The following is a 72,089-nucleotide window of genomic DNA, read 5'->3' as shown; positions in this document are numbered from 1 at the left end:
CTGTTCATCACCACCCCCTTTTCTGAATCATTTTGTCCACCATAAGCGTGGAAGGGTATACTCAGATGTGAGTCCCTTGCTCATTGCACCATCAGGATTTAAGCAAGCCGGGCCGACGACGGCTGAAATGCCAGAAACCGGTCCCCGGAAGCTTGTTTCCTTCCCAGTATAAGAATTGGCTTGGTAGTTTGGTTTGTCCTGTTCCCATCATGCACTGGGACAGGAACAGACTAATTTGCATGTAGCCAGGTTCTGAGCTGGGATGGTGCAGTGAGCTAAAAAACGGTGATGGATCAAGCCCTGATCTTTGGACTGGGTAAGAGTGGTCTGCTTAATTCAGACACTCTGTTCATCACCACCCCCTTTTCTGAATCATTTTGTCCACCATAAGCGTGGAAGGGTATACTCAGATGTGCGTCCCTTGCTCATTGCACCATCAGGATTCAAGCAAGCCGGGCCGACGACGGCTGAAATGCCAGAAACCGGTCCCCGGAAGCTTGTTTCCTTCCCAGTATAAGAATTGGCTTGGTAGTTTGGTTTGTCCTGTTCCCATCATGCACTGGGACAGGAACAGACTAAATTGCATGTAGCCAGGTTCTGAGCTGGGATGGTGCAGTGAGCTAAAAAACGGTGATGGATCAAGCCCTGATCTTTGGACTGGGTAAGAGTGGTCTGCTTAATTCAGACACTCTGTTCATCACCACCCCCTTTTCTGAATCATTTTGTCCACCATAAGCGTGGAAGGGTATACTCAGATGTGAGTCCCTTGCTCATTGCACCATCAGGATTCAAGCAAGCCGGGCCGACGACGGCTGAAATGCCAGAAACCGGTCCCCGGAAACTTGTTTCCTTCCCAGTATAAGAATTGGCTTGGTAGTTTGGTTTGTCCTGTTCCCATCATGCACTGGGACAGGAACAGACTAATTTGCATGTAGCCAGGTTCTGAGCTGGGATGGTGCAGTGAGCTAAAAAACGGTGATGGATCAAGCCCTGATCTTTGGACTGGGTAAGAGTGGTCTGCTTAATTCAGACACTCTGTTCATCACCACCCCCTTTTCTGAATCATTTTGTCCACCATAAGCGTGGAAGGGTATACTCAGATGTGAGTCCCTTGCTCATTGCACCATCAGGATTCAAGCAAGCCGGGCCGACGACGGCTGAAATGCCAGAAACCGGTCCCCGGAAGCTTTTTTCCTTCCCAGGATAAGAATTGGCTTGGTAGTTTGGTTTGTCCTGTTCCCATCATGCACTGGGACAGGAACAGACTAATTTGCATGTAGCCAGGTTCTGAGCTGGGATGGTGCAGTGAGCTAAAAAACGGTGATGGATCAAGCCCTGATCTTTGGACTGGGTAAGAGTGGTCTGCTTAATTCAGACACTCTGTTCATCACCACCCCCTTTTCTGAATCATTTTGTCCACCATAAGCGTGGAAGGGTATACTCAGATGTGAGTCCCTTGCTCATTGCACCATCAGGATTTAAGCAAGCCGGGCCGACGACGGCTGAAATGCCAGAAACCGGTCCCCGGAAGCTTGTTTCCTTCCCAGTATAAGAATTGGCTTGGTAGTTTGGTTTGTCCTGTTCCCATCATGCACTGGGACAGGAACAGACTAATTTGCATGTAGCCAGGTTCTGAGCTGGGATGGTGCAGTGAGCTAAAAAACGGTGATGGATCAAGCCCTGATCTTTGGACTGGGTAAGAGTGGTCTGCTTAATTCAGACACTCTGTTCATCACCACCCCCTTTTCTGAATCATTTTGTCCACCATAAGCGTGGAAGGGTATACTCAGATGTGCGTCCCTTGCTCATTGCACCATCAGGATTCAAGCAAGCCGGGCCGACGACGGCTGAAATGCCAGAAACCGGTCCCCGGAAGCTTGTTTCCTTCCCAGTATAAGAATTGGCTTGGTAGTTTGGTTTGTCCTGTTCCCATCATGCAGTGGGACAGGAACAGACTAATTTGCATGTAGCCAGGTTCTGAGCTGGGATGGTGCAGTGAGCTAAAAAACGGTGATGGATCAAGCCCTGATCTTTGGACTGGGTAAGAGTGGTCAGCTTAATTCAGACACTCTGTTCATCACCACCCCCTTTTCTGAATCATTTTGTCTACCATAAGCGTGGAAGGGTATACTCAGATGTGAGTCCCTTGCTCATTGCACCATCAGGATTCAAGCAAGCCGGGCCGACGACGGCTGAAATGCCAGAAACCGGTCCCCGGAAGCTTGTTTCCTTCCCAGTATAAGAATTGGCTTGGTAGTTTTGTTTGTCCTGTTCCCATCATGCACTGGGACAGGAACAGACTAATTTGCATGTAGCCAGGTTCTGAGCTGGGATGGTGCAGTGAGCTAAAAAACGGTGATGGATCAAGCCCTGATCTTTGGACTGGGTAAGAGTGGTCTGCTTAATTCAGACACTCTGTTCATCACCACCCCCTTTTCTGAATCATTTTGTCCACCATAAGCGTGGAAGGGTATACTCAGATGTGCGTCCCTTGCTCATTGCACCATCAGGATTCAAGCAAGCCGGGCCGACGACGGCTGAAATGCCAGAAACCGGTCCCCGGAAGCTTGTTTCCTTCCCAGTATAAGAATTGGCTTGGTAGTTTGGTTTGTCCTGTTCCCATCATGCAGTGGGACAGGAACAGACTAATTTGCATGTAGCCAGGTTCTGAGCTGGGATGGTGCAGTGAGCTAAAAAACGGTGATGGATCAAGCCCTGATCTTTGGACTGGGTAAGAGTGGTCAGCTTAATTCAGACACTCTGTTCATCACCACCCCCTTTTCTGAATCATTTTGTCTACCAGAAGCGTGGAAGGGTATACTCAGATGTGAGTCCCTTGCTCATTGCACCATCAGGATTCAAGCAAGCCGGGCCGACGACGGCTGAAATGCCAGAAACCGGTCCCCGGAAGCTTGTTTCCTTCCCAGTATAAGAATTGGCTTGGTAGTTTTGTTTGTCCTGTTCCCATCATGCACTGGGACAGGAACAGACTAATTTGCATGTAGCCAGGTTCTGAGCTGGGATGGTGCAGTGAGCTAAAAAACGGTGATGGATCAAGCCCTGATCTTTGGACTGGGTAAGAGTGGTCTGCTTAATACAGACACTCTGTTCATCACCACCCCCTTTTCTGAATCATTTTGTCCACAATAAGCGTGGAAGGGTATACTCAGATGTGAGTCCCTTGCTCATTGCACCATCAGGATTCAAGCAAGCCGGACCGACGATGGCTGAAATGCCAGAAACCGGTCCCCGGAAGCTTGTTTCCTTCCCAGTATAAGAATTGGCTTGGTAGTTTGGTTTGTCCTGTTCCCATCATGCACTGGGACAGGAACAGACTAATTTGCATGTAGCCAGGTTCTGAGCTGGGATGGTGCAGTGAGCTAAAAAACGGTGATGGATCAAGCCCTGATCTTTGGACTGGGTAAGAGTGGTCTGCTTAATTCAGACACTCTGTTCATCACCACCCCCTTTTCTGAATCATTTTGTCCACCATAAGCGTGGAAGGGTATACTCAGATGTGAGTCCCTTGCTCATTGCACCATCAGGATTCAAGCAAGCCGGGCCGACGACGGCTGAAATGCCAGAAACCGGTCCCCGGAAACTTGTTTCCTTCCCAGTATAAGAATTGGCTTGGTAGTTTGGTTTGTCCTGTTCCCATCATGCACTGGGACAGGAACAGACTAATTTGCATGTAGCCAGGTTCTGAGCTGGGATGGTGCAGTGAGCTAAAAAACGGTGATGGATCAAGCCCTGATCTTTGGACTGGGTAAGAGTGGTCTGCTTAATTCAGACACTCTGTTCATCACCACCCCCTTTTCTGAATCATTTTGTCCACCATAAGCGTGGAAGGGTATACTCAGATGTGAGTCCCTTGCTCATTGCACCATCAGGATTCAAGCAAGCCGGGCCGACGACGGCTGAAATGCCAGAAACCGGTCCCCGGAAGCTTTTTTCCTTCCCAGGATAAGAATTGGCTTGGTAGTTTGGTTTGTCCTGTTCCCATCATGCACTGGGACAGGAACAGACTAATTTGCATGTAGCCAGGTTCTGAGCTGGGATGGTGCAGTGAGCTAAAAAACGGTGATGGATCAAGCCCTGATCTTTGGACTGGGTAAGAGTGGTCTGCTTAATTCAGACACTCTGTTCATCACCACCCCCTTTTCTGAATCATTTTGTCCACCATAAGCGTGGAAGGGTATACTCAGATGTGAGTCCCTTGCTCATTGCACCATCAGGATTTAAGCAAGCCGGGCCGACGACGGCTGAAATGCCAGAAACCGGTCCCCGGAAGCTTGTTTCCTTCCCAGTATAAGAATTGGCTTGGTAGTTTGGTTTGTCCTGTTCCCATCATGCACTGGGACAGGAACAGACTAATTTGCATGTAGCCAGGTTCTGAGCTGGGATGGTGCAGTGAGCTAAAAAACGGTGATGGATCAAGCCCTGATCTTTGGACTGGGTAAGAGTGGTCTGCTTAATTCAGACACTCTGTTCATCACCACCCCCTTTTCTGAATCATTTTGTCCACCATAAGCGTGGAAGGGTATACTCAGATGTGCGTCCCTTGCTCATTGCACCATCAGGATTCAAGCAAGCCGGGCCGACGACGGCTGAAATGCCAGAAACCGGTCCCCGGAAGCTTTTTTCCTTCCCAGTATAAGAATTGGCTTGGTAGTTTGTTTTGTCCTGTTCCCATCATGCAGTGGGACAGGAACAGACTAATTTGCATGTAGCCAGGTTCTGAGCTGGGATGGTGCAGTGAGCTAAAAAACGGTGATGGATCAAGCCCTGATCTTTGGACTGGGTAAGAGTGGTCAGCTTAATTCAGACACTCTGTTCATCACCACCCCCTTTTCTGAATCATTTTGTCTACCATAAGCGTGGAAGGGTATACTCAGATGTGAGTCCCTTGCTCATTGCACCATCAGGATTCAAGCAAGCCGGGCCGACGACGGCTGAAATACCAGAAACCGGTCCCCGGAAGCTTGTTTCCTTCCCAGTATAAGAATTGGCTTGGTAGTTTGGTTTGTCCTGTTCCCATCATGCACTAGGACAGGAACAGACTAATTTGCATGTAGCCAGGTTCTGAGCTGGGATGGTGCAGTGAGCTAAAAAACGGTGATGGATCAAGCCCTGATCTTTGGACTGGGTAAGAGTGGTCTGCTTAATTCAGACACTCTGTTCATCACCACCCCCTTTTCTGAATCATTTTGTCCACCATAAGCGTGGAAGGGTATACTCAGATGTGAGTCCCTTGCTCATTGCACCATCAGGATTTAAGCAAGCCGGGCCGACGACGGCTGAAATGCCAGAAACCGGTCCCCGGAAGCTTGTTTCCTTCCCAGTATAAGAATTGGCTTGGTAGTTTGGTTTGTCCTGTTCCCATCATGCACTGGGACAGGAACAGACTAATTTGCATGTAGCCAGGTTCTGAGCTGGGATGGTGCAGTGAGCTAAAAAACGGTGATGGATCAAGCCCTGATCTTTGGACTGGGTAAGAGTGGTCTGCTTAATTCAGACACTCTGTTCATCACCACCCCCTTTTCTGAATCATTTTGTCCACCATAAGCGTGGAAGGGTATACTCAGATGTGCGTCCCTTGCTCATTGCACCATCAGGATTCAAGCAAGCCGGGCCGACGACGGCTGAAATGCCAGAAACCGGTCCCCGGAAGCTTGTTTCCTTCCCAGTATAAGAATTGGCTTGGTAGTTTGGTTTGTCCTGTTCCCATCATGCACTGGGACAGGAACAGACTAAATTGCATGTAGCCAGGTTCTGAGCTGGGATGGTGCAGTGAGCTAAAAAACGGTGATGGATCAAGCCCTGATCTTTGGACTGGGTAAGAGTGGTCTGCTTAATTCAGACACTCTGTTCATCACCACCCCCTTTTCTGAATCATTTTGTCCACCATAAGCGTGGAAGGGTATACTCAGATGTGAGTCCCTTGCTCATTGCACCATCAGGATTCAAGCAAGCCGGGCCGACGACGGCTGAAATGCCAGAAACCGGTCCCCGGAAACTTGTTTCCTTCCCAGTATAAGAATTGGCTTGGTAGTTTGGTTTGTCCTGTTCCCATCATGCAGTGGGACAGGAACAGACTAATTTGCATGTAGCCAGGTTCTGAGCTGGGATGGTGCAGTGAGCTAAAAAACGGTGATGGATCAAGCCCTGATCTTTGGACTGGGTAAGAGTGGTCTGCTTAATTCAGACACTCTGTTCATCACCACCCCCTTTTCTGAATCATTTTGTCCACCATAAGCGTGGAAGGGTATACTCAGATGTGAGTCCCTTGCTCATTGCACCATCAGGATTCAAGCAAGCCGGGCCGACGACGGCTGAAATGCCAGAAACCGGTCCCCGGAAGCTTGTTTCCTTCCCAGGATAAGAATTGGCTTGGTAGTTTTGTTTGTCCTGTTCCCATCATGCACTGGGACAGGAACAGACTAATTTGCATGTAGCCAGGTTCTGAGCTGGGATGGTGCAGTGAGCTAAAAAACGGTGATGGATCAAGCCCTGATCTTTGGACTGGGTAAGAGTGGTCTGCTTAATACAGACACTCTGTTCATCACCACCCCCTTTTCTGAATCATTTTGTCCACAATAAGCGTGGAAGGGTATACTCAGATGTGAGTCCCTTGCTCATTGCACCATCAGGATTCAAGCAAGCCGGGCCGACGACGGCTGAAATGCCAGAAACCGGTCCCCGGAAGCTTGTTTCCTTCCCAGTATAAGAATTGGCTTGGTAGTTTGGTTTGTCCTGTTCCCATCATGCACTGGGACAGGAACAGACTAATTTGCATGTAGCCAGGTTCTGAGCTGGGATGGTGCAGTGAGCTAAAAAACGGTGATGGATCAAGCCCTGATCTTTGGACTGGGTAAGAGTGGTCTGCTTAATTCAGACACTCTGTTCATCACCACCCCCTTTTCTGAATCATTTTGTCCACCATAAGCGTGGAAGGGTATACTCAGATGTGAGTCCCTTGCTCATTGCACCATCAGGATTCAAGCAAGCCGGGCCGACGACGGCTGAAATGCCAGAAACCGGTCCCCGGAAGCTTGTTTCCTTCCCAGTATAAGAATTGGCTTGGTAGTTTGGTTTGTCCTGTTCCCATCATGCACTAGGACAGGAACAGACTAATTTGCATGTAGCCAGGTTCTGAGCTGGGATGGTGCAGTGAGCTAAAAAACGGTGATGGATCAAGCCCTGATCTTTGGACTGGGTAAGAGTGGTCTGCTTAATTCAGACACTCTGTTCATCACCACCCCCTTTTCTGAATCATTTTGTCCACCATAAGCGTGGAAGGGTATACTCAGATGTGAGTCCCTTGCTCATTGCACCATCAGGATTTAAGCAAGCCGGGCCGACGACGGCTGAAATGCCAGAAACCGGTCCCCGGAAGCTTGTTTCCTTCCCAGTATAAGAATTGGCTTGGTAGTTTGGTTTGTCCTGTTCCCATCATGCACTGGGACAGGAACAGACTAATTTGCATGTAGCCAGGTTCTGAGCTGGGATGGTGCAGTGAGCTAAAAAACGGTGATGGATCAAGCCCTGATCTTTGGACTGGGTAAGAGTGGTCTGCTTAATTCAGACACTCTGTTCATCACCACCCCCTTTTCTGAATCATTTTGTCCACCATAAGCGTGGAAGGGTATACTCAGATGTGCGTCCCTTGCTCATTGCACCATCAGGATTCAAGCAAGCCGGGCCGACGACGGCTGAAATGCCAGAAACCGGTCCCCGGAAGCTTGTTTCCTTCCCAGTATAAGAATTGGCTTGGTAGTTTGGTTTGTCCTGTTCCCATCATGCAGTGGGACAGGAACAGACTAATTTGCATGTAGCCAGGTTCTGAGCTGGGATGGTGCAGTGAGCTAAAAAACGGTGATGGATCAAGCCCTGATCTTTGGACTGGGTAAGAGTGGTCAGCTTAATTTAGACACTCTGTTCATCACCACCCCCTTTTCTGAATCATTTTGTCTACCATAAGCGTGGAAGGGTATACTCAGATGTGAGTCCCTTGCTCATTGCACCATCAGGATTCAAGCAAGCCGGGCCGACGACGGCTGAAATGCCAGAAACCGGTCCCCGGAAGCTTGTTTCCTTCCCAGTATAAGAATTGGCTTGGTAGTTTTGTTTGTCCTGTTCCCATCATGCACTGGGACAGGAACAGACTAATTTGCATGTAGCCAGGTTCTGAGCTGGGATGGTGCAGTGAGCTAAAAAACGGTGATGGATCAAGCCCTGATCTTTGGACTGGGTAAGAGTGGTCTGCTTAATACAGACACTCTGTTCATCACCACCCCCTTTTCTGAATCATTTTGTCCACAATAAGCGTGGAAGGGTATACTCAGATGTGAGTCCCTTCCTCATTGCACCATCAGGATTTAAGCAAGCCGGGCCGACGACGGCTGAAATGCCAGAAACCGGTCCCCGGAAGCTTGTTTCCTTCCCAGTATAAGAATTGGCTTGGTAGTTTTGTTTGTCCTGTTCCCATCATGCACTGGGACAGGAACAGACTAATTTGCATGTAGCCAGGTTCTGAGCTGGGATGGTGCAGTGAGCTAAAAAACGGTGATGGATCAAGCCCTGATCTTTGGACTGGGTAAGAGTGGTCTGCTTAATACAGACACTCTGTTCATCACCACCCCCTTTTCTGAATCATTTTGTCCACAATAAGCGTGGAAGGGTATACTCAGATGTGAGTCCCTTGCTCATTGCACCATCAGGATTCAAGCAAGCCGGACCGACGATGGCTGAAATGCCAGAAACCGGTCCCCGGAAGCTTGTTTCCTTCCCAGTATAAGAATTGGCTTGGTAGTTTGGTTTGTCCTGTTCCCATCATGCACTGGGACAGGAACAGACTAATTTGCATGTAGCCAGGTTCTGAGCTGGGATGGTGCAGTGAGCTAAAAAACGGTGATGGATCAAGCCCTGATCTTTGGACTGGGTAAGAGTGGTCTGCTTAATTCAGACACTCTGTTCATCACCACCCCCTTTTCTGAATCATTTTGTTCACCATAAGCGTGGAAGGGTATACTCAGATGTGAGTCCCTTGCTCATTGCACCATCAGGATTCAAGCAAGCCGGGCCGACGACGGCTGAAATGCCAGAAACCGGTCCCCGGAAACTTGTTTCCTTCCCAGTATAAGAATTGGCTTGGTAGTTTGGTTTGTCCTGTTCCCATCATGCACTGGGACAGGAACAGACTAATTTGCATGTAGCCAGGTTCTGAGCTGGGATGGTGCAGTGAGCTAAAAAACGGTGATGGATCAAGCCCTGATCTTTGGACTGGGTAAGAGTGGTCTGCTTAATTCAGACACTCTGTTCATCACCACCCCCTTTTCTGAATCATTTTGTCCACCATAAGCGTGGAAGGGTATACTCAGATGTGAGTCCCTTGCTCATTGCACCATCAGGATTCAAGCAAGCCGGGCCGACGACGGCTGAAATGCCAGAAACCGGTCCCCGGAAGCTTTTTTCCTTCCCAGGATAAGAATTGGCTTGGTAGTTTGGTTTGTCCTGTTCCCATCATGCACTGGGACAGGAACAGACTAATTTGCATGTAGCCAGGTTCTGAGCTGGGATGGTGCAGTGAGCTAAAAAACGGTGATGGATCAAGCCCTGATCTTTGGACTGGGTAAGAGTGGTCTGCTTAATTCAGACACTCTGTTCATCACCACCCCCTTTTCTGAATCATTTTGTCCACCATAAGCGTGGAAGGGTATACTCAGATGTGAGTCCCTTCCTCATTGCACCATCAGGATTTAAGCAAGCCGGGCCGACGACGGCTGAAATGCCAGAAACCGGTCCCCGGAAGCTTGTTTCCTTCCCAGTATAAGAATTGGCTTGGTAGTTTGGTTTGTCCTGTTCCCATCATGCACTGGGACAGGAACAGACTAATTTGCATGTAGCCAGGTTCTGAGCTGGGATGGTGCAGTGAGCTAAAAAACGGTGATGGATCAAGCCCTGATCTTTGGACTGGGTAAGAGTGGTCTGCTTAATTCAGACACTCTGTTCATCACCACCCCCTTTTCTGAATCATTTTGTCCACCATAAGCGTGGAAGGGTATACTCAGATGTGCGTCCCTTGCTCATTGCACCATCAGGATTCAAGCAAGCCGGGCCGACGACGGCTGAAATGCCAGAAACCGGTCCCCGGAAGCTTGTTTCCTTCCCAGTATAAGAATTGGCTTGGTAGTTTGGTTTGTCCGGTTCCCATCATGCAGTGGGACAGGAACAGACTAATTTGCATGTAGCCAGGTTCTGAGCTGGGATGGTGCAGTGAGCTAAAAAACGGTGATGGATCAAGCCCTGATCTTTGGACTGGGTAAGAGTGGTCAGCTTAATTCAGACACTCTGTTCATCACCACCCCCTTTTCTGAATCATTTTGTCTACCATAAGCGTGGAAGGGTATACTCAGATGTGAGTCCCTTGCTCATTGCACCATCAGGATTCAAGCAAGCCAGGCCGACGACGGCTGAAATGCCAGAAACCGGTCCCCGGAAGCTTGTTTCCTTCCCAGTATAAGAATTGGCTTGGTAGTTTTGTTTGTCCTGTTCCCATCATGCACTGGGACAGGAACAGACTAATTTGCATGTAGCCAGGTTCTGAGCTGGGATGGTGCAGTGAGCTAAAAAACGGTGATGGATCAAGCCCTGATCTTTGGACTGGGTAAGAGTGGTCTGCTTAATACAGACACTCTGTTCATCACCACCCCCTTTTCTGAATCATTTTGTCCACAATAAGCGTGGAAGGGTATACTCAGATGTGAGTCCCTTGCTCATTGCACCATCAGGATTCAAGCAAGCCGGGCCGACGACGGCTGAAATGCCAGAAACCGGTCCCCGGAAGCTTTTTTCCTTCCCAGTATAAGAATTGGCTTGGTAGTTTGTTTTGTCCTGTTCCCATCATGCAGTGGGACAGGAACAGACTAATTTGCATGTAGCCAGGTTCTGAGCTGGGATGGTGCAGTGAGCTAAAAAACGGTGATGGATCAAGCCCTGATCTTTGGACTGGGTAAGAGTGGTCAGCTTAATTCAGACACTCTGTTCATCACCACCCCCTTTTCTGAATCATTTTGTCTACCATAAGCGTGGAAGGGTATACTCAGATGTGAGTCCCTTGCTCATTGCACCATCAGGATTCAAGCAAGCCGGGCTGACGACGGCTGAAATACCAGAAACCGGTCCCCGGAAGCTTGTTTCCTTCCCAGTATAAGAATTGGCTTGGTAGTTTGGTTTGTCCTGTTCCCATCATGCACTAGGACAGGAACAGACTAATTTGCATGTAGCCAGGTTCTGAGCTGGGATGGTGCAGTGAGCTAAAAAACGGTGATGGATCAAGCCCTGATCTTTGGACTGGGTAAGAGTGGTCTGCTTAATTCAGACACTCTGTTCATCACCACCCCCTTTTCTGAATCATTTTGTCCACCATAAGCGTGGAAGGGTATACTCAGATGTGAGTCCCTTGCTCATTGCACCATCAGGATTTAAGCAAGCCGGGCCGACGACGGCTGAAATGCCAGAAACCGGTCCCCGGAAGCTTGTTTCCTTCCCAGTATAAGAATTGGCTTGGTAGTTTGGTTTGTCCTGTTCCCATCATGCACTGGGACAGGAACAGACTAATTTGCATGTAGCCAGGTTCTGAGCTGGGATGGTGCAGTGAGCTAAAAAACGGTGATGGATCAAGCCCTGATCTTTGGACTGGGTAAGAGTGGTCTGCTTAATTCAGACACTCTGTTCATCACCACCCCCTTTTCTGAATCATTTTGTCCACCATAAGCGTGGAAGGGTATACTCAGATGTGCGTCCCTTGCTCATTGCACCATCAGGATTCAAGCAAGCCGGGCCGACGACGGCTGAAATGCCAGAAACCGGTCCCCGGAAGCTTGTTTCCTTCCCAGTATAAGAATTGGCTTGGTAGTTTGGTTTGTCCTGTTCCCATCATGCACTGGGACAGGAACAGACTAAATTGCATGTAGCCAGGTTCTGAGCTGGGATGGTGCAGTGAGCTAAAAAACGGTGATGGATCAAGCCCTGATCTTTGGACTGGGTAAGAGTGGTCTGCTTAATTCAGACACTCTGTTCATCACCACCCCCTTTTCTGAATCATTTTGTCCACCATAAGCGTGGAAGGGTATACTCAGATGTGAGTCCCTTGCTCATTGCACCATCAGGATTCAAGCAAGCCGGGCCGACGACGGCTGAAATGCCAGAAACCGGTCCCCGGAAACTTGTTTCCTTCCCAGTATAAGAATTGGCTTGGTAGTTTGGTTTGTCCTGTTCCCATCATGCACTGGGACAGGAACAGACTAATTTGCATGTAGCCAGGTTCTGAGCTGGGATGGTGCAGTGAGCTAAAAAACGGTGATGGATCAAGCCCTGATCTTTGGACTGGGTAAGAGTGGTCTGCTTAATTCAGACACTCTGTTCATCACCACCCCCTTTTCTGAATCATTTTGTCCACCATAAGCGTGGAAGGGTATACTCAGATGTGAGTCCCTTGCTCATTGCACCATCAGGATTCAAGCAAGCCGGGCCGACGACGGCTGAAATGCCAGAAACCGGTCCCCGGAAGCTTTTTTCCTTCCCAGGATAAGAATTGGCTTGGTAGTTTGGTTTGTCCTGTTCCCATCATGCACTGGGACAGGAACAGACTAATTTGCATGTAGCCAGGTTCTGAGCTGGGATGGTGCAGTGAGCTAAAAAACGGTGATGGATCAAGCCCTGATCTTTGGACTGGGTAAGAGTGGTCTGCTTAATTCAGACACTCTGTTCATCACCACCCCCTTTTCTGAATCATTTTGTCCACCATAAGCGTGGAAGGGTATACTCAGATGTGCGTCCCTTGCTCATTGCACCATCAGGATTCAAGCAAGCCGGGCCGACGACGGCTGAAATGCCAGAAACCGGTCCCCGGAAGCTTGTTTCCTTCCCAGTATAAGAATTGGCTTGGTAGTTAGGTTTGTCCTGTTCCCATCATGCAGTGGGACAGGAACAGACTAATTTGCATGTAGCCAGGTTCTGAGCTGGGATGGTGCAGTGAGCTAAAAAACGGTGATGGATCAAGCCCTGATCTTTGGACTGGGTAAGAGTGGTCAGCTTAATTCAGACACTCTGTTCATCACCACCCCCTTTTCTGAATCATTTTGTCTACCATAAGCGTGGAAGGGTATACTCAGATGTGAGTCCCTTGCTCATTGCACCATCAGGATTCAAGCAAGCCGGGCCGACGACGGCTGAAATGCCAGAAACCGGTCCCCGGAAGCTTGTTTCCTTCCCAGTATAAGAATTGGCTTGGTAGTTTTGTTTGTCCTGTTCCCATCATGCACTGGGACAGGAACAGACTAATTTGCATGTAGCCAGGTTCTGAGCTGGGATGGTGCAGTGAGCTAAAAAACGGTGATGGATCAAGCCCTGATCTTTGGACTGGGTAAGAGTGGTCTGCTTAATACAGACACTCTGTTCATCACCACCCCCTTTTCTGAATCATTTTGTCCACAATAAGCGTGGAAGGGTATACTCAGATGTGAGTCCCTTGCTCATTGCACCATCAGGATTCAAGCAAGCCGGGCCGACGACGGCTGAAATGCCAGAAACCGGTCCCCGGAAGCTTGTTTCCTTCCCAGTATAAGAATTGGCTTGGTAGTTTGGTTTGTCCTGTTCCCATCATGCACTGGGACAGGAACAGACTAATGTGCATGTAGCCAGGTTCTGAGCTGGGATGGTGCAGTGAGCTAAAAAACGGTGATGGATCAAGCCCTGATCTTTGGACTGGGTAAGAGTGGTCTGCTTAATTCAGACACTCTGTTCATCACCACCCCCTTTTCTGAATCATTTTGTCCACCATAAGCGTGGAAGGGTATACTCAGATGTGAGTCCCTTGCTCATTGCACCATCAGGATTCAAGCAAGCCGGGCCGACGACGGCTGAAATGCCAGAAACCGGTCCCCGGAAGCTTTTTTCCTTCCCAGGATAAGAATTGGCTTGGTAGTTTGGTTTGTCCTGTTCCCATCATGCACTGGGACAGGAACAGACTTATTTGCATGTAGCCAGGTTCTGAGCTGGGATGGTGCAGTGAGCTAAAAAACGGTGATGGATCAAGCCCTGATCTTTGGACTGGGTAAGAGTGGTCTGCTTAATTCAGACACTCTGTTCATCACCACCCCCTTTTCTGAATCATTTTGTCCACCATAAGCGTGGAAGGGTATACTCAGATGTGAGTCCCTTGCTCATTGCACCATCAGGATTTAAGCAAGCCGGGCCGACGACGGCTGAAATGCCAGAAACCGGTCCCCGGAAGCTTGTTTCCTTCCCAGTATAAGAATTGGCTTGGTAGTTTGGTTTGTCCTGTTCCCATCATGCACTGGGACAGGAACAGACTAATTTGCATGTAGCCAGGTTCTGAGCTGGGATGGTGCAGTGAGCTAAAAAACGGTGATGGATCAAGCCCTGATCTTTGGACTGGGTAAGAGTGGTCTGCTTAATTCAGACACTCTGTTCATCACCACCCCCTTTTCTGAATCATTTTGTCCACCATAAGCGTGGAAGGGTATACTCAGATGTGCGTCCCTTGCTCATTGCACCATCAGGATTCAAGCAAGCCGGGCCGACGACGGCTGAAATGCCAGAAACCGGTCCCCGGAAGCTTGTTTCCTTCCCAGTATAAGAATTGGCTTGGTAGTTTGGTTTGTCCGGTTCCCATCATGCAGTGGGACAGGAACAGACTAATTTGCATGTAGCCAGGTTCTGAGCTGGGATGGTGCAGTGAGCTAAAAAACGGTGATGGATCAAGCCCTGATCTTTGGACTGGGTAAGAGTGGTCAGCTTAATTCAGACACTCTGTTCATCACCACCCCCTTTTCTGAATCATTTTGTCTACCATAAGCGTGGAAGGGTATACTCAGATGTGAGTCCCTTGCTCATTGCACCATCAGGATTCAAGCAAGCCGGGCCGACGACGGTTGAAATGCCAGAAACCGGTCCCCGGAAGCTTGTTTCCTTCCCAGTATAAGAATTGGCTTGGTAGTTTTGTTTGTCCTGTTCCCATCATGCACTGGGACAGGAACAGACTAATTTGCATGTAGCCAGGTTCTGAGCTGGGATGGTGCAGTGAGCTAAGAAACGGTGATGGATCAAGCCCTGATCTTTGGACTGGGTAAGAGTGGTCTGCTTAATACAGACACTCTGTTCATCACCACCCCCTTTTCTGAATCATTTTGTCCACAATAAGCGTGGAAGGGTATACTCAGATGTGAGTCCCTTGCTCATTGCACCATCAGGATTCAAGCAAGCCGGGCCGACGACGGCTGAAATGCCAGAAACCGGTCCCCGGAAGCTTGTTTCCTTCCCAGTATAAGAATTGGCTTGGTAGTTTGGTTTGTCCTGTTCCCATCATGCACTGGGACAGGAACAGACTAATTTGCATGTAGCCAGGTTCTGAGCTGGGATGGTGCAGTGAGCTAAAAAACGGTGATGGATCAAGCCCTGATCTTTGGACTGGGTAAGAGTGGTCTGCTTAATTCAGACACTCTGTTCATCACCACCCCCTTTTCTGAATCATTTTGTCCACCATAAGCGTGGAAGGGTATACTCAGATGTGAGTCCCTTGCTCATTGCACCATCAGGATTCAAGCAAGCCGGGCCTACGACGGCTGAAATGCCAGAAACCGGTCCCCGGAAGCTTTTTTCCTTCCCAGTATAAGAATTGGCTTGGTAGTTTGGTTTGTCCTGTTCCCATCATGCACTGGGACAGGAACAGACTAATTTGCATGTAGCCAGGTTCTGAGCTGGGATGGTGCAGTGAGCTAAAAAACGGTGATGGATCAAGCCATGATCTTTGGACTGGGTAAGAGTGGTCTGCTTAATTCAGACACTCTGTTCATCACCACCCCCTTTTCTGAATCATTTTGTCCACCATAAGCGTGGAAGGGTATACTCAGATGTGAGTCCCTTGCTCATTGCACCATCAGGATTCAAGCAAGCCGGGCCGACGACCGCTGAAATGCCAGAAACCGGTCCCCGGAAGCTTGTTTCCTTCCCAGTATAAGAATTGGCTTGGTAGTTTGGTTTGTCCTGTTCCCATCATGCACTGGGACAGGAACAGACTAATTTGCATGTAGCCAGGTTCTGAGCTGGGATGGTGCAGTGAGCTAAAAAACGGTGATGGATCAAGCCCTGATCTTTGGACTGGGTAAGAGTGGTCTGCTTAATTCAGACACTCTGTTCATCACCACCCCCTTTTCTGAATCATTTTGTCCACCATAAGCGTGGAAGGGTATACTCAGATGTGAGTCCCTTGCTCATTGCACCATCAGGATTCAAGCAAGCCGGGCCGACGACGGCTGAAATGCCAGAAACCGGTCCCCGGAAGCTTGTTTCCTTCCCAGTATAAGAATTGGCTTGGTAGTTTGGTTTGTCCTGTTCCCATCATGCACTGGGACAGGAACAGACTAATTTGCATGTAGCCAGGTTCTGAGCTGGGATGGTGCAGTGAGCTAAAAAACGGTGATGGATCAAGCCCTGATCTTTGGACTGGGTAAGAGTGGTCTGCTTAATTCAGACACTCTGTTCATCACCACCCCCTTTTCTGAATCATTTTGTCCACCATAAGCGTGGAAGGGTATACTCAGATGTGAGTCCCTTGCTCATTGCACCATCAGGATTCAAGCAAGCCGGGCCGACGACGGCTGAAATGCCAGAAACCGGTCCCCGGAAGCTTGTTTTCTTCCCAGTATAAGAATTGGCTTGGTAGTTTGGTTTGTCCTGTTCCCATCATGCACTGGGACAGGAACAGACTAATGTGCATGTAGCCAGGTTCTGAGCTGGGATGGTGCAGTGAGCTAAAAAACGGTGATGGATCAAGCCCTGATCTTTGGACTGGGTAAGAGTGGTCTGCTTAATTCAGACACTCTGTTCATCACCACCCCCTTTTCTGAATCATTTTGTCCACCATAAGCGTGGAAGGGTATACTCAGATGTGAGTCCCTTGCTCATTGCACCATCAGGATTCAAGCAAGCCGGGCCGACGACGGCTGAAATGCCAGAAACCGGTCCCCGGAAGCTTTTTTCCTTCCCAGGATAAGAATTGGCTTGGTAGTTTGGTTTGTCCTGTTCCCATCATGCACTGGGACAGGAACAGACTTATTTGCATGTAGCCAGGTTCTGAGCTGGGATGGTGCAGTGAGCTAAAAAACGGTGATGGATCAAGCCCTGATCTTTGGACTGGGTAAGAGTGGTCTGCTTAATTCAGACACTCTGTTCATCACCACCCCCTTTTCTGAATCATTTTGTCCACCATAAGCGTGGAAGGGTATACTCAGATGTGAGTCCCTTGCTCATTGCACCATCAGGATTTAAGCAAGCCGGGCCGACGACGGCTGAAATGCCAGAAACCGGTCCCCGGAAGCTTGTTTCCTTCCCAGTATAAGAATTGGCTTGGTAGTTTGGTTTGTCCTGTTCCCATCATGCACTGGGACAGGAACAGACTAATTTGCATGTAGCCAGGTTCTGAGCTGGGATGGTGCAGTGAGCTAAAAAACGGTGATGGATCAAGCCCTGATCTTTGGACTGGGTAAGAGTGGTCTGCTTAATTCAGACACTCTGTTCATCACCACCCCCTTTTCTGAATCATTTTGTCCACCATAAGCGTGGAAGGGTATACTCAGATGTGCGTCCCTTGCTCATTGCACCATCAGGATTCAAGCAAGCCGGGCCGACGACGGCTGAAATGCCAGAAACCGGTCCCCGGAAGCTTGTTTCCTTCCCAGTATAAGAATTGGCTTGGTAGTTTGGTTTGTCCGGTTCCCATCATGCAGTGGGACAGGAACAGACTAATTTGCATGTAGCCAGGTTCTGAGCTGGGATGGTGCAGTGAGCTAAAAAACGGTGATGGATCAAGCCCTGATCTTTGGACTGGGTAAGAGTGGTCAGCTTAATTCAGACACTCTGTTCATCACCACCCCCTTTTCTGAATCATTTTGTCTACCATAAGCGTGGAAGGGTATACTCAGATGTGAGTCCCTTGCTCATTGCACCATCAGGATTCAAGCAAGCCGGGCCGACGACGGTTGAAATGCCAGAAACCGGTCCCCGGAAGCTTGTTTCCTTCCCAGTATAAGAATTGGCTTGGTAGTTTTGTTTGTCCTGTTCCCATCATGCACTGGGACAGGAACAGACTAATTTGCATGTAGCCAGGTTCTGAGCTGGGATGGTGCAGTGAGCTAAGAAACGGTGATGGATCAAGCCCTGATCTTTGGACTGGGTAAGAGTGGTCTGCTTAATACAGACACTCTGTTCATCACCACCCCCTTTTCTGAATCATTTTGTCCACAATAAGCGTGGAAGGGTATACTCAGATGTGAGTCCCTTGCTCATTGCACCATCAGGATTCAAGCAAGCCGGGCCGACGACGGCTGAAATGCCAGAAACCGGTCCCCGGAAGCTTGTTTCCTTCCCAGTATAAGAATTGGCTTGGTAGTTTGGTTTGTCCTGTTCCCATCATGCACTGGGACAGGAACAGACTAATTTGCATGTAGCCAGGTTCTGAGCTGGGATGGTGCAGTGAGCTAAAAAACGGTGATGGATCAAGCCCTGATCTTTGGACTGGGTAAGAGTGGTCTGCTTAATTCAGACACTCTGTTCATCACCACCCCCTTTTCTGAATCATTTTGTCCACCATAAGCGTGGAAGGGTATACTCAGATGTGAGTCCCTTGCTCATTGCACCATCAGGATTCAAGCAAGCCGGGCCTACGACGGCTGAAATGCCAGAAACCGGTCCCCGGAAGCTTTTTTCCTTCCCAGTATAAGAATTGGCTTGGTAGTTTTGTTTGTCCTGTTCCCATCATGCACTGGGACAGGAACAGACTAATTTGCATGTAGCCAGGTTCTGAGCTGGGATGGTGCAGTGAGCTAAGAAACGGTGATGGATCAAGCCCTGATCTTTGGACTGGGTAAGAGTGGTCTGCTTAATTCAGACACTCTGTTCATCACCACCCCCTTTTCTGAATCATTTTGTCCACCATAAGCGTGGAAGGGTATACTCAGATGTGAGTCCCTTGCTCATTGCACCATCAGGATTCAAGCAAGCCGGGCCGACGACGGCTGAAATGCCAGAAACCGGTCCCCGGAAGCTTGTTTTCTTCCCAGTATAAGAATTGGCTTGGTAGTTTGGTTTGTCCTGTTCCCATCATGCACTGGGACAGGAACAGACTAATTTGCATGTAGCCAGGTTCTGAGCTGGGATGGTGCAGTGAGCTAAAAAACGGTGATGGATCAAGCCCTGATCTTTGGACTGGGTAAGAGTGGTCTGCTTAATTCAGACACTCTGTTCATCACCACCCCCTTTTCTGAATCATTTTGTCCACCATAAGCGTGGAAGGGTATACTCAGATGTGAGTCCCTTGCTCATTGCACCGTCAGGATTCAAGCAAGCCGGGCCGACGACGGCTGAAATGCCAGAAACCGGTCCCCGGAAGCTTGTTTCCTTCCCAGTATAAGAATTGGCTTGGTAGTTTGGTTTGTCCTGTTCCCATCATGCACTGGGACAGGAACAGACTAATTTGCATGTAGCCAGGTTCTGAGCTGGGATGGTGCAGTGAGCTAAAAAACGGTGATGGATCAAGCCCTGATCTTTGGACTGGGTAAGAGTGGTCTGCTTAATTCAGACACTCTGTTCATCACCACCCCCTTTTCTGAATCATTTTGTCCACCATAAGCGTGGAAGGGTATACTCAGATGTGAGTCCCTTGCTCATTGCACCATCAGGATTCAAGCAAGCCGGGCCGACGACGGCTGAAATGCCAGAAACCGGTCCCCGGAAGCTTGTTTCCTTCCCAGTATAACAATTGGCTTGGTAGTTTGGTTTGTCCTGTTCCCATCATGCACTGGTACAGGAACAGACTAATTTGCATGTAGCCAGGTTCTGAGCTGGGATGGTGCAGTGAGCTAAAAAACGGTGATGGATCAAGCCCTGATCTTTGGACTGGGTAAGAGTGGTCTGCTTAATTCAGACACTCTGTTCATCACCACCCCCTTTTCTGAATCAGAGTAGTATACACAGCAAATGATACACATTGGTTTATACTGTATAACTACTGTAAAAGGTCGACGTTTCGATCCCCCGCTCTAAAATACAATGGGATCATCATCAGGACTTTGTACAGTTATATTGCCTGTTTGGAATAGTCATACGCCTCTTAGAAAGAAGACTGTGCGCATAGCGGAACTTGGTTCCGAATCCGTGGATGGGCTCTGTAAGTTCTACAGGGTATCAGCGCACATGGGTTGGATGATAATTAAGTCGGCAGAAAGAGTTCGTTGCCGAGTGAGGGCTTTCCGCCTTGAGAAATGCCGGGAAAGACGGTCGTCTTCCAGTGTGGTAGACTGTAAAACAGAAGTTTTTGCCGAATGGCAAGTAATTGAATTAGCGGGCGGTCCCCGGACGGTGCGTGGATCCGCTTCGAACAGGAGCGATGTCCTCGTAGGTACGGCTGTCAGGTGCAGTCAGTCCCGCTTTCTGTGTTAACACAAAGATTTGGTGGTAAGTAAAGACCTTGTGCCTATTTCTCGGCGGTATTGGATAACAACGCCAGGGCACTTCCTAGCTGTTTATGGGCTACTGCTGCTGTCGCAGTGGCTATTCGACAGTCGGAAGGGCTCGTTCTGAACACTGATCTCACATTGATGGTCATGCACGCTGTGGATACATTATTGAATAAAACGAAGACCCAGCACCTCACGAGTGTGCGTCTTACAGGTTATGAATTGACTTTGTTTGCTCCCCACATTACGATTAAATGATGTGCTACTCTGAACCCTAACAAATAAAGCAAGTCTCTGTTCGGCTTGTCTCCTTGGGCACAAGTGTAGGCTGGATCTCCAGCAATAAATTCACTACTGCTCAATTCTTCATTTCAAAGATTTAATCTTGTGTTTAATCCATGATTTATAACACGATCCATAATGTTAATTCACATCATTCGAAATCTCATGGTTGTCATCAATATAACATTAATTCCATTATTAGCATGAAGTGGCCTCCCAATGTATTTCGGCGGAATTGCGCCTTTATCAAGGGATCTGTGGATCAAAATAGGGGTAATTAGTACTACTTTACTATCGCCAACCACATAGTGCTAAATCTAGCTACTAACTTAAACACAATCGTTGCTAATGGTAAATTTCACGACAGTTAATGATTTACATAACTCACTATTCATATTGTCTACTGTATATATCTTTGATACACATTGCACCACATTGCACTCTAGAATAATATGCCCCTTATAACCGTAAGCTAAAATAGCAACATAAACACTGAAAGGGTCGTGTGTGCATTTCTAAACATAAGGACGCTCAGTGAATATATGGGAGTATCTACTAACTAATGCGTAAATGGGTGGGGTTTCCGTTCGCAAGGAGAACGCTGAAAACTATAGCGAAGTGCGGAGTCCTGCTGTTTTTAATACCGCTAGCAATTATCGAGATGAACTCACTTACGAGACATCTTCAAGTAAAACTACGTTAATGCTCCGTGAGATAAAACGCTAATGTTACTCAAATGCCGCTTACCACTATTCAAAGATTTGTTGCATGCCGTTCTGACTGCTACTTCGCTCAGCTCCGTATGTCAAGTACGGAGTCGCAGGCGGAGAATTCTAAAGAGTTAGTGGGAGTGGCTCTTGACAACGCCTAGGCGCAGGGGATACTGGGACTTGTATTTCTGAAGGAATAGGGGGTAGAACGATAAAAAATGATTAACCTAATGTACCATGACAAGAAATACGTAATGTTCACGTTGGACACAGTGCGTGTAATTACAGATAACATAAAAACTCCACTCTTTCATTAAGCCCCCCCGGTTTTAAAGTTTTAAAACGATAAATCCAGTGATTTTCTCTCTTCAGGAGTTGTGCTTTGTTGTTTATGCCTACTCTGAACCCTGCCACGTTACTACCCCTCCCTTCGAACAAAAAGAACAATGATGTTCATGATGGTATATTTCGGATGGAGGAAGAAACAAAGGGACTGCTAGACCTGACAGACAATCCTCTATCTGACCCTCAAGGGGAGTTGTATATTGTTGGCTCTTGTTTCAAATTACCAGATGGCACAACAACTGCTGCATATGCGATAACTACTCTTCACACTGTAGTTGAGGCTTCTCGAGTACCCTATCAATCAGCACAGGCAGCTGAGTTAGTGGCATTGCTTCGGGCCTGTGAGCTAAGTAAAGGATTGAGAGTAAATATTTACACCAACAGCCAATACGCCTTCGACGTGGCTCATAGTTTTGGCCGACTTTGGGCAGAAAGAGGTGTTCTCACTTCCCATGGTCAGCGAATACAGCATGGCCCCTTGATTTTGCGATTGCTGACAGGATTGACATTATCAGAGATGGTGGCTGTAGTTAAATGCAGTGCACACAAGGCAGTGGTTGATGCAGTGGGAGAAGGTAATGCCTCTGCGGATCAAGTAGCTAAGGAAACTGAGAAATCCAAAATGACCTCAATGTTTGTGACTAGCTCTGCTAGGTGGGTGGTGGTAACACAGATGTTTAATAACACCATGGAGAGTGTCCGAGAAATACAGAAAGAAGCTGCCCCTATTGAGCTGGCTCAGTGGAAAGAGAAAATGTGGAAATTAAATGCAGATGATTGTTGGATTGATTTGATAGAAAAACAACGGTGGTTGTTGCCCAATGCATTAGTAAATGCGGTGGTAACAATGGCGCATGGTTCAGCTCATATTGGGGAAAAAGGCATTTGTGCATTATTAGATCCTGTATGGTACAATCCCAATATTCTAAAGACTGCTGCTCATTTGGTGCAATATTGCATGGTTTGCTTACGACATAATCCTGGGGGCAGGGAGCCTGTTCTGAGTGGAAACTTTGCACCACCATCTTTGCCTTTTGAGGTGCTCCAAATGGATTATATCAAGCTGGAGCGAGTAAATAATTTGAAGTATGTCCTGGTCGTGGTGTGCACTTTCAGTAAGTGGGTGGAAGCCTACCCGACTAAAGAAAATACTGCTTTGGCAACGGCAAAGTCGTTGGTAAAGGAATACTTCCCACGCTATGGATTGCCTCGGGTGAACTGGAGTGATAACGGAAAACAGTTTAATTCAGATCTTATCAGTCACATTCGTAATGAACTACAGATTAAACAGAAATTCCATGCGGCTCGACACCACCAGTCTGCTGGGTTGGTTGAGAAGTATAATGGAATACTGAAGCTCAAAGTAGCAAAAATTCAAGAAAGTACTGGATTGAGGTGGACAGATGCTCTTCCCCTGGCGTTAATGTCAATACGGGTCACCCCACATTCTCGCTCTTGCTTATACCCATATGAGGTCATTTTTGGGCGCCCTGCTAATGTTTGGGGCGTCCCGAGACCCAGAACGTTTCGTGATACAGAGTATCCTATGTTGACAGACTATTTGTATGCTTTGACTAAAGATCTTCGTTCCATTCATCAATAGGTCTCAGCAGTTTTGCAGCCCCTGCTGAAGGGTCCCAGACATCGCCTGGAACCAGGACAGTGGGTTCTGGTTCGTAATTATCAGTGAAAATCCAGCTTGGATCCCCGTTGGCCTGGACCCTTCCAAATTTTGTTGGCCACGCGGACGGCGGTAAAGGTGAACGGCAAGCGACACTGGATCCATGTGTCACATTTGAAAAAACGACCCCTCCCGCTTCCATATGATCAGCGAATCCAGGAAGATCTTCGGACCCAGGAAAGTGAGTGAGTTCCTCATTTTGTCCCTTTTTCTGACGCCCAGGATATTGGAGAAAGGCAAGGAGAAGGTGTTCGAGGTTCTGAAGGGGCTCTGAGTGATTGCCCCAGATTCTGTTACCTCTACAAGTGAACGAGAGGCTTGCAGTACTCCTTTTGCACCGGATTCATCATCCTCTGTTTTGTTCTCTGATCAGGAAGTGCCTGGCCATGCTCGGTACAACCTGCGGCCCAGGAAAACACGCGGGACTCCAGGTGAATAGGGTAGGAGATAGGGAGAGACTTGAGTGATAGGGTACAGACCTGTTCCACGAATGTCTGTTAGATACGCTTCTGGGGTGCTGAGAGAGACACTGGACTGAACGTGCTGAGAGCCTTGAACATTTGCTTGCTCTGTTCAGAAAGAAAGACTGAATTTCTTGTTTAAAGAGGCCCAGGTTGTGTTTCCTTCAAGGGTTGTGTGAGAACATAACTCCAACGTGAGAGGCATGCTTTGGTATTATTGGTGATGAACGATAGGAGCCTGCCTGTGAGGCTCAAAACGGACACAGGAAAGAAGCACCCTCTGGCAGGTTGGACTGCAGTGCCCGAGTTTATTTTTGGACTTTTAGTTAGTATGTATCCCTTTGCTTGTTTCGTTCCTGAAGAGGAGCGTCCTTTTGCACAACGTTATTTCCCTACATATATGCCTGTCTTTTCCAGTTGGACCCAACGGGTTAAAATTGCATTCATAGTTTTATATCAATATTACTTATCATATTAATAGGAGTGTTTATCTATTTAGAATTTCACCACCCTATGCATACTGTCTTAGGAACGGCTGCCCCACCTCCAGAACGTGTGTTTCATACTCTAGCCCCACATAAGGAAACACATCGTCAGACTTATGTGAAAATGTATTTGTTGAAATGCTTCACCAAACACACAGTGCAACCAATGCTACAAATGGTTGGGTTTGTGGTCTAATATTTGATATTTATTGACACTTGTATAGCGCGACTATCACTCCGGAAGGAGCATCTTGGCGCTGAGCGAGCAGAAGAACCCACGTGGAGAGGCGTGGATCAGATGGCTGCAAGAACCGCTGAGTCTGGCTGGAGGAAAATCCAGGTCTTCAAGAGTTTCCTGAACTGGCTTTCTGTGGGGGCGTGCCTAAGGTTAAAGGGGAGACCGTTCCATGCCTTTGACGCCAGGAATGAAAAAGTTTTACCACCTTTAGTTTTTAGTTTTATTCTAGGTATGGCAACCAAGTTAGCTTCAGATGACCTCAGGCAGCGCGATGGAATGTAGCGCCGGAAGCGCTTGGCTAGATAGAAAGGGCCAGTGTTCCTAGTGGCCTTAAAGACCGTGACAAGGAGCTTGAAAAGAACTCTCTTGTGGAGGGGAAGCCAATGCAGCGTGTTGAGGGCTGCAGAGGCCGAGGACCTTTTCGGAAGTTTAAGAACAAGTCTGGCTGCTGCGTGTTGGACACTTTGCAGTTTCTTTAGAGAAGACTTCTTTATTCCTGCCAGGAGGCCGTTACAATAATCCAGCCGGGAAAGGATTAAGGCCACCGCGACTGTTTTTCTGGCAGAGATGGGGAGGAAGTCGAAGAATTTCTTCAGCTGTCTGATGAGGTTGAAGCAGCACCCTGCTGTGATGCGCACATGGTCATCAAAACTCAAGGAGGAGTCAAATTGGACACCTAAGTTGCGGGCCGAGGGAACCGCACTAGGCGGTGCTTCAGAGTTTTGAGGCCACCAATCCTTTGGTGAGAAAAGGATTTTTTTTACCTAGTGGTATTATTTCAGTTTTAGCGCTATTGCACTTAAGATGGTTAAGGTTAAGCCAGGAAAAAACTTGGGAAAGGCAATTCTGAAATCTAAGGGCGGCGTCAGGGTATTTTTTATCAATGGTGACGACAAGCTGGGTGTCGTCAGCATATGATGTTACGAGGATGCCGTGGGATTCAATCAATGTAAGAAGGGGGGCCATATATATATTAAAAAAGAGGGGGCTAAGTATGGACCCCTGGGGCACACCAGATGAAACAGGTCTTTCACCAGAAAGAAAGGGGCCAAGTGAAACTGTTTGTGTTCTGTTGGATAGGAATGATGTAATCCATATTAATGCAGTACCCGACACCCCAATCTCGCGCATTCTGTTAATAAGGATGGCGTGCGAGATGGTATCGAATGCTGCGGTTAAGTCGAGCAGGATGAGTACAGCTTGTCTCCCTTCATCCTGCAAGAACTTAATGGTGTCCGATAGCTCTATCAATGCAGTTTCTGTTGAGTGGCCAGGGCGAAAACCTGATTGCTGTGGGTGCAGAATGTGATTGTTTTCCACAAAGGCTTTTAATTCCTCGTGGACCAGCTGCTCGGTGATTTTGCCTAGTGCCGGGAGTAGAGAAATGGGGCGCCTATTAGATAAATCTGTAGGGGATTTGTTTTGCTTTTTCATAAGGGGCTTGACTATGGCCTTCTTCCATTCAGCGGGAACAATGCCAGAGCTGAGGGATTCATTAACAATGGCATTGATGGAAGGGTTGACGGCCTCGATGAGGTGGTGGAGAATAATCGGAGGGCAGGAGTCCGTAGGGGCTCCCGATCGGCAGGTCATGATGGCCTTCTGTGTTTGTAGCAGAGAAACTGCAGTAAAATTGTCAAGTGGAGGTAATGTAGTGACGGCATCTTGTGTATGAATTAAGGGAGGGGGAAAGTCTTTGTGAATGGTATTTATTTTATCAATAAAAAAATCAGCTATTTGATCGCAAAGGATTTGAGATGGGGGAATTGCAAGTGTCAGGGCCTTGGGATGGGTGAAGGACTTGACTATATTAAAAATGATCTGTTGTTTCTGTTTAGCTTCCTCTATAGCTGAAGTAAAGAACTCCTTTTTGGCTTTTTTTATATTGGAGAGGTATTGTTTCCTCTGTGAGATGTAAAGGGATCTGGAAGTGTCATCATAAGTTTTCCTCCACTCTTTCAAGGACCCTGCATTTAAGGTGACATTTGGAGAGGGCCTGGGTATACCAGGGGGCATTGGGTTTTCTCTTGCGATGAACTGATTTTAGGATGGTTGGGTTGGAGAAAGACGAAACCACTCTGTCAATCCAGAAGTGGAGATTTTTGGAATCTTGAGATACATCTCCGACAATAGTGGGAAGGGGAGCAAGGGGCCGGGGATTTACCATCTGTTATGCACAAGCACGACTTATTCATTTCCCTACCCTTGTCTCATTTAGGGAGTTGTGAGGCTTGGTTTAAATTACTTTCAATGATGTATATGCATTATACTGTGGACACTCTAAGTTTCTCGGAAAAAGACTATGAAATGATTTTAGCATATATTGAGTTTCATCAAGGATTCGACCCCGAGGGGAATAATGGAGAGTGAACTTTAGATCAGAATGCATGTATGAATATGTATACACATGAAAATGCCACTTGGTTGAAAAATGAGATTTTGGACTTCGTTGAGTTTAATTTCACTCAGTATTTTCGACATTTTCAAGACCGTAATGTTACTGAAGATAGGGCTATTCCGGTGCCTATACTAAATAGTACCTCTGCGTTCTGTGTTCAGGGTGTAGGATACATACCAGTAGGAGAAAGTCGATGTAATTACACTTATCAGTTACGTACTTTTAGCAGTCCTCCATTATTAACCCCTCCTAATGTATATTTTGTTTGTGAAGAAAATGCCTATACTTGGCTTCCACGAGGTTGGGCTGGGCGTTGCTATTTGTCATTTCTGTACCCACCAGTCTATATTGCCCCTTCTAATTATCACAAGGATCACCGCTTAGATAAGAGAAGTATGTCTGTCAAGAGAAATAAAAGAATGTTAGATACTACAGATATAGATCAGATAGATACTCCTGAGCAGCATTTTACCGACATTGTAAAAGGAGTATTTCCCATCTAGGGGCCTATAATCACCAGCAAGGAAGTATGTTGTCTATCCAGAGTAGTCGAAGGGGTAATTAACACTACTGCAGGAATATTGACTAATCTAACAGTAGAGCTTAAAGCGACCAGGCTCGTTTAGCTTCAGAACCGTATGGTTTTAGACGTTATCTTGGCAGATCGAGGAGAAGCATGCCGTGTGATCGGCAGTTCTTGCTGTGTTTATATCCCTGACTCCGCCCCCTCCGTTCATTTGGCTATCCAGAAGTCACATCGTTTGGCTTCTGAAATACATGTAGAGACAGGTACATGTTCCCTCTCTGGTTGGTTCTGGGGTCTGTTGTCTTCTTGGGGATGGAAAATTCTGATGGTGCTGGCAGGTATAGCCGGTATCATATTCACGTGTTGCCTTTGTGTACAATGTGGACCTGCATGTTGCTCTTATTGCGCTACTAAACTCACCTCCTCTGTGGCCAGTCTATCCCCAGCAGTAGTAAAGGCTCAGTTAGTTCAGCAGGAGCTCAAAGATTTAATGATGATTGATGAAGGGATACTTGAAGATTGGGCTGTTTAGTTATCTACATCATGCTGAAAGGGCCGTTCTGAGGGATAAAAAACTAGATTTCCCATACATTAGGAGTATATGACTTATATTATGTTAGCATGATGCATCGGTTGCATGACGTTACAACGCATACTTTTACAACGCACACCTTTACAGTGCATTTTTTACAACGCAACATCCATTACAACGCATTCCATTACAACGCATGCCATTATAACGAATTTTTAAAAACTACCTTTACAACACATTCCATTACAACGCATACTACCTTTACAACGCATACCATTACAACGCATAACATTACATTGCATGTATGGTAAGTATTGGATAGTGTAGGGGTAAAAATTACTATTCTAACTCCAGGGGGTGCAACAGTAGGGTAAGTGTTGGATGGTAATGGTATGCATTGTAATGGTATGCGTTGTAATGACTGCGTTGTAATGACATGCGTTGTAATGGTATGCGTTGTAGTATCATGCGTTGAAATGGCATGCTATGTAATGGATGTTGCGTTGTAAAAGTTTTGTTGTAATGGTAGTGCGTTGTAAAAGTTGCATTGTAAAGGTTGTTTCCCTGATACATCTATACGAACCCTCTTTCCCCCACAAATATGTATATTCATCTAGGTGTGCTTGCAAGGGGGAAAACGTTTATTCTCTCCTTGCGTGTATATTGCCAACGGAGTAGGTCGAAAAGCATACAGACGCCATTTTCCGAGCCTGTGCTCGAACACGGGCTGTGATCACGTTAGTCTCCGGCAGTTGTCAGGCCCCAGTTCATCTGAATTATTGGGAGCAGCTGAACGTAGGCTGTCTACTCGACCGTCCTGAGACTCACGGTTGCATCTGGCTTTGGGTGCGATAAGCACATTCCTGGAGGCTCCGTGCCTACACTCCCGGGCACCAAGACGAAAGGGAGTCACCCCTCCTGACCTTCCCAGTAATAAATAGTTAAGCTTTGAACTAATCATGTGTGCCATATATGGTCCTTTCCTGGAGCTCGAGGGCCAACTGGTGTTTTTCCTTTTACAGTGATTATATGTGTTGAACTGAAAAGTATATAACCTCATGTTTGAATGCAAACCAACAGTCTTCTCCGCGCACCTGATGGGTGAGGGTTGGAGAGGCTCCTCTATAGAGTATTTTGCTTAATAGATGATTGAACTTTCTTCACTGCCAACTGACTGATTATTTGGTAATTGGGATTGGGGCTATTGGTAGGTATAGCCCTTTATGTTCTTTTTTATGGCACTTCAACTGTATTGTGAAATGTCATTCCACCATATGCTATATGAATGTTGTCTTGAACTGTATGATATTGTGAACAATGTTAATAAAAAGATTTCTAAAAAAAAGAGGTGCCAATGTTAGCCTTAATATCCTCTCTCAGATCCTTCTTGAAGTCTCTCAGCAGAGTCAGCAGCTCTCCTCGGGTGAGTGCCATTACGCCCCCCTGATTGTGTGTCCCCTTCCTTGTCCACCCTGGCTTCGGTGAGGGCGAAATAGCTGGAGACTCTATTGGATTGCGCCTTCTTAGGTGGCATAGGGCTAGGGAGCTCAGTCAGCGCGGACCTGCCTTCCCCTTGTTCAGGTTGATTTCCCAAGCGTAGCCCTCTGGGAAACAACTGGGCCCCATGCGGCAGTCACTGGCACAGGAGGCTCCAACTCATTCAGGAATCCCAGGTTCAGGCACCTCCCAGTCTGCTTCTAGTGCACACTCAGCAGTGGTCCCCAATGCGCCTCTATTTTCCTCTTTGTGGACCCTTCTTCCTCCGCAGCAGGCAGCTTCATTACATGACTTTGCGCTCTCTTGGAGGCCCAGCGGGAGCTATGCCAAGGTCTAACAACTATGCTGAGGCCTTCCGGTGTCCCACCCCGGCGTGCAGGCTACCTGGGAGAGAACTCATGCTGCCCCCTGCCCCCCCGCCATTCATTCTGCTTGCTACCACCTGTGTAACGGGCAGCAGGGCAGGCTCCCCGCCCTCAGTGTCTCACTGGACAGGTCGTCCCCTATCTGCCTGCCTCCTTTTCTCCGGTATGTGTGCTGCTCCGGTCTCAGAAATGTGGGGGAGGGGCTGCACAAGGGGTCCCGCACTGTGTGTTCGGACACCCCAGCAGCCTTGGGAGAGCAGTGTTGGGTCGTCATCCAGCGCACGATGGGTTCACCCGATTCAGGCACCAAAAAGGCAGAATTCTGGTGGCCAGCATTTCATCGCCACGCCCTCCAGGTACAGCCCACTTTAGACCATCTGTGTGCGTTGCGTTGACCTTATTTGTGCGCCGGAGCAATCAAGTTCCCGGGGCCGAGAGCGGAGACGAGCAGTTTCACATCCGAGCAGCCATGATGGTTGGCCACGCCCCTTATCCATTCCCTTTTAGAGAATGTATAACTCTCACACATAGACTCCCATCTTTGTTGCTTTCTATCGTTAATAACACTTGTAAAATTTTGCAACCTATTATTACTTCTTACCAAGACCGCAAAGAACAATTTTTACAATCTTCTATTTGGTATTATAAATCCCTCAAGATTAATAACAAATCTTTTTTGGGAGAAAACTTGGCATGCAAGAGGTCTTCGCTGGGTTTATCAACTTTTTCATGAGAATAAAAGCATCTCTTTTCCTTTTGCTCAAGCTCCTTTCTCTACACCTTACTCCTGTGAATCTCAATCGACCTACGACCACCTTTTGTTGGTCCCTACTGCTACATCTTCTAATAACAATATATGTTCACTTCTAATTAGTTCTCCTTCAGCATCTCAAGCATATAAACAGATAACCACCCCTCCGGATATTCAAACTAAAATAAACATGGAGCTTACTTGGGAAGTTTATCTCCAGACCTCTTTTTCTATTTCTGTTTGGAATAAAATCTGGACTACAATAAGGAAAACGTCTAGGGCAGCTACTACTCAATCTTTGTTTTTCATCTATAACAGGCTTATGTATACTCTTGTGTCCCTGTACAAGATGAACTCCACTCTCTCCTCTTCCTGTTGGACATTTAATGCTGTTTCAGCTGACTTGAAACATATGTTGTTTGAATGTTCTCATGGCTACAACATTTGGTTGCAGGTATGGCAACAATCAATATTTTTCACACACAAATCCCTTTTCACTTTATTAATCTGTTCCTTGGTAGTGTTTCTGAAGTCTGGGCTACACAATCCTTTAATTTCCACATCATTGAATTACTTCTGGCAGTTGCTTTCTAACATATAACTCATGGAAGAATGGTACTACAATATCTTTCCAGGCCTGGTGGTATTGTGTCTGTTATAATCACAGACTAGACAGAGCGTTTTTTAATCCAATATCTCTTGCTATCAGACGTGATCTTTTATGGCTATTCATTACTATTGTTTTAGATTTATCTGCAAACAAGACGCGTCTTCATACTCACCGGATTGAAGAAATGCCTAAACTCCCATGAATTGTGTTTTTGTATGGTTTTTATAATATTTAGCAATTGACTTTCCATTTCTTATTACTCTCTGTTATTTACTTCTAATTATACAGTGGTTAGATAAGAGCTAAACATATACGATTGTTACTTTTCTCTCTTTTTTCTTATATGCTTCATATATCAAATCAATAGTTTTTATATACAGTTTTGAAACAAGAAAATAATAATATACAAGACACAGAACTCCAGGAACCCCAACTCAATAGCCAACAGATACAAAAACATTATTAGGAGCAATTGATAGTAGATAGTTAACTGAAACATATTAGTGCTATTAAAAGCATAGCATCTTTAGCTATTCATTTATATATCTTAAAATGTCCAGGTATAGTTACCGTGTCTTTCTTTGGATGGCACAAGAAACATAAACAGAGACTCAATAGCATAGGATCACATTATCAAGAATACAGATATAATTGAAAGCATCTTTGTGATAAATAATTTTTGTATTTATTTTAAAAGCAATGGCCACAAAATGTGTTTCCCTCAGGTCCCTATAAAAGTTACAAAAGAGTATTTCAGTTTTGCTGCTTCCACATGTCCCCCATTGACCATTACTAGAAAACGCTCCCACCTAGGTATGTACAACTGTCTGTTGCTGCTAGAGCTACTTCCTTGATATGATGATTTTTTTTCCTGGGTCTCCCTTTTCCACACGTCACAGTGAAGGTTTTTTTCAAATAATGTTCATATCCTTAATCTCCTTGTACGTGGTGAAACCGTCAATCAAGAGCTGGAGTCTATTATCAGTTCACGAGATCTAGGTGGCATCATCGGTATATAGGAGTGCTGGTGTTGGACCCTGGCCAACTTTAGGGGCATTTTCATTGATCTTTCGCAAAAACTCATATACCCGATTGATACGTGTTGCGACTTCTCCCCTTGACCCACAGCATGCCCTTTATGTTAGCTGGGTCTAAAGCTGTGTTGGAAAATTCACAGTTTCAATGGGGGCACCCATCTTAGCTACTGACTGGCATGAATTGGTGTGGTTAACCAGATCAAAAGCACTGCTCAAATCTGTAAAGCATAAACAAATGTAGCCCTCTTTTGCCAAAGTGTATTTGCTGATGAGCAGATGAAGATTTATACATTGTTCCATTGTGCCCACATCCCTTCTAAAAGCATACTGGACGTCTGTTTAGATCCGATTATCCATCACACAGGATTCCAACCTCTCTAGTAGGACTCGACATATTAATTTAACAGAGGAATCCAGGAGGGATAAGGGGCATTATGAATTTTGAAGTTGGTAACCTCTTTCAAACTAATGGGTTTTAGATGTGTTGGTCCTACATAGCAAATTGCTCTGGGGGTAAGGTCCAGGCCATGTATTTAAACCCTTTATGTAGCATGTTCTTTTTTTGTTGTTAGAGATGAAAGGGTTATAAGGGAAACAAACACAGGTGTCTATAGACTTCACACCGTATAGTCGGGCCCAGCTCAGGCACAGATCGGATGCACAACCACACGGTAAACACAAATAATGCCACACATGTAACACCAAGGTGACTGAGACACAATAATATAACAGTAAAGAACCAGAATAGTTGGGAGGAGGGTAGGAGGGACGGGTTGTTAAGGTAACACATACACAATAAAAGCAGTTACTATATGGTTTTTCTTAACAAAATCTCTGTAGTGTGAATACTATGCAAACCCAGTATAAATCATCAGCTGTTAAGTATTGTGGCCAACAAACATATGAAAATGTGCTTTCCAATACAATGATGTATAAAATGTATACATGAATATAATGGTTTAAAACAGATCTGTATTATTGGTAGTTTTCCGGATCTATTATTGATGGGCACACCAGTGGAACAGGCTAGGGAGGGTACAGGGGGAGGGATTGTTTTATTATAAGATGGGCGCATTGATTGATCGGATAAATAACACATAGATTGGAATAGAAAGTACTGTCACGTTCATCACATATGCTACAGTGATAATTATTAGAAGCAAGCATGTGAATGTAAAGGAATTGAGGCATTAGGTATATGGTTTGGAACAGATAATGGATACGACACAATCACTGTGAATGAAGAATGTGGCCCCCATTGATGATGGTGTGATAACAAACAATGGATGCTCAGTTTGTGGTTGAAAATCAATAAAAATGTTTTTAAAAAAATGAATATAATGGTTTAAAAGCAAAATCAATAAAGTGTTGTTTTTTTAAAAACAGATTTTATTTGTGAAAACATCACATATGACGCAGAGCTCTGTGACCCAGAGGTAGCTGCCGCATTCATATACATAAATTGAATTTGACCATTTTCATAAATTTTCAGGAGAAGATGAAAAGGGATACAAATAAAATCAGAACCTCAAAACTGTAACCTCCCCCCCATCCCCCAGTGCACTGTCGTCTATTCCAGAGCTACACATCACATCAAAAACCATCATTGTACAATGTAAGATATCATCACCTACGAGGCAACCGTCCTGCTGATGAGCTGCAGGAAAGGGGATAAGCATAAACAGAAAATAAAGGAAAGTAACAGTGAAAGGTGTGGAGCTCACACTGGGTCTCAGCTCCAGTCCCCCTGTGGCGGCTCAAGCTCCAGACCTCGATAGTTAGCCCAACGCTTCCAGATCTTAAAGTGCTTCCGGGGACACCCCCTGGCCACAAAAATTGGGATTTCCAGACCCATACAAAATTCTAGACCATTTCTCCAAGCAGAGGCAGAGGGAGCCACTGCTGCCTTCCAAGCCCTAGCGATGTCCCTTTTCTCCAGGGTAAAGCCCAGAAGCATAAAATGGCGCTTGTAAATATTGCCCCGATCCCTTCCATAACATGTAAGAGGACCAGCTTCGGTGACCCAGGAAGTTCTCACCCCAGCACTTCAGAGAGACAGGCCAGCACCCCCCTCCAGAATCTCGCTAATGCAGAGCAATGCCAGACCAAATGCAACAGGGTCCCGTCCTCGTGTTCGCACCAGAAACACACCGGGGAGGCCATCAAACCCGCCCTCCTGACCCTGGCATAATATACCCAATGTAGGTACTTGAATTGGATAAGTCGTAGGCTCATCACGATGGCCGCTCCTCGCGGACATGCTAAAGCCTCCGTCCAGTCTTCCTCCTCCATCTGACCCACATCACCCTCCCAGGTCTCCCTTAAACGCTGCAGTGAAGGAGAACAACGTGTAACCAGGGACTGGTAGATTTTAGAGATCTTGTGATCATGGAGGTCCCCCATAAATACCTTGGCCTCCACCGGGCTGAACTCCACCAGCAACTCCAATCTTTCCAAGCTAGGGGAAAAAGCATGCCGGAACTGTAAGTACTTAAAGAATTGGGTTTTCGGCATCTGAAAGTCTTTCTGGATATCTTGGAAGGATTTCAAAACCGGACCCCACATGACATTGCCCAATGTGGAGATCCCAATATTGTCCCAGTTGTGGAACCCAGGCAGAGCCACCAAGTGTGGCAAGCAGACGTTATGTCAAAAATGGGTCTCCTGGGTCAGTCTGTTCCACCAACCCATCCTCCGTAGCGCCTGCCTCCTGATCTGAAAGACAACCTGTGTGGCAGACGGTAGAGAGCGTCTCAACGGGGCAGAGTAGAGAATCGTATGTAGGGTGTGGTATCCCATGCACCGTCACTTGACGGCGTAAGTCAGGTCTGTCCTGTCCCCATACCACCACTCGTTAAGGACGAGCAGGTGCGAGGCCATACAGTAAGACAAGATGTCTGAAGTCGCCAATCCCCCGCAATATGTAGACTGAAAACAAGTCTGTAGCGCCACCCTTGCCGCTCCACCATGCCAGAGGAACTGGCCCAGTGCTGCATTAACCTGACGGAACCACCTAGGGGGAATCGGGTATGGATGATTCTGCAAAACCATCTTAAAAATTGCTCTTGCTATCAGACGTGATCTTTTATGGCTATTCATTACTATTGTTTTAGATTTATCTGCAAACAAGACGCGTCTTCATACTCACCGGATTGAAGAAATGCCTAAACTCCCATGAATTGTGTTTTTGTATGGTTTTTATAATATTTAGCAATTGACTTTCCATTTCTTATTACTCTCTGTTATTTACTTCTAATTATACAGTGGTTAGATAAGAGCTAAACATATACGATTGTTACTTTTCTCTCTTTTTTCTTATATGCTTCATATATCAAATCAATAGTTTTTATATACAGTTTTGAAACAAGAAAATAATAATATACAAGACACAGAACTCCAGGAACCCCAACTCAATAGCCAACAGATACAAAAACATTATTAGGAGCAATTGATAGTAGATAGTTAACTGAAACATATTAGTGCTATTAAAAGCATAGCATCTTTAGCTATTCATTTATATATCTTAAAATGTCCAGGTATAGTTACCGTGTCTTTCTTTGGATGGCACAAGAAACATAAACAGAGACTCAATAGCATAGGATCACATTATCAAGAATACAGATATAATTGAAAGCATCTTTGTGATAAATAATTTTTGTATTTATTTTAAAAGCAATGGCCACAAAATGTGTTTCCCTCAGGTCCCTATAAAAGTTACAAAAGAGTATTTCAGTTTTGCTGCTTCCACATGTCCCCCATTGACCATTACTAGAAAACGCTCCCACCTAGGTATGTACAACTGTCTGTTGCTGCTAGAGCTACTTCCTTGATATGATGATTTTTTTTCCTGGGTCTCCCTTTTCCACACGTCACAGTGAAGGTTTTTTTCAAATAATGTTCATATCCTTAATCTCCTTGTACGTGGTGAAACCGTCAATCAAGAGCTGGAGTCTATTATCAGTTCACGAGATCTAGGTGGCATCATCGGTATATAGGAGTGCTGGTGTTGGACCCTGGCCAACTTTAGGGGCATTTTCATTGATCTTTCGCAAAAACTCATATACCCGATTGATACGTGTTGCGACTTCTCCCCTTGACCCACAGCATGCCCTTTATGTTAGCTGGGTCTAAAGCTGTGTTGGAAAATTCACAGTTTCAATGGGGGCACCCATCTTAGCTACTGACTGGCATGAATTGGTGTGGTTAACCAGATCAAAAGCACTGCTCAAATCTGTAAAGCATAAACAAATGTAGCCCTCTTTTGCCAAAGTGTATTTGCTGATGAGCAGATGAAGATTTATACATTGTTCCATTGTGCCCACATCCCTTCTAAAAGCATACTGGACGTCTGTTTAGATCCGATTATCCATCACACAGGATTCCAACCTCTCTAGTAGGACTCGACATATTAATTTAACAGAGGAATCCAGGAGGGATAAGGGGCATTATGAATTTTGAAGTTGGTAACCTCTTTCAAACTAATGGGTTTTAGATGTGTTGGTCCTACATAGCAAATTGCTCTGGGGGTAAGGTCCAGGCCATGTATTTAAACCCTTTATGTAGCATGTTCTTTTTTTGTTGTTAGAGATGAAAGGGTTATAAGGGAAACAAACACAGGTGTCTATAGACTTCACACCGTATAGTCGGGCCCAGCTCAGGCACAGATCGGATGCACAACCACACGGTAAACACAAATAATGCCACACATGTAACACCAAGGTGACTGAGACACAATAATATAACAGTAAAGAACCAGAATAGTTGGGAGGAGGGTAGGAGGGACGGGTTGTTAAGGTAACACATACACAATAAAAGCAGTTACTATATGGTTTTTCTTAACAAAATCTCTGTAGTGTGAATACTATGCAAACCCAGTATAAATCATCAGCTGTTAAGTATTGTGGCCAACAAACATATGAAAATGTGCTTTCCAATACAATGATGTATAAAATGTATACATGAATATAATGGTTTAAAACAGATCTGTATTATTGGTAGTTTTCCGGATCTATTATTGATGGGCACACCAGTGGAACAGGCTAGGGAGGGTACAGGGGGAGGGATTGTTTTATTATAAGATGGGCGCATTGATTGATCGGATAAATAACACATAGATTGGAATAGAAAGTACTGTCACGTTCATCACATATGCTACAGTGATAATTATTAGAAGCAAGCATGTGAATGTAAAGGAATTGAGGCATTAGGTATATGGTTTGGAACAGATAATGGATACGACACAATCACTGTGAATGAAGAATGTGGCCCCCATTGATGATGGTGTGATAACAAACAATGGATGCTCAGTTTGTGGTTGAAAATCAATAAAAATGTTTTTAAAAAAATGAATATAATGGTTTAAAAGCAAAATCAATAAAGTGTTGTTTTTTTAAAAACAGATTTTATTTGTGAAAACATCACATATGACGCAGAGCTCTGTGACCCAGAGGTAGCTGCCGCATTCATATACATAAATTGAATTTGACCATTTTCATAAATTTTCAGGAGAAGATGAAAAGGGATACAAATAAAATCAGAACCTCAAAACTGTAACCTCCCCCCCATCCCCCAGTGCACTGTCGTCTATTCCAGAGCTACACATCACATCAAAAACCATCATTGTACAATGTAAGATATCATCACCTACGAGGCAACCGTCCTGCTGATGAGCTGCAGGAAAGGGGATAAGCATAAACAGAAAATAAAGGAAAGTAACAGTGAAAGGTGTGGAGCTCACACTGGGTCTCAGCTCCAGTCCCCCTGTGGCGGCTCAAGCTCCAGACCTCGATAGTTAGCCCAACGCTTCCAGATCTTAAAGTGCTTCCGGGGACACCCCCTGGCCACAAAAATTGGGATTTCCAGACCCATACAAAATTCTAGACCATTTCTCCAAGCAGAGGCAGAGGGAGCCACTGCTGCCTTCCAAGCCCTAGCGATGTCCCTTTTCTCCAGGGTAAAGCCCAGAAGCATAAAATGGCGCTTGTAAATATTGCCCCGATCCCTTCCATAACATGTAAGAGGACCAGCTTCGGTGACCCAGGAAGTTCTCACCCCAGCACTTCAGAGAGACAGGCCAGCACCCCCCTCCAGAATCTCGCTAATGCAGAGCAATGCCAGACCAAATGCAACAGGGTCCCGTCCTCGTGTTCGCACCAGAAACACACCGGGGAGGCCATCAAACCCGCCCTCCTGACCCTGGCATAATATACCCAATGTAGGTACTTGAATTGGATAAGTCGTAGGCTCATCACGATGGCCGCTCCTCGCGGACATGCTAAAGCCTCCGTCCAGTCTTCCTCCTCCATCTGACCCACATCACCCTCCCAGGTCTCCCTTAAACGCTGCAGTGAAGGAGAACAACGTGTAACCAGGGACTGGTAGATTTTAGAGATCTTGTGATCATGGAGGTCCCCCATAAATACCTTGGCCTCCACCGGGCTGAACTCCACCAGCAACTCCAATCTTTCCAAGCTAGGGGAAAAAGCATGCCGGAACTGTAAGTACTTAAAGAATTGGGTTTTCGGCATCTGAAAGTCTTTCTGGATATCTTGGAAGGATTTCAAAACCGGACCCCACATGACATTGCCCAATGTGGAGATCCCAATATTGTCCCAGTTGTGGAACCCAGGCAGAGCCACCAAGTGTGGCAAGCAGACGTTATGTCAAAAATGGGTCTCCTGGGTCAGTCTGTTCCACCAACCCATCCTCCGTAGCGCCTGCCTCCTGATCTGAAAGACAACCTGTGTGGCAGACGGTAGAGAGCGTCTCAACGGGGCAGAGTAGAGAATCGTATGTAGGGTGTGGTATCCCATGCACCGTCACTTGACGGCGTAAGTCAGGTCTGTCCTGTCCCCATACCACCACTCGTTAAGGACGAGCAGGTGCGAGGCCATACAGTAAGACAAGATGTCTGAAGTCGCCAATCCCCCGCAATATGTAGACTGAAAACAAGTCTGTAGCGCCACCCTTGCCGCTCCACCATGCCAGAGGAACTGGCCCAGTGCTGCATTAACCTGACGGAACCACCTAGGGGGAATCGGGTATGGATGATTCTGCAAAACCATCTTAAAAATTGCTGACCGGCCGTAGATAGACAAAGGCATATGAGACCAGGTCTTGATGTCTTCACGCACACGATCCCATACGGATGCCATTTTCCGTCCCCAAGCCGTGGTGGGAGAATCAGACAGGAATACTCCCAGATATTTCAATCCCCCATGAACCACCTGCACCGACGACGCCCAGGAGCCGAGCGTGTCCCCGCCTCCCAAGACCCATAGGGTGGATTTCCGAGGGTTCATGTAAAGGCCCGAGGTTTCCCCAAAGATCTGCATTATGTGCAGCACCCGGGGTCCCGTCCTATCCAAATTAGTGAGGAAGAACAGCACATCGTCGGCATATAATGCTATACAATCAGACAATCCATGTGCCCATTTGAGACCGGTCACTTAAGCATCAATTCGCACCAAGACGGCTAGGGGCTCCATTGCCAGCCCAAACAAATAGGGGGACAGTGGACACCCCTGCCTGGTACCCACCCAATAGAAAATATAGAGGAGACAGAGCCCTCCACTCACACCAACGCCGTTAAGTCTGTATACAACAGGGTTAAATACAACAAGAAACGAGGTCCTAAGTTCAACCTACGCAAAAAGTGCAAATAGATATACCCAGCTTAAAGAGTCGAACACCCTGTCCATATCAGCCAGCAGGAGCACTGCCCGTTCCCCCAATCCCTGGACAGTCGCAACTGTAACATGCACCCACCGAATATTATTGCGGGGTCGCCCGTTGGGGCATAAACCCAGCCTGATCTGGATGTACTAGCGAGGCTATATGGGGTCAGAGACGATTTGCCATTGCCTTAGCCAAAATCTTGGTCTCTACGTTCAGAAGGGAAATAGGGTGATACGAAGCATGGTGCTCGGGAAGTCTGCCGGGCTTGTGGAATACTACTACCTCCACATGTCTCCAATCACTGGGCAGGCTACCCCGTTTCCTGGCCTCCTCCACCACCCTGCGATAGTGGGGACCCAGCTGTAGGAAGAATTTCTTAAATAATTCGCCCGGGAAACCATTTGGGCCCGGGGCCTTGCCAGGATTCAGATCCCCTAGGGCTGCCCCCAGTTCATCCTCCGTGAGCGGGCAATTCAATTCCACTCGTGATTCATCAGAGAGCACTTTAGGCAGGAGGTCGTCCAAAAAACGACCGATGACTTCCACTGATAGGCATTCCTTGGTGGCGTAATACTCAGCGAAGCTTTCAGCAACAGCTGACGCATCAGAAATAGGTGACCCATCCGTCCCCACAACGCCTGGAAGAGCCTGAGGGCAAAGTGACCCCCGACATAGTCTATGCAACAGCTTGCTCGATTTATCTCCCCACTGATAGATCCTGCTACGGGTAGCCAGCCACGCCTGACAAGCCTCATTTTCTTTTTTTTTTAAACGTGGTTTATTGTTTTTTTTGTACAAAACATATACAAATCCTTACTTGATATTTATCAACATATTCACTAAGGATCAATCAAAAGCCTCCCACCAGTTATACAGTGCATGGCATAAGGATATGTAAGCCCTTCACGAGCTGCACATCGGATAAAACAGAAACCTTCGTAACTTAGGCCCTACCCTTAAGCACTATGAAAACTGTGAATTCCCTCCCCCCTCCCTCATTCCCCACCAACGACGCAGGTAGCCGTCTCTGCCCTCTTTTACCATACATTCCTAGGAGTAGCTATGTATTGAGTTATGCGATGTACCCGTCTTGTTCCAGGGCTATCCCCCCAACCGTGACCTGCCCCTCTTCATCGTCGTGTGACTCACAGTCTCGCAATGCCTATACTAACGCCTCCCATGCAGCCGCCGCCTCTAGCGCCTTATCGTCATTTCGTCTGCGCGCCAACTGATAACGCAGCGCGCTTTCGCTGGTGGCCCATTTGAGAAATTCGCCCTTCCATCTTTTACTGGTGGGACCCACTGTTGCTTTCCAACGCTTCGTAATTTCTCGTTTTGCTAATAGAAGTCCCATATCTATGAATTTACTCGTAATCTTATTCTTGGATGTGTGGGGGAACCAGTGTAGTATACTAATGGCCATATCGAACTCCAGTCGCCTCTCCGTCACCTCATTCAGGGTATCCCCCATCTCCTTCCAATAAAGTCCCATAGCTGGGCAAGACCACAGCATATGTTCCAATTCCACCCCCGCTCTCGTACATCTGGGACATGCTGCCTCCTCTACCTTTCTGGATTTTCCCAGGCGTCAAATATGCTCTGTGGAGGATATAGAAATGTACTAGCTGAAACCTTGCGTTCCGCGTGCTCTTCCAGGCTCGTCGCACTATCTGCACCCAGGCTGTCTCAGGGATATCTTTACCTAGATCAGTTTCCCACTTTCCCTTCAATACAGCCAGAGGCGGCAGGTTTTCATGAAGCATTCTAGAATATAGGCACGTGATCGCCTTGAAGGTCCCTGCCGCCATCATGGTGTACTGGCAGGCCATCGACGTCTTAGGCTCCAGCAGCCCCTCCCTCCAGTGCGCCTGAATCGCTCTAGTAAGCGCTGCGTGCAGCAAGAAACCTCCCCTTGGTAAATCAAATCTCTCCTGGAGAGCTTGGTAGGCTAGCAGAGCCCCGTCTTCATATAGATCCCCTACCACTTGCAGTCCTGCTTCTTCCCAGAGTTGTAACTGCGACCAATCTCCACCGTGCGGCAATGCCGTCAGCATCCCAAGCGGTATCTCGGGCGCATACGGATGTAGCACTCCCGCCCTGCGTTGGGAACAATTCCAACATAGTCTGATCGTTGTCTCCTCGGTGAGAAGGTTCCTGGGGTCTAGTTTCTGCTGCAAAGCAATATATGAAAGGACGTGGCGCGGTGTTCCCCCTCTCCTCCTGTATTCCGGTCCTCGGAATACCCTCGCTACTTCTTGTGTGAAGATTTGCAATTGAGCTGCTAAATAGTATAGCTCAAAGTCTGGGACTGCTAGTCCTCCTTCGGCCTTGGGTCGCATAAGCGTCGCCTGCGCAACTCTACACCTGCCCGCTCCCCAGAGAAAAGATACCACCATCGATTTCAGTAACCTGAAAGTGGAGCTGGGTATCCACAACGGCAGCGTCCTAAAATAGTATAAGAAATGAGGAAGAGCCACCATTTTCAAGAGGGATATACGGCCTGTCACCGTCAACGGAAGGGTGGCCCAAAAGGCCATACTACCTCTCATCGCTCTCACACCGCGGCCCACATTCCCTTCCAGCGTATCTGCCGTCATGTGATAGATGTGTACAACTAGGTATTTCAGGCAAGTGGGTTCCCAGCTCACTGCTCGATTCATGTCCGGTCTAGTCTCTCCTTGTCTTACCGGGAACAGGCATGTCTTGGACCAATAACTCTCAGGCCCGAGACGTCCCCAAAATCCGAGAGTAATCTCTCCGCACCTGCCATTACCCTATCGGCGTCCTCAAGGAATAGTAGTAAGTCATCTGCGTAGAGCGATATATGCTGTTGTCCGTCTCTGCTACCTAGGCCCCCGTAGTGTTGTCCTGTCCGAATCTTAACCGCAAGGAGCTCCACCGCCAAGGCGAACAGTAACGGGGATCACGGGCATCCCTGCCTCGTCTCTCGTTCTACCGGGTATTTCGGTGATATCAATGATCCTATTCTCACCCTGGCCACTGCCGAAGTATATAGTACTTTCGTCCATTGTAGGTAACCCTCTCCTAATCCAAATCGTCGCAAAACTTTATATAAATATCCCCATTCTAAGCTATCAAAAGCTTTCTCGATATCTACTGATAGTATCATAGGCTTTTGTGCTTCTGGGTGATCATCGTCTAGTAGTCGCACCAACCTCCTGACGTTCGCAGTCGTATTTCGCGTTGGTATGAAACCAGCTTGGTCTTCATGGACTAGCGTGGTCATGTATTGCAGCAAGCGGGCCGCCAGTATGCTACTAAGTATTTTATAGTCGGTGGTTAACATCGACAGTGGCCTATAAGAGGCCGTGTTCTCACTCTCCCTCCCTGGCTTGAACAACGGGATCACCAGCGCTTCACGCATTGATTGGGGTAACTGTCCTGATTCTCTGGTTTCTTTATAGACTTCTTACAGCCGCAGCACCAGCAAGTCAGCATATTTCCCATAGAATTCTATGGGTAATCCATCTTGTCCTGGTGTTTTGTTGCGGGCCATGCGCTTAATGGCACCTCGAGTTTCTCCTGGCTCTATGTCTTTCCCCAAGTCTTTCGCCTGTTCTTTCTCCAGTTCTGGCAATTCCAGCCCATCCAGGAAAGTGTCGACGGCAGGGTCCCCGTCCTCTAATCTACTTTTATAAAGTGCCTCATAATAGCGCTTGAAGCACTGCATAATTCCGTTTTGAGTGTAGACCATTCCTCCCTCTTCCGTCTCTAAAGCCAGGATGGGGGAACTCTTCTTTGTGGGGTTGGCTAACCAAGCCAATAATGTCCCCACCTTATCTCCCTCCGCATGGGCCCTCATCGTGTAGGCTCTATGGTCAAAGCTGCGCAAGCGCTCCACTTCAACCGCTACCGCTTCCTTAGCTGCACTAACCGCTTCCTGTAGCTCAGGGTGGCCAGGCCTCGCCATCTCCGCCTCCCGCAGTCTGGAGTCTGCTTTGTCCAGATCGTCCAGGAGTGTTTTCTGCATACCCGTATGTTTCCCTATGCAGAGGCCCCTGATGACCAATTGACACGCAGTTGTGCCCGCATTTTCTGCAAAATACTGCGTTATTCCCTCTTCTAGCGCTGCATGGAACAGTGGGTCATCTAACGCTTCGGGTCGCAGTTTCCAAGTAGTAACGCACGAGACCCCAGCCATCCAATCCATGGTAATTAACAAGGGGTTATGGTCTGAAATCGTTCTGGTTAGATATTCAGTTCGCACTATAGCTGGCATTACTGTTGGGGAGCATAGTATCGCATCCAATCTAACGTGTAGTTCATGCATGCCAGAAAAATAGGAGTAGTCTCGGTCTCCCGGGTGCAGCACATGCCAAGCGTCTATCAGTCCCCAGCGCACCTGCCAATCTAGTCTACCCTTGGTCAAGCGATGCACAGGGGACTCTGCCAGGGGAGGGTGAGATCTATCTAGGGAAACATCTGTAACGGAGTTGAAGTCCCCCCCCCCATCAACGCCTGATAAGCCTCATCTAGGAGAATATGCGAATATTCCTGCTGTGCCAGCAGCAACTGCCAGCGAGCCTGTCTTCAACCCCCTTCCCCGCTTTGCGCCTCCAGCCCGAGGATGGTGATCTCCGCCTGCAGAAGGGCCTCCCTACGCAATTTATGTGACGCTACACAGAAAGAAATGTCTACCCCCGAATAGAGGGCTTCATTGCTTCCCACAGAGTCGCAGCCCCTCGGACCGAGCCAACGTTAATTGCCAAGTACTGATCAATGGCATCCTCCATCCGTTCCCTATAGTCCTCCTTCTGGAGATTCCAGGCCGAAAGGCGCCACTGGAAAGACCTATGGGCCCTTCCGGCCCATATGGTGAGGAGATACAACATTTTAAGGGGTTTGCAGTGCACACCATCTTTTGAGTCTCTTATGTCCATGTACAATCTTGATCCTTCTGTAGCGTGCAGCTTGGACGGCGTGATTACCCTAGTGTCACGCAGGAGAATACTGAAGTGAAGATGGAAGGGGGATTCCCTCCATGTCCAGTGCACAGCGTGTTGAGCAATAATCGTGTGAATTTATCAACAATGCCTTGATTTCAACAAAATAGTTCCGGGTAGTCCAAAGTTTACTGTAGTTATCTTTATTTTGTAATTTCAAATACTCGTGCAGCATGTTTATTTTTACAACTTCTCATGGCCAGATATGCCCATCCGAGCCTTTTTCTGGACACGCATTTCAATAAACATTAACCAACTTCATTTAGCGAAATGGATGTCGCCCAATGCATTTCGGGCTCTAATCATGAGCCCTTCCTCAGGTGTTCACTAAAATTTAATAAAACATCACAATTAATTAGTAGCCTCGAACAGCTACGATTAAACATTCCTGTTGATGTAACATAAACTGCTTGGGTAACATTTGTGCATCAACTTTATGCATCACCCATCTTCAGGGAACCACCAGGACGTGATTTACTTGATAATCAGGCGCGAAGGTACGAGTCCACACAGCATGCAGTTAGGGAAAGCTTAGACCAGGGGCTCGGTTTTGATAAGTATGTTGGCGGGAAGATGGGTGACGCTCTTCAGGCCGGGCCTAGCAAAGGAGGGTTTACAACTGTACTTTGAAGACAGGAGGTTTAAATGTTGGGCCTTTGAAGCAAGATAGCGATAGCGCATGGCGCATAGAGGGAAAGTGTTTCATAAAGTTGAAGCACAAATGTTACCCAAGCAGTTTATGTTACATCAACAGGAATGTTTAATCGTAGCTGTTCGAGGCCACTAATTAATTGTGATGTTTTTTAAATTTTAGTGAACCCCTGAGGAAGGGCTCATGATTAGAGCCTGAAATGCATTGGGCGACATCCATTTTGCTAAATGAAGTTGGTTAATGTTTATTGAAATGCGTGTCCAGAAAAAGGCTCGGATGGGCATATCTGGCCATGAGAAGTTGTAAAAATAAACATGCTGCACGAGTATTTGAAATTACAAAATAAAGATAACTACAGTAAACTTTGGACTACCCGGAACTATTTTGTTGAAATCGAGGCATTGTTGATAAATTCACACGATTATTGCTCAACATGCTGTGCACTGGACATGGAGGGAATCCTCCCTCCATCTTCACTTCCATATGGTGAGGGCCACTGGTGAATGATCTGAAAGTCCCCGTGGGAGAATGTCAGCCACCACTCTGCTGTCGACCGCCCGGGGGACAAATAAATAGTCATGGCGGGAGAAGGAGTCATGTACTGCTGAGAGACAAGTGTAGCCCTGCGTTGTACCATGTAGCCTGTGCCAGGGATCGACCCAGTCAAGACTCGTCACTAGGGAATAAAGTTTAGTAGGGTGATGGTCCTCCAACAGAACCCCGGCCTTCACCGATCCCTGGCCATATCCATCACATCGTTCCACTCACCACCAACAACAGCCAGGCACTCGGGTATGTCTGCTCATAAGGTCATAATTTTCTCCACCAGCCCCCAAGAAAGAGGCGGGGGCATATACGCTCCCCAAGACTATGGTATCCCCACCCACCGTACCCTAAACGAACAGGTGCCTACCCTTCGTGTCCCCCCATGTCTTGACCTGTGAGTAGGCAACTCTACGATGTATCAGAATAGCAACTTCCCGGGACCCCCTCACAAACTGAGTGGAAAACATGAACAAATCCAAAGCGCTGAAAACACAGCGCCTTCGTCCCCATGAGGTGCAACATCAAAATATCAGCGTGGGCGCGCTTAGCCTGCTTCAGAATAGCCCTACGTTTGCTCTTGTCTAGTGCCCCTCTAACATTCCAGCTGAGGACCCGGAGGAACCCAGAGGCTTTGAGTGGACTATCCAACATTGCTACCCTGTAAAGGCCCCATGTAGGACAATAACTTTGGCAACAAGTCTCCATACACTCTGACAGACTCCGGAACATCATAGGACAGTGCCGCTACAAAACAAAAATCCCCCCCACCCTGTACCCCAAGAACAGTGAAGTACCTGTCACGGCAGGCAGAGCAGGCTAACCCCAACATGAGGTCTGACCCCTCACCCGCTAATGGATCCCCAGTTCACAGCCCATTATCAGCTCGCCCTCTCTCTGTTTGTAAAACCGGGCCTTCATCTGTACTGCTCTGGTCAAAGCAAAAAGTTCAGGACAACGGGATTACATGTTCATTTTGCAGCTAATCCGCCGACACATGCTGTCATGAAGTCGACTGGGAGCGATGCCTGGACTTGGAGCGCCTGCCACCTCTCCCCCTCGGCTTGAGCTGATTCCGGGCAGTCCCACTCGAGGAGGAGTCAGACTCCCTCCCTGGGGGTGAGTGGGGGCGCAGCCGCACCGTCTCATCAGTCTACAGAAACACTTCCTCCGGTGAATCAAAGAAGTGGGTGCGGGATCGGTATACTACATGCAACCTAGCTGGATAAAGCAAGGCGTAGGGGAGTTTGAGCTCCTGGAGGCAGGCTTGGCAGCCAGGAAAGACTGCCGCTGTTGCAGCACCTGTTTTGTGTAGTCCGGAAAAATCAAAATGCAGGAATTGTCGAATAGCAACAGCTCCTTGGCCCGGGCCTGTTTCAGGATAGCGTCCTGATCATGGTAGTTAAGAAGCTTGGCAATAATAGGCCTTGGGTGGGCTCCCGGTGGGGGCTTCTGCATCAAGGCCCTATGTGCACGCTCCACCACAAAACATTTAGATAACACCCCAGGGGAAAGCCAGCCCTCTATCCACTCTGTAAGAAACCGCTCCATGTTTCCACTCTCGCAGCCCTCCGGGAAGCCAACAAAGCGTACATTGTTGGGCCGTGCTCACCCTTCAGCATCCTCCACATGCGATGCTATGCCCTGTTGCGTGGTCTCAAGAGACGTTACCCTTTGCTGCAGTGTGGCGACCACATCCTCCACTGCTGAGATCCTTGTCTCCATCTCTGTGATGCGGGCAACTGCATTCCGCAAATCCTGGCACAACAGCATTACATCGGAGCCGACCGCCCCAATCTTGGCCTCCAGGGCATCTCTGGAATGAGTAATGGTGGCCAGGAGGGCAGCATTGTCCGGCACAGCACTCTGTGACCCCCGGGCGCCGCAGCGGAGGGCCCATAAATTTGTCGATTGTGCTCCGCTTGGTCGATCTCCCGCCTGGTTTGTCCCTCGTCATGATGGATCACTCACCACCTTCCGCCCCGGACCAGGGCCCACCAACGAACAGTGTATAACCTTTCTGGTGTGTGAAAATGTCCCAGTCGGGCAGGGGTAGCCAGCATGCGAGAACTCGGCCCCAGCAGTCCCACCGGCACCAGCAATGGAAGGGTGCACCGCAATCCAGGAGGGGGCCGAGGTCCCCCACCAAGAGGTACCAGGGAACCATATGCACCCAAAGCAGCACAATAGTCTGTGTCCGTGACTAGGAGCCCTAGAGAAGGTCTGTGTGGCCCGATAGACCACCGATAAAGGCCCTCAGCATGTGAAGGGAGGAGAACGAGGCACTCAGCCCGCCCCGCGCCCGGAAGCAGGATAATGTGGAAGGGCACCACCGGCAGATCCCAAACTGGTGCATCCTCTCTGCAGTACCCCCAAGGCCCGATCAGACCGCCGGCCGAAGTCATGAACACTCCTCAGCAGAGGGGGAAGAGAGAAGGGGGGCAGAAAGGATGCGGCACCTGAGAAGATGGATGGGCATACGCCCAGAGCCAGGCCCGAGCCTCATGTACCGCCAATGGCATTCACCTGGCCAGAAACGGCCGCCAAAGCGAGAACCCGCTCAGGATCCACTGAGGCACCTGCACACAGGCCTCCAGTGAGGGGATTCCAGGAGCAACAGACCGCTGAAGTCCAGAGCGGCCAAGAGACGACGCCGCTATACAATGGGCGCAACCTGCTCCCAGCGGGTGTTGGGGTTCAAGGGGGCCTGGTTCCTTCTGTCTAGTTCCCCGTTAGCGGTTTTTCTTAAAAGTGCCAAGTGCATATGCGAATTTATGGACGCTCCCTAGAGCTCGCTTTAAAAGGGGGCTGCCAACAGGAAACAGGTGCTTGGTTTCTTTATTGGTCCCTTGCCGTGTGATTCCTGTTACTGTGGTTCTACCTTGTTTCCCTTCCTTCGAGCTCCGTTCCAGCGGTCTTTTCTAGTGCTGGGTTTTGATCCCCTTTTTCCCCTGCTCCCTTGTTTTCCTATTCCCTTGGGCATTTCTGAACCCTTTATTGGGGACCTGCTTTTGATCTTCGGTGACGTTCTGGGATTCGCGGCTGCGTTTCCTTTGAGTTTTAATGTCCCGTTATTATCCCTTTTTGTATCCAAACCATCTTGTTATACGCTGTGTTTGGGTGGTTTCACGAAGGAGCTGAATAACGGCCGTTTTTGTGCTACCTTCGTGTTCTTTTTTAGATTCCAGGTTTTTTTTGGGTGTCTTTCGTATTCCCTTTGATACCATTTTTCCCCTGTCCTTTTTTGTCCTAAGATTTTTGTATTCCACCCCCTTTGTCATTCTCGGTGTTTCCCGAGGGGGCGTGGTTGGCCTGGGGTTACGCAAGAAACAACCAATACGATTGCAGTGGAAGAATTCCTGTTTCGTATCAAGCCACTCCCGTTTGTTATCTGGGGTAAGCAGGGAGGTCGGTGGTTCGTGTGTGTACTTGGCACTGGTAATAGTAGTAGGGGTGTGTTTAATCTTGTCTCCTTCTTTCATTTTAGCGGTCTCGTCTGTGTCAAGCTGTCAGCTGCCAAGAAGCCAGAGGAGACGAGTTGTGTTCCCCAAGACCTTGGGTTCCCTTGTTTTGTTACCCACCTTCTCCCGGTGTCGTGTTCTCCACCATCCGTTTTGATTGCGGGTGTTGGGGGTCACGGTGAGGGTAGAGGATTGGGACGTTCTTCACTCCTGCGGTGTTGGGCCGGTCGGCAACGGAACAGAAAACCAAGCCCACGAATTAACACACCGCCCGAGTGAAGAATGGTTGAGGAGGCAGCAGGGGGGGCTTCTTCGATGCAGGAAATCATGCAGGCTTTAGCGCACATACAGGGTGAAGTCCAATCCCTGCGTCAGGAGAATCAGGAGTTATGGGGGACACTGAGTGAGGTAAAGGAAAGCACTAAAAGAAGAGGGAGGGATCCCTCAGTTAAGGCTAAGCCCCCATTGATTCAACCAGCCACTTTTAATTTTGAGAGGAGTGGGGGGCAGAGTGGGTCTCCTTCTCCTTTGTCCGTTACAGTGAACACTCCCATGCCAGTGCCTCTAGCAGCTTCAGAGAGGTTTTCCGGCGATAGTAGCAGATATGCTATATTTATGAACCAGTGCCATTTGCACTTCATGTGTCGACCAACCGCTTTTCCTGACGACACTACTAAAGTAGCGTTTGTGATCTCATATCTTTCGGGTACTGCAGCTAGTTGGGCGGTCCCCTTAGTGGAAAACAATGACGCTGTGTTGAATAGTTTCCCGGCCTTTAAGAACCAGATGCATAGTCTGTTTGCTAAGCATGCTTTTATGCAGGCAAGCGATGTTGAATTGTTAAAGCTACGGCAGGGTAAGCAGGATCTTTTGGGTTATGTGGCTACTTTCAATCGCCTAGTAGCAGAGACACAATGGCCCATGGCAAAAAGAACCTCTTTGTTTTATCAGGGCTTGTGCGAGGACTTAAAAGATATAGGGCCCGATGTAGGTAGCCCTTTACCGATCGGAATCGGCCGAAAATACCGATTTTCGGCCGTTTCCGATCGGTAAAGGGCTATGGAGATGTAGGGGCACATTTTCGGTAATTTTACCGATTCGTTATCATTACCGAATCGGTAAATTTACCGAGTCTGTAATATTTACCGATTCGGTAATGATAACGAATCGGTAAAATTACCGAAAATGCAATGTAGGTAGCCTATGTTCCGGCAGCACATGGCTTACAGATTCGGTATTTTACCATGGAATACAAATCCATGGTAAAAAAACGATTCCTGTGTACATGCACATCATGTGCCATGTGACAGACAGACGTGCCCTTAGGGCATGTCTGTGTGCCACATTGCACACATGGCCGTTTTGGGGGTGCTAGAGGGTGTCAAAGTGACACCCCCTGCACCCTTGTGAATTCTTAAATTACCGAATCGGTAAATACCGAATCGGTAATGCCTAATCATTCCTATGGGCTTCAAAGCCCATAGGAATGAATGGGCATTACCGATTCGGTATTTACCAAATCGGTAATTTAAGGATTGTTAAGGATTCGGTAACGAATCCAGATGTTGGGACCTACATCCCATTTACCGATTTTTGAATACCGAATCGGTAGGATTCGGTTTTTCAAAATCGGTAAATGGGATTTACCTACATCGGGCCCTAGGTCTCTCAGGTTGTAGACCCCCCCTGAAGATTGTGTTGAGTTCATCGATTTGGTTGTCAAATTCAACCATCGTATGAGTGAAAGAAAAGGGGAATAGATCAGGTTTCAACCCCCGAAGGACAACTGTAACCAAGAGAGAAACATCTGAGAATGGGGGCGTGAAAACAGATCCTGAACCTATGCCTTTGGGTGGGGTGCGGGGTCCCTTATCCAAGGAGGAAAAGGAGCGAAGGCGCTTGTTGCAGTTGTGTTTGTATTGTGGGAGGGGTGGACACTTTGCTCGAGAGTGTCCAGTGAAACCGTCCCGGATCCCGGAGAATAAGGCTGTGGCTTTCGTGGGAAGGGATTGCGAGAGTCCTTTAGTCCATGAAAGAGGTTTTTGTAACCCATATGACGTACAAGGGGTGGTTCAAAGAGTCCTGCATCATTTCACGGTATCGGCTTGCTTCGCTTACTCATCTTGTGGTAGAGCTTCCTTGTCGGTATTATTGGATTGTGGGGCCACAGGGAACTTTATGGACATTGGGTTGGCCGAGTCGTTGATGGTTCCCTGTGTGATGAAGAAACAACCTGAACCCGTGAGGGCTATTGACGGCACGGAGCTAACCTCTGGGTGGATTGTACGACAAACCGAACCTTTGTTGATGACATTTGATAATGGGCATTCTGAGACGGTCTGTTTCGATCTGATTGCCGCACCAGAATTTGGGGTGGTACTCGGGGTACCCTGGTTACAGGCCCATAATCCCAGAATCGATTGGGCGCGGAGGCTGGTTACACTTGATTCGGAGTATTGTCTTCTTCACTGTTATTGGGAGGCGACTGATAGGGTGTCTCCGTTGTCTTGTGCAGCGAGTGGTTGCGATCAGAATGGTTTGCCTCCTTCGTTTGTGACATATGAGGAGGTGTTTGATAAGGATCAGGCGTGTGTATTGCCACCACACAGGGCTTTTGATTGCCGTATTGATTTGGTTCCGGGGGCCATTTTGCCCTGTAGTAGGGTTTAAGCGTTGTCGGAGCCGGAGGAGAAACATCTACGGCAGTATTTGGATGAGATGTTAAAGAATGGGTTTATTCGGCCTTCTTCTTCGCCTGTGTCTTCCTCCATATTTTTTATACCGAAGAAGGAGGGTGATCTTCGCGCTTGCGTGGACTACAGAGCGTTGAATAAGGTCACAATAAAGAACAAGTACCCATTACCTCTTATACCGGTGTTGTTCGACCAGCTGCGACATGCCAAGGTGTTCACAAAGCTTGATTTAAGAGGCGCTTACCATCTCGTTCGCGTCCGCGAAGGCGACGAATGGAAAACGGCGTTCCGTACTAAGTTTGGTTTGTTTGAATATTGTGTTATGCCTTTTGGTTTGTGTAACACCCCTGCTGCTTTCAGTTTTTTATAAATGAGGTTTTGCGTGAGTTTTTGGATGTTAGTGTGATTGTTTACATTGATGATATTTTGTTTTTTTCCCCGTCCTTTGAGGAACATGATGCTCATGTTTCGCAGGTTTTGTTTAAGTTGTTGGAACACCGTTTATTTGTCAAGCTGGATAAATGCACTTTCGGTGCGACACATGTTGAGTTTTTGGGATTCCTGATATCTGCGGATGGTATAAAGATGGATCCCCGGAAGATCGAAGCTATAGTTAACTGGCCCATACCCGCATGTGTTAAGGATATACAGGTGCTACTTGGTTTCGCTAACTTCTACAGGCGTTTTATCAGTCATTTCTCTGACATTGTTTCGCCTATGACTTCATTGTTGAAGAAGGGAGTGGTGTTTGAGTGGACGCCTGCGGCACAGTTAGCTTTGGAAAGATTGATTGGGCTTTTTACATCTGCTCCTGTGTTGATGCATCCTGATCCTGCTCTTCCGTTTTATGTAGAGGCGGATGCGTCCCAGCTAGCCGTTGGGGGCGTGTTGTCTCAGCGTGACAATGAATCTGGGTTGATGCATCCAATTGCGTACTTTTCAAAGAAACTACTACCTGCTGAGCAGACTTATACAATTGCCGAAAGGGAACTATTGGCCATAAAGCTGTCTTTTGAGGAATGGCGCCATTACCTTTGGGGGGCTCGTCACCCCATTACCATCTATACGGATCACAAGAACTTGGAGTTTTTCCGGTCCGCTAGGGCTTTAACTCCCAGACAGATGAGATGGGTGCTCTTCTTCAATGAATATGATTTTACCATCACGTATAGGCCAGCTGCTCAACAGGGGAAATCAGACGCATTATCTCGGATTTATGCGGATCCGTCACAAGGAAACAAGACGGAGGAGTCCTGTTTTATGATTCCTGGTGATAAGATAGTTGGTTGTGCTTCCATGGACGATTTCATGGTTAAAGTGCAGGATGAAATGAAGCAGTTAGATCTGGCTCCGTGGCTGTCGGAACCTGGAATCACGTTAAAGGATGGGTTATTGTATCAGGCAAAGAAGTTGTTTGTGCCCCCCGAATTGCTACACTGGTTCTTACATATTGTCATTCATCGTCCTTGGTTGGGCATCCGGGGGTCAATAAGACCAAAGAGCTGTGTATGCGTTGGTTTTGGTGGAAGTCTCTGGCCCATGATGTACAGGTATTTGTGGCCTCATGCCCGGTGTGTGCTGTTAGTAAGTCCTCGCACATGTCTCCGTCTGGGTTGTTGCACCCATTGCCAGTGCCTCCTTCCCCCTGGCATACGGTCAGTATGGACTTTGTGACCGATTTGCCGCTTGATTCAGGGTTTACGGCCATTTTAGTTGTAGTGGATTTATTCACAAAAATGGCTCACTTCGTTCCCTTGCCAGGGTTACCTACATCTAGAGAATTGGCTGATGTGTTTATGGCCCAAGTGATCCGACTGCATGGGGTTCCTACTGCCATCGTTTCAGATAGAGGGGCACAGTTTGTTTCACATTTTTGGACTGCCCTGTGTCGATCATTAAAGTTGGAAGTACGTTTGTCAACAGCTTACCATCCACAAAGCGACGGGCAAACAGAACGTACCAATCAAACCATGGAGCAGTATTTGCGCTGTTTGCTAACGTCACTGACGGGCAGTTGGGTACAGGCCCCTCCTGTGGCTGAGTTTGCATATAATAACAGCATGCACTCAGCTTTAGTCATGTCACCGTTTTATTGTTTAATGGGGTTCCATCCCAAGACCATTCCTATTCAGCCATCTGAGAGGGTACCAGCAGTGGATTCCCTGAGTAGGGGTTTGATTGAAATCTGGAAGAAAGCCCAACAGCATTTATTTGAGTCCAAGAAAGCCATGAAAGTACAGGCAGATAGGCATAGACGGCCAGTTCCTCTGTATGCAGTTGGGGATAGGGTTTGGCTATCAACGAAGAATCTGAAGTTGCCAGGACCAAGAAAATTACAGTCTCGGTTTGTAGGTCCCTTTCCTGTTCAGAAGCTGGTGAATCCAGTTGCGATCAGGTTGGCTTTACCGGCTGAGTGTGGTATTCATCCTGTATTTCACACCTCTTTGTTGAAGCCATACGTCACCACTTCTCAAGAGTTGCCACCTCCTCCTCCCGTTTTAACAGATGATAATGTGGAGTATGAGGTTAAAACTGTTATGAATTCCAAGCGGATGAAGGGACGGCTGTATTACCTAATTGACTGGAAGGGTTATCCCCCAGAGGACCGTTCTTGGGTTCCGGCAAGTAGGGTTCATGCTGCCCGGTTAGTTCGTCTGTTTCATCGCCTGCACCCTGGGAAGCCAAGGCCTGTAGGGAGGCTTTCGGGAGGGGGTACTGTTGGGGTTCAAGGGGGCATGGTTCCTTCTGTCTAGTTCCCCGTTAGCGTTTTTTCTTAAAAGTGCCAAGTGCATATGCGAATTTATGGACGCTCCCTAGAGCTCGCTTTAAAAGGGGGCTGCCAACAGGAAACAGGTGCTTGGTTTCTTTATTGGTCCCTTGCCGTGTGATTCCTGTTCCTGTGGTTCTACCTTGTTTCCCTTCCTTCGAGCTCCGTTCCAGCGGTCTTTTCTAGTGCTGGGTTTTGATCCCCTTTTTCCCCTGCTCCCTTGTTTTCCTATTCCCTTGGGCATTTCTGAACCCTTTATTGGGGACCTGTTTTTGATCTTCGGTGACGTTCTGGGATTCGCGGCTGCGTTTCCTTTGAGTTTTAACGTCCCGTTATCTCTTTTTGTATCCAAACCATCTTGTTATACGCTGTGTTTGGGTGGTTTCACGAAGGAGCTGAATAACGGCCGTTTTTGTGCTACGTTCGTGTTCTTTTTTAGATTCCAGGTTTTTTTTGGGTGTCTTTCGTATTCCCTTTGATACCATTTTTCCCCTGTCCTTTTTTGTCCTAAGAATTGTGTATTCCACCCCCTTTGTCATTCTCGGTGTTTCCCGAGGGGGCGTGGTTGGTCTGGGGTTACGCAAGAAACAACCAATATGATTGCAGTGGAAGAATTCCTGTTTCGTATCAAGCCACTCCCGTTTGTTATCTGGGGTAAGCAGGGAGGTCGGTGGTTCGTGTGTGTACTTGGCACTGGTAATAGTAGTAGGGGTGTGTTTAATCTTGTCTCCTTCTTTCATTTTAGCGGTCTCGTCTGTGTCAAGCTGTCAGCTGCCAAGAAGCCAGAGGAGACGAGTTGTGTTCCCCAAGACCTTGGGTTCCCTTGTTTTGTTACCCACCTTCTCCCATGGTCGAGTTCTCCTCCATCCGTTTTGATTGCGGGTGTTGGGGGTCACGGTGAGGGTAGAGGATTGGGACGTTCTTCACTCCTGCGGTGTTGGGCCGGTCAGCAACGGAACAGCGGGAACCACCCGCGCGGCCCAGCTGACCGCCGACAGATAGTGCTCGGGAATTGATAAGGGAGAAGGCACAGCAATAGATCCCTGCCCAACCAAGATGCAAATTGGCAACTTCTCAACCTCCCCCTTTGCCTGCAGGTCTCACACGCCCGCCGTGAGGCGTTTCCACTGTGCGCCCCCCTGTGGCCCAATAAGACCGCCGAACCCCAGTCGGTGTAAACAGAGAGAAGGGGAGGGGGGAGATAAAGAGGCCCAATGATAGGTGTGGGGCGCGGGCAGCTGTTAGGCCTCACGCCCCAAAGGCGCGAGGGTACTCACATGCCCCAGCAGGCCCCCGGGACAATGAAGGCTCCGTTTGGTGTGGAGGGCCCCCCTCGTCCGTCGAGATCAGGCCTGGCCACCAATGCACGGGGATGCAGCCTGGAAACGGCGGCCCACCGATCTCTCCATGTGCTCCTCCCGACACCTCGCCGCGGCGGACCGACATGGCCGCCCATCTACAAGGCACCCCCTGCCGGAATACTTGAGTTCAGGGGGCAGCCGACGCACGGGGGGAGACTCTTAATCCAGAGACCCTCGCCGGAGCCCCAGCTACAGCGGCGGCGCAGCTTGCCGCTCTGCCACGGCAGCAATGTCCCACCAAGATGGCAAAGGATCTAGGCGACTCCCCGGCTCCACACGAGGCCCTTTTCAGTCGCTGCACAGCCTCCTCGGGACACTCTACGAGGCTGGGGCCGGCCCAGGTAAGGGATGTCATTGTGCGATGTCAGCAGGGCAGCTTAGGGACCCAAATAAGGACCGGAGAAGCAGGATATTACAGGATCAGTGTTAGGCTGGAAAGAGCGTTCTCAGCACACGTCCGCCATGATGTCTTGCCAAGCCACGCCCCCAATAAAGTGTGTTTTGAAGCAAAAAGGAAACAAAAACACCTTCTTTACATACATAATCATTCATAAAAAGACCAGAATAAAAAAATTAATCACAAGCCCTTGAATTTATGATTGGGTACCCTACATAACCTCGTCATAATGACACAATTCATTAGTTATGATAGACCATCCTACAAAATATATCATGTTAGCCCACTTTTCCTTGCAACAATTAGCTAAATTGAAAACCCATCTGATGCCAAACTAAGACCCCTGCCTAATGCTGGCGAGCCAGTTGCCCACCGGTGACCAGACCCCAGCTCCCTTGATCCTCCTCCTTTTCCCTTACACTTATATAATCCCCCCTCAAGATGAAACATTGAAAGTAATCTCACTAGCCATTGATGGTATATGGGGGGGGGGGGTCTGGGTTGTACCAAGCCTCAGCAATACAAATGTGGGCTACTGCCATTGCCACAAAACAGGAACAGTTTGGCTTTATCCTTAACAAATTGCCCTTGTACTACCAACAGCATTACCTGTTTTGTGATTAAAACCTGTGTGTTCAAAGCTGTACTCAGACATTCCCTCAACCCTTCCTTCAAAGTTACTAACTTTGTGCATTTAAAAAACATGTGCACAAGATCAGCTTCACTAACTCTACATCACAGACAATTGGAGTTAGGTCTTTTGCCACAACTTGGATGGAATGTGATAGAGGCAATATATAGTCATATAATGTTGGCTCTTCAGCCTCACTGAGAGTAAAATCTCCTGACCTTAATCCAATGATTGTTGGAAGAATATATTGCAAGCATTTTCGTCCAACCTTCTGGCCCACTTCTCTTGCAACTCACAATTGCCTACATTTAGGTCAGTTAATGACTTATATATTGTCTTGCTCTTGTCCCCTCTGACAGAATCCTTGATTGAACAATCGGAATCTGCTTTATGGGGAGTTTGCTCATGGCAAGTTAAAACAAGCATTAGAAATGCAATAGGTCTCGGAGTTTTTTGAGTTAGAGGTAATGGCATTGTAAATGGCAATGTGTTTTATCCATGTGTTCACCCTGCACACTCATACACTGCAGTCACTGTCACTCCGCAGTCACTATCACTCTGCAGTCACTCTGCACTCACTCTGCACTCACAGTCATCCTGGCACTCACTCTGCACTCACAGTCACTCTCGCACTCACAGTCACTCTCACACTCACTCTGCACTCACAGTCACTCTGCACTCACTCTGCACTCACAGTCACTCTCGCACTCACTCTGCACTCACAGTCACTCTGGCACTCACTCTGCACTGACAGTCACTCTCGCACTCACTCTGAACTCACTGTCACTCTGCACTCACTCTGCACTCACTCTGCACTCACTCTGCACTCACAGTCACTCTCGCACTCACTCTGCACTCACTGTCACTCTCGCACTCACTCTGCACTCACTGTCCCTCTCGCACTCACGCTGCACTCACTCAGCACTCACAATCACACTCACAGTCACTCTCACACTCAATCTGCACTCACAGTCACTCTCGCACTCACTCTGCACTCACAGTCACTCTGGCACTCACTCTGCACTCACAGTCACTCTGCACTCACTCAGCACTCACAGTCACTGGCATTCACTCTGCACTCACTGTCACTCTCGCACTCACTCTGCACTCACTGTCACTCTGCACTCACTGTCACTCTGCACTCACTGTCACTCTGCACTCACTGTCACTCTGGCACTCACTCTGCACTCACTGTCACTCTGCACTCACTGTCACTCTGGCACTCACTCTGTACTCACTGTCACTCTGGCACTCAGTCACTCTCACACTCACTCTGCACTCACAGTCACTCTCGCACTCACTCTGCACTCACTGTCACTCTCGCACTCACTCTGCACTCACTGTCACTCTCGCACTCACGCTGCACTCACTCTACACTCACAGTCACTCTCGCACTCACTCTGCACTCAGTCACTCTCGCACTCAATTCAATTTCAAATAACTTTATTCGGCTTTTTTGATACAAAACCATAAAAGTTCATAATTAAAACATGAGAGTTCGCAATTTAAAAGTCCACGTTACACGTTAGCTAAAACAAAACAAATATTATCATCAATCCTCATATAACTATTATTGCACATTACATGAACCTTATTCCAGGGATTAATTTGGTACAGGCTAAGGGTCCAGGCATTTCCTATATTTCATTGAGCACTTTAAAAATCCAATCACAAGGGGTATACAGTCAGGTTTTAACAATTGTAAATAAAATAAGGCGGGACGGACTTGGACAAAATTTAGCCTTTTTAAAAAAGGTTTAAGATAAAAGGCTCTGGGGAATTCGTAAAATTTACAAAAAAATACAAAGTGCAGCAGATCACTCTTGCACTCACTCTGCACTCACTCTGCACTCACAGTCACTCTCGCACTCACTCTGCACTCACTGTCACTCTCGCACTCACTCTGCACTCACAGTCACTCTTGCACTCACAGTCACTCTCGCACTCACTCAGCACTCACTGTCACTCTGCACTCACTCTGCACTCACTGTCACTCTGCACTCACTGTCACTCTCGCACTCACTCTGCACTCACTGTCACTCTCGCACTCACTCTGCATTCACTGTCACTCTCGCACTCACTCTGCACTCACTGTCACTCTCGCACTCACTCTGCACTCACTACTCTTAGGCTCCGCCTACACTGCTACGCAGTGTGATGTAGGCCCGAGCCCTGAAAAGAAATGCTATATTCACTGTTCTCCACAAGGGACGAATTTCACCACTAAAAGCAGATCTAAATTCTTCTGTCTAACTCATTTCCAAAAAAAGAAAATGTCATCACTCTTTTACTGACATCACTGATTTACTTCATACAAGACTGATTGCATCAAATTGCAAGGCATTAAACATGGATGCCCTAAAGAACCTGGCTAGCAACTCAGCATAATCTGGAGGCCTTTCCATATCTCAGCCTCCTCAGACATAGGAAAACGTTCCCTATGAAACATGCATTCTCAGGCAATGCACCAAAAATCTGAAAATCCCTCCCAATGCTGATATTGTTGACCACCTTGTTCACACTGTTAAAAACAAGCTCAAGGAGTACCCACCAGCTAGATGTTAAATGAAACTGGGGATTTGGGGAGAGGATGTGACCTAAACGTCTAGGGCGGTCAGAGGGTTCGAGTCTCGGCTACCACGCTCAACATTCTGTGATACTGGGTTAATCAATTAACCTCCCTGTGCCTAACAAAAAATGAATGTGCCTGTCTGTAACGCAACTGGTGCTCTTGTAAAGTGCTCTGATACCTGATACCTTCATGGCAAGTTCGCGCTATATAAAACTCCGGGGGAAAAAAGAAAATTGTAGCAAAACTCTCGAAACCCAGGACTGGCCTTCTCATTACTCATCGTTCTAGAGCATCCCACAATCCATGTAGACTATGCCCTAATATGTTAACATATGTCTCCAGCATGCTTACGTGTATCTTCTACTTTCTTGAATTTTAATAGAACTATTAAATATTGTTCTCGCACCTGGGAAGCACTATGGCATGAAAAAATGTTGTAGCTGCCAAAAACGATCCTCGTGCACATTGGTAAGGGCCAAGTCAGCTGTGGCTAACATCCTGTTTATTCTTTACTTTTGTGCGGTCACCATAGGGGGGCATAGCTGTGCCACCAGATCCCCCCTTATCTGGAATGTCGTCCTGGCACCATTTAAGCAGAACGGGACCTGGCCTATGCTAAAGTCTCATATTTGGTCCTTGTAGATCCGTTGAATCTGATGTTTTAATTGACTGTAGAGTACATCTTCTGATGGTCCTTGTATTCTTTGGACATTGTACAAGTGCAGTTATTCATCCATGTATCCATCCGTTAAAAAAATACCCAGTTCTTGTTTTGCCTCAACTGCGGATCATTCATTCGTGCTGGAATGAGAGCAGGGGATTGGGCCAGAAACGCAGAGAAGCTTAGTTTTCTGTTGTGCATCCCACATTAAACAAAAGCTTTATGTTTGGCTGTATTTACAGACATTCCACGCAGGGGTGTACTCCAAAGGAACAAAAGCGCTGGAACCTTTTGTTTGGTATTCAATTTGCATCTGTCTCAGGGACGCTTCCGGCATCCTTAAGAGAGACGGCGGCTGTGACTCAGATCTGCAGCAGCCCCATTCACACCACAAAGCAGCTTTCTGTTCTGAAGCTGTTCACATTCCCTCCATTATCACCCTTTTTAGTAAGCTCCAAGTGCTAGCGAGGCTCATCATGTCGAAGCATTTACTGACATTTGTCCCTGCTTTTCATAGAAAACGTGTCATTAAACGCGACTCCTATCACAACACCGGCATCTATTTGCATTAATTCCCTGTGTGGAAACAACTGCAGAGTTTAACATCCCACAGTCCTTTTGCTCGCAAAGGCAACGCAGCAATCTGCATACATTAGCGGTGAGTGGGATTCCCACAAACTACAGCGCGTGCTGGCAGCGGACGAGCCGCTCTGAGTCGGAGTAGAAAGATTCATTTCCAGGAGAGGAATTCCAGCTTAATGTGGCAGCCCATCTGCGGCGCTAAGCGGCCAATACATTACGGCACGAGCCGCCGCTATCACCCCTCGAGCGCACGAGCCACAATAAAAAGGCAATGCACACAATCCACTCACGAGTTCAATTACTGTATGACTCAAATAAACATGATGTCGTGCTTGTTTCAAATACGCCTCCAAATATAAATGATGATGTTTAGATGCAAGCCTCGTCAATAACAAGGAAGCTTTACTTTGAAGGGGAATATTCGTTGTAAAATGACTACGAAATAAAAAAAAAAGCCTGGGCCTCGCACGCACGCCACTGCAGACATATGTTTTCAATTATCTCGGCCGTGACGCCGAGATAATTGAAGATATATGGCCTTCTGCTGCGCGTAACCGCACACAATATGCAATAGCCGGAGCTAGTCTACCGCCTATGGCCTATTGCGTGCTCTCTTTTAAAAACACAGCCATGCGAGGCCCAATTGCCATGCAGCTGCCAAAAATCACGAGCTTTCTGGAATTCGGTAGGTTAGATTTTCGAAGTTCTCAGAAAAGGACTCTTAAGCCACGCCCACTTCGTGGGACGTAGGCCGAGCCCTAAAAATGGATCTGCAAGTATTTAAAAAAAATGTTTTTTGTAACCCATACTTTTGTAAATCTGCATACGAATATATATGATCAGCAATCAACCAGTTATTTATATAGCACTGCTTATCACCCAAGAAGGTATCCAGGCGCTTGCTAGGCCTGAAATACTGGTTGAACAGTGAGGTATTGAGTGCCTTATGGAATTGTGGTATAGAAGGGTATGTCCAGAGCTGCATGGGGAGGTCATTTCATGCCTTCGCTGAGAGGTCAGTGAATGATCGTCATCTGCTTCTGCGTCAGTGGATGTGGGGAGTGTGAGTGAGCGAGGGACACAGAGCGTTGATGTCTTGCTGGTTGGTAGACGTTCAGGTGGCGGTTGATGTAGGCAGGTCCTTTGTTGTGTAGGGCCTTGTATGAGTGGGCCATGATCATGATTGAGATGTCACCTATTCTCGAAATTCCAGCTTGCTCCCAGGCTTCGCACTTTGTATTGTTAAATACCTTTCAAAAGAGCGAAGAATAAAAGGGAGAGAAATCATTTTACCAAGCCATACCCAGTTTTTCCTTAAGATTAGTCCAAATTATTATTGTTGCCTTAAATCTCTTGAATCTTACTTTCTTGAAGTAGCTTGGTTCTATGGTTCTCAAAAAGCAACCTCTGGCTTCTTTTCCCAGCATTAATTTGTATATGGTTGGCTGTCGCTCTAGACACGAATTGTTATTTTGCCGATCAGAGATACAAATGCCCATATGTGGCAGTATTGCTAATAGTAGTTGCTGGAACTGGCCCTCTCTCCAGGGTAACCCCCAAACTTTTTGCCCTCACCACTTCTACGTACTGTTGACTTTTAGGACTGTGTACTTTACCACTGCTAACCCGTTCTAAAGTGCTTGTGCTCACTCCCTAAAACAGGGTAATTTGGCTTGCAGCTGATTGGCATTTTCTATTTACTTGTAAAGTAGTAAAGTGGAATACTTTATACCAAGAGCTGGAAAATGTAATGCCATTAAAGGGCCTGCAGCACTTATTGTGCCACCAATTTAAGTAACACCGAAACCCTGTCCCAGGGCTGCCGTTGCAGCCTGAATGCAGTTTAAAACTGCTGATTCGACTTGGCAAAGTAACCCTCTTGCCAGGCCTTAATTCTCGTTTTACATATGTCACCCCTATGGTAGACCATAAACAGCCCATAGGGCAAGATACTTTGTAGTCAAAAGGTTTGACATATACTTTTAAGTTTTACTTGTCCTGGTAATGAAAACAATGACAAATTTGTTTTTCACTACTGAGAGGCCAACCTTCCCCATAGGATAACATTGCGTTACCCAATTACATTTAATAAGCACCAACCTTTTATTGGGAGCAGGTAGGAAAATCATGTTTGGTGTCTATGGACCTGTTATTTAAAACCCCCTTTATATGCAAAATTCTAGTTTAAGTCACAATTCTGAAATTTACACTTTTAGAAAGTTGGCATTCTCTTGTCCTGGCCATTTTGTTCCAGCAGCCTCTTCCTCGGCACATTACTAGGTGAAGTTAGCTTTTGTGTGTTCTTCCTAGGCAGCATTACAATTGAGGGTCCCGGTGTTGGTAGGACCGGCCATCTCTGACTTGATAGTGGGCAGAACTGTCACCTACCACACTTGCACTTCAAAGGCACTGGCTCAGCTCACACACAAAGAACTTCACACTAGCATGTTATGCCCCCAAACAGACTGGGACCAGGGCAAGGAGGTAGGAAATTCCAACCATCTCTGTGGAGGGGGGGGGGACTTCTTCTCTCACTTCTAAGTGAGGACCAGGTATAAATATTGGACCCTCAGACCTACCCTTCAAATCACTTCTGGACCTGTTGGATACTCAGAAGAAGGACTGCCCTGCTGCCCTGCTGCCTAAGGACTGGATCTGCACCTGCAACCCAGGACCACCATAGTGACTCCAAGGGCTAGTTGGCTGGTCTCCTGGTAAGAGTCTCAGGGACAGAGAAGGCTCCAACCATCTTGAACCTTGCACCTAGACACTGCCTGCTGCAAGTCCTAACCCCTTAAGTGGTGCCTCTCCAGTCCTGGACCCTTGAAAGGATAAAAGTGTTCTGCCCAGCTGTGGTCCCCACCAGAACCAACGCAGTGTGGCGCAACTGTAGCAGCCCTCACACCTTCTCATTCGAAACGACGCAGCTCTACTCACTTGCCTCATAGCCCTCACATCTTCTCATCAGAACTGACACAGCACAACACAAATCGACGCAGACCATGCATCACTGCCTTTACAATCCTCATCGGAACTGGTACAGCGTGAGACAACTCAACGTAGGACCCCACATCGCTCCTCGGAACTGCCACTGAGCAGCGCAACACCCTGCATCAAGAAAATAATGTACAACCTGGTCCCTGTATGTGGCCCGCATTCCATTGCGGTCAGCCTGAACTTGTGGCTTGTCCCGGGCCAGCGCAACCAGATTGCCATAATGTAAATTGCCTATCTCTGGTTCTACTCATTGGATATTTTGTCATTTTGGTGTCAAACAATTGAGTTATCTAAATTGGTGTAGGATTTTTTATTGTGTTTTGTTATCACTTTATTGCTGTTTGTATTGTTGCTCGGATATGAATTTACCTTAAAGAAATTGAAAGACAAGAGGTGTTTGGCAAAACTGGAAGAAGTTGGTTTATTAGACACAGCAGCCGGAAAAGTCTCAACAGAAAGGGTCTGAGGAAAGACTCTCTGTGTACAAGTTTTGGCTGGTTTGAGTTACAATAAAACAATTTCTGCATTCCGGAAAAGCATCTCAGTTGTAAACTAACAAGTTCGGGCATCAGATAAGGACACAGATCGCTCTCGACCTCGGAGCGAGAGAGTGTGGGCCAGTGTGTATATGTCCAAATGTCTGGCATGAGGAATGCATGATTACTACATGTGGTGTGCATGTCGTGTTCCTATCTACATGTGGTATCTAGTTTTGTGGTATTTTTGGGGGACACAAGCCTTCGACCACATGTGTTTTATTGGGGCCATTTGCCTCGTAACAGTTTGTGGTGCAACTAACTATATGTGGGATCGATCAGGGTTTTCCCTGGGCATACATTTATCTTTGGGTTGAGAGAGACCCCACCTGTGACCTGATATTGCATGGATGTGGGTTTTAAGGCCTGCCTGACCGCGTATCTCTGACTATGGGTTGATGGGGAGGTCACCTGTGGTAAATACCTTAGCTGTGTAACTCCTTAAAAATGATATGGCAGTCACTGGTATAATTTTTATTGACATACTCAATATTGTGTATACAGTTGTCATAGCATACGTCAATATTGTCTTTACTGATATTGCCATAGTTATGCATTCCTAAATCATGGCCTACTTTGACATTGCTTTTTTTTGATAATCACATTTTTTATTGAAGTTTAATACAAGTACATTCATTGGTATCAAGACCCCTGCGTCCCCAGGATGACATAACACATTTCATAAGTCACTTCTGAATAAGGAATTGGCCCATTCGCCTCAGTCCGGCAGGGCGGGATAGGGCCAGTCAAGGTGGAAGCGGGCCGAATCATTTGCCCCATACTTTGTTGAATATCTCTGGGCATCCCCGAGCCTCAAAGAGGGACTCCTCCTGTACCTCGCACCAGTCCACACCCCTTCTCCATTTCTGCAATGTTGGTGCCTCAGCCTGGGACCATCTAGCCGCAATATCTCGTTTCGCCACTGCTAGTGCCGTCCCCAGGAGGCGCTTGTCAGCCCGTGGGCCATCCAGGCCATCGAACACCCCCAGCAGCAAGTGTCTCGGGTCGTGAGGAACCACCCACCCCAAGGCCTGAGTGAGCTCCCGCTCCACCCCCCTCCAGAACAGATCCAGGGCTGGGCATAGCCATACCATGTGGTAGAAGTCGGCTGGGGTACCTGAGCAGCGCACACACTCTGGGGAAGCTCGCTTTCCAGCGCGAAATAGACGCGCCGGGTGAGGTAGGCTGTGTGGAGGTAATAAAGCTGGATCAACAACACATATAATTAAGGGGGACCCAAGGGCAATTTAGCTGGACCAGGTGTAATTTAGAAGATGTGGTCAGGGTTTTGGGTGCCATAAGGGCATCACGCCAGTCTACTTCGTTCAAAGGACCTACCCATCCCTCCCACCGCTCCTTAAGCCGATCCAGGGATGTGGGACAGTTATTAATCAGGGCCTGGTATATACGGGACACCCCCCCTCTCCCTAAGTTACCCATCATGACCTGTGTTTCTAGAGGACCGAATTCCGGGAGGGAGGTGGGCGTTGGGAGGTGCATATGAAGGGCGTGGCGGAGCTGCAAATACCTGTAGAACTGGGAGTTTAGGAGAGTATGTCTGTATTGTAGGTCAGAGAAGGAGCGCATGTGATCCCCTACCCACACGTCCCTAAGTTGTGTTATCCCCACCAAGTCCCAACGGCGGAAACCCTCCAGGGATGAGACCTCACCCAACCAGGTGCCGTGCCAGAGAGGCGTCTCTTTAGTCAGCTTCCGGTCCCAGTTTACCAGGCGAAGGGCATCACACCAGGCCACGAGGACCGCCCTGGTGATTGGGGGCAGAGTTTGGGGCACCGGGGAGCCATATAGGAAGCTTTGAATCTGCGGAAAGTCTAGGGCAGCGAGCTCCACCCGGTAGGCAGGGTCGGACCACCCGCCCGCAAACCAGTCATGGATCACGATGAGTTTTGTAGCTAAGTAGTAAAAATGGAGGTTGGTGACTCCCATACCGCCGTCGAAGGGGGGTTCTGGCAATGGGACAAGGACATCCGCGATCTTCCACCGCCCCACAAAAAACAGATAAGCGCGCCGTCTAGTTCTCTGAACCAGCTAACCGAGAGGGGGACCGAGGTGTTTCGCAGAATGTAGAGAAAGCAGGGGAGGATCATCATTTTGAAAAGGGCACTTCTGCCCAGCAGATTAAGGGGGAGAGACTGCCAGTTTCTAAGGTCAGTTTTCATCCGGGTGACCAGAGGGGTAATGTTGAGGGCCCACTCTAGCTCTGATAGGAGGGTCACCCACACTCCCAGATACTCAAAAGATTGCCTCCGAAGGGGGATCACCGCCTGCCAATCAAAACATTCCTGGGAGGGGTGAAGGGGGACCAGGGTAGACTTCGACGGGTTAAGACGAAGGCCGGAGACCTGCTCGAATTCAGAAAGGGCCACTAGAGCCCTAGGGCCAGAGCGTTCTGGGTCAGCCAAGTAGAGCAAAACATCGTCTGCGTATAAAGCAATTGTATCCACCCGGCTCTGGTCCCACACCCATCCCTGGATAAGGGAGTCCTGTCGGATCAGCGCCGCCAGGGGCTCCTTCGCCAAAGCGAATAGGAGCGGAGAGAGAGGGCAGCCCTGACGGGTGCCTCTCCGGATTGGGAATGGCTCAGAAAGTGCACCGTTGACAAGTAAACGGACTCTCGGGCAGGTATAAAGGACCTGAATCAGATGGCAGAAGGGGAGGCCAAAACCCATGCTTTCCAGCACCTCCCCCAAATAACCCCCGTCCACCGTGTCAAAGGCTTACTCAAAGTCCACGAGGAGAAGCGCCAAATACGGGGGGAGTCGGTTCCGATGGGCCAGCGCCAGGTGGAGGCGACGAATGCAATGATGGGTGCCTCTGGCTTGCATGAACCCACATTGGTCAGGGTGGACCAGGTCGGGTAGAACAAGCCGAAGTCATTGATTTTAATTTCGGTATTTATCAGTGAGATGGGGCGGTAATCAGAGCAGTTTAGGGATGGCGGCTGCGATTTGGGGATGACCACAATGGTCGCCACGTCAGATTCCGATGGGAAAGACCCATCTTCAACCACCTGGCGGAAGAGCGCCGTTAAGTGGGGGACCAGGTCGTCTCGGAACATAGAGTAGTATTCTTGAGGGAATCCGTCGGGTCCGGGCGTCTTGCCAGAGTGCAGCAGGGTGATGGCCCCATGGATTTCTTCCGGGGTGAGAGGGCCGTCTAGGGAGTCCGCAGCCTCACGGGGGAGACAGGGAAGGCAAGTCTCAGATCTCTCCAGCAAATCAGCGAGGGAGGCTCCGGGGGGGCGTGCCGCGTACAGGGCCGCATAGTAGTGAGCAAAGGTTTGCGCAATAGCCACCGATGTCACCTGGCGAGTCCCGTCGGGTGTTTGGATCTCCGGAATGATGCGGTGGGCCCTAGGGTAGGATATCAGGTTGTGAAGCAGTTTGCCATTCTTATCACCCCAGCCGTAGATACGGGCTACGGAGGAGCGCCATAGCATTTTAGCCGATTCCAAGGAGAGCCGCCGGATCTTGTCTCGGACCAGCGCCAGTTGCCTGGAGGAGTCGGCGCTGTCCCTGGCCAGTTGAACCCGCTCCAAATGGACAGCTCGGGATTCCAGCTGCGCCAGTTGGGTGACCTGGGCCGTGCGTTTGGCATGCACTAATCACCTGGCCACCCCTCGAACCACCGCCTTGCCTGCTTCCCAGAGTGTACCCTGTGAAGGGACCGAACCAGTATTAGCGGAAAAATAGTGGCGGAGCTCCTGGCCAAGGGATTCCGCCAATGCGGAATCTTGCAGGAACCAGGCGTTTAAGCGCCAGGTTGTCTTGGGGCCTGTAAAAGGAGACCCAATGCGGAGAGAGACGGGGGAATGGTCGGAGATTCCCCTAGGAAGGATTGCAACCCCGGACACCACCTGGCAGTCTGTGGCGGGTATCAGAACGAGGTCTATGCGGGGTGGGTATGAGAAGCTGATGTGTGTGTATATTGCTGTTTTCTGGGGTTCCACACCCTCCATACATCACAAAGACCCATGGCCGAGGACCACCCCATGAGGCTCTTCGCAGAGGTCAACCGTTGCGCTGAGGGAGGGTCCGTCACATCCCGGGAGGGTTGCAGGACAGCATTGAAATCACCCCATATAATGGTGAGGCCCTGGGAAAGGGAAGAGATTACCTGTGTAAGGCGCTGAAGGGTGGGTGACAGGAGCGCCGGGGGAACGTAAGTGTAAAGGAGGTTCACGGGTTTACCTTCAACCATCCCCGACACGGCCACGAACATCCCCTGCGCATCAGTGGCGACGTCGACTACAGTGAAGGAGAGCACCCATCTCAGAAGAATGGCCACCCCCCTGGAGCCCCTAGCAAAACCAGAGTGCCAGACCCGATCAAACCCGTAACGGGCCAGGAAGTGGCATTGAGAGCCCAGTAGATGTGTTTCTTGGAGGAGTAGAGCATCTGGCATGTGCTGCGGGCTCGGCGAAGTACTGCGGTGCGTTTAATGCGGTCTAGGAGGCCATTCACATTTCAAGAGAGGATGTGGAGGGGTGTGTTACGTATGTGGGTCATTTGTGAAGGCGTGGTTTAGCGGGGGACGGGCGGGAAGGAAGAATTCCCCATGATCAGGGGGAGGGCCTGGGGCACCAGGGCGTTGTTGATTGGGGCAGGGGTGCATGCGACAGTAGAGGAAGACAATAGGACATGCGACTACCAACGTGAACAGCACACGGCGGCCCGTGGGCAGCCAAAAACAATAAACCCAGAGAGACAACGGTCTCTCCCCCTTTCCTCTCCCCCCAACTCCCCCCACCCTATACTTCGAAACGGGAAGCATATGTCTCCCATAAACAAGTCACAAACACCTCACGGGGAGGTCGAACAGCTAAACTAAAACGGTTAGCAACCACAAGTTTGGGACATGGCTGAGTCGGACCCCCTCCATGTGTTCGGATGAAATGCTAACTGCAGATTAAAGAAAAAAATTAAAAACGCATCTGCGGGTTAAGGTGGTCGGACTCAGGAGTACATCACTGTGAAGGCCCGACAGATCAGTTGGCGAGCTCCGTATGAGCTCGATCACCGAGTCAGAAAGTGCTCATCAATGATGAGCCTCGGATCGGAGCCTTTGGCACTGGCGGTAACAGCAGTCATGGCGCGGTATCCACGTCCGAACCACGGATCACAGGGCTCCGGGACAGGTCAGAGTCTGACATGGCCCGTCGCAAAGTTCCACTGGGTCCAGGGACGCTGCCCAGGTCGATCAGGGAGGAGGTCAGTGGTGGGCAACTTGGCCCCATTCCTGGGTCTGGGGTGAAGAGCGCTGGGCCCGGTCCTCCTACGGGATCCGGTCCTACGGCACCTGGGCTTCGGCGCAGGTTGGCTCGCTCGTTCAGGGGCTCCCCGGGAAGGGGAGAGAGTTGCCTTCGGCCGGAGAGGCCGTTCCGCCGTGAGTCAGGTCCACGCCTCTTGAGGGGAATCAAAGAAGAAGGACTTGCTCTGAAAGATCACCTTGAGCCGGGCTGGGAAGAGGAGCCCGTAGCGAAGGCCCAGCGCCCTAAGCTTTTGCTTAACTTTGTCGTAGGAGCGACGTTGTGACTGAACCTCCTTGGAATAGTCCGGGAACACCATTATCTTAGAGCCTTAGTGATGCAGCGGTCCCTGCTCTCTGGCCGCCCCCAGTATAGCGTCCCTGTCGCGGAAGTTAAGAACACAGAGGATGACGGGACGGGCAGGGGCTCCAGGCGGCGGTTTAGGGGCAAGGGAATGGTGAGCTCGCTCCACCGCAAACCAAGGGGAGAGCTTCTCTCTGGGCATCCAGCAGTGGAACCAGGCCTCTATGAAGGTGGCAGTGTTGTTGTTCTCCACCCCTTTCGGGAAGCCCAGGAGGCGCAGGTTGTTTCGGCGCTCCCTGTTTTCAGCATCCTCGGCCCGGCGGTGGAGCTCCGAGGTCCGCAATTGGAGACAGGCCATTTGAGACTTGAGGGTGTTGACGTCGTCCTCCACCGTGGAGATCCGGGATTCAGCTTCCGTGATGCGCTCCGTGGCTTTGCGAAGGTCTTGGCGGATGAGGGCCACTGTTGAAAATTAGTACGGTTTGGTGAACATTATCTGCGCCATCTTGCCTCTTCCCCTGATGCCACACTTTTGTCGTGCGCACCCGCCATTTTAAGATGCCCTGATCAGAACGAACCCTCTTGCCTGCCCCTGGCCCCTGACATAGCCCTTCACCCTCACCAAGCCCGCACGCTGACCAACCCTCCCTGCTTGCACCTGCCTTGAATCATAAACGCCTCTTCAGCGCTGCTCTGCCCCAGGCCCTCATCTGTTCCCAGCGCGACACCTCCCTTCTTCCCTTTCATGATCCCCGGCCCTTAGATGCAAACCCCCTTTTTTCCCCGTGTGCCCGTTTTGTCTTCCTCGTTCCCAGGCCGACGCCCAGCTCTGCCGATACTGTTCCTTGCCCCTCCCCGTACAATAGAAAGCTTCCCCCATCAAGGGATCCCCTGGTTGATCAAAGCCCCCACCCCATGAGATCCGATCGAACCCCGCATCCCATGAATTGACGGAATATCCAGCTGCGCGATACTCATCACCTGTTGTGACCAGGATGGGGACCTCTACTGTAAATATGTGTGGGAACGGGCCCGGAGGGGGGTTTCCGGGAATGTCTTTCCGTACATCAAAGCTTTATCATGAGTATGTAAACTGTAATAAAAACCGCAAACACTGTATATAAGGGGCCAGGCCTCAAACATAAGTTAGAGCACCTCAGAACGATACCTGCTGTCCGTTTTGCTGTGTTCTCCTCCGGAGAGAATAAAAAACCTTGTTTCCTGCTTTCCAGTCTCCAGCGCCTGCCTCTTCATTTATTAAATAATTCGAGGGTCACAGAGGCAATACCGCCGGGCAAATATCGATTGTCCCCGACCCAAACCTTTATTTTAACAATTGGCGTCCCAAGCGTGGGGCCCATCAGCGACTCGTGGATCCAGTGGGAGAGGTCCCGACGACAGAGTGAATGACTGCAACGATCGGGAGAGCTCTTGCCCAATAGACCCTCGTCTGGCAGCCGATCATCCGAACTTCACTAGTTCCGAACAGACCTCTCTCGAGTGATCTACGGTCCTGACTGGGGACCATTAGGAGTGCCGTGAGAAATACGAGAAAAAGAGGACGAACG

Source organism: Lissotriton helveticus, chromosome 11 (genome assembly GCF_964261635.1).
Source record: "Lissotriton helveticus chromosome 11, aLisHel1.1, whole genome shotgun sequence".
Taxonomy (NCBI): Eukaryota; Metazoa; Chordata; class Amphibia; order Caudata; family Salamandridae; genus Lissotriton; species Lissotriton helveticus.
The sequence above is the reverse complement of the archived record's forward strand: the minus strand, read 5'-3'. Positions refer to the sequence as shown.